At 37.2% G+C, this 72,089-nt stretch overlaps 1 long non-coding RNA gene across 2 annotated transcripts; it reads right to left on the bottom strand.

Annotated features, from left to right (window-relative positions):
• Window positions 1-16,928: 16,928 nt before the first annotated feature.
• On the bottom strand, window positions 16,929-71,305 carry LOC132532681 (uncharacterized). 2 transcript variants are annotated; one of them, XR_009544588.1, is made up of 6 exons: window positions 71,209-71,305; window positions 65,078-65,118; window positions 63,584-63,658; window positions 19,326-19,444; window positions 17,530-17,680; window positions 16,929-17,258 (listed from the first exon to the last, which is right to left on the bottom strand). It is a non-coding gene; the product is annotated as an uncharacterized LOC132532681 (long non-coding RNA). The 2 variants fall into 2 exon arrangements; XR_009544587.1 differs by having other exon boundaries at window positions 71,120-71,222.
• Window positions 71,306-72,089: the final 784 nt, after the last annotated feature.

Genomic DNA, 72,089 nt, shown 5'->3' with positions numbered 1-72,089 from the left:
CACATGTGGGGATTTGCTGGGAGCTGACAGACAGACGGAATAGTAACAATTTGGAAGTCGATATTTGAAAGTTTCCAATTTTTCCTTCTTCTTCCATAACTACTTAATTACTGGCCTCATGGCCAGTGTTGTGAAATCATTAGTTTTTGTGGCTGCTTTAGATTTAGAAGGAAGCAGATGGAAACACATGTTAAAAGTCCATATTCACTGTTCTTTCTACAGTATACTTTTTTGGTTCATCTCCAAAGTTCTGCAAAAGTTTACTTTGATCATATTTACCAGTTTTCTCACTGCTTTTATGACAAGAAGCTTTTCAAAGTTCTTTATTCTATAATCTTCATGGATATCAGTCCTTGTTAATTTTTCATTCTGATTTTTTTAATCTTTTCACTACTATTTTTCTGTTACATATTTTGAATTAGAAATAATGTTCTCAATTATAATGAATGATATGTATCTGCCCCTATTCATCAAGTGTCAATTTTATTTTTTAAATTTTTTATTATCTTTATTTATTCATTTATTGGATAGAGTCAGCCAGAACTTGTGGAAGAGGGAGACAGAGAAGGAGAGAGACAGAGACTCTTGCAGCCCTGCTTCACCACTGTGAAACTTCCGCCCTGCCGGTGGGAACTGGGGGTTTGAACCCAAGTCCTCACACATTGTAACATGTGCATTCAATTAGGTATGCCACCACCCAGCCCCAATTTTCTTCACTCTGCTTTTTTGGCCCGGGAATACGACCTTAATGCACTGCTTTAACCAGCTTCTCCCATCCTCTGGTTTAAGGTAAACTCAGATAGTGGGAGATACCAACATGAGATTAAAGAACAGGAAGAAAGAAAATAAATGAAAGAGCTATGCCCCCTCGCCCCCACCCCAACTTCATTCTAGAGCAAGGTTTTGCAGTGACATCAGCATACCCGCATATCTGCTGACACAGAGTCTTGGGACTCTGTGATAATGATTTCTTCCGCTGTTTTTGCAAATATGTAACTAAGACTATGCACTGTGCTAACACAAGGCGTATCATTAGCTTTTGTCCCTTAATTCTACGTAGCTTTTGTAAATAGTCTCTTTTGATGGATGTCTAGGTGTTACTAAATGTGTTTGCTTTTTGCCTGAGTACTGATGCTTCAGAGACCTTAAAATTTTCTACTACTAGCTTTGTTCCATTCCATATTTTATGTTTCTGTCTTAATTCTTGTTAGTAATTACCCCATTAAATAGAGGAATATGTCAGTATTCGTTTCATAATGCTTCCATAACATGCTACCACAAACAGTGTCTTAAAATAATACAAATGTATTCTTTTATAGTTTTGAAGGGCATAAATCTGGAATAGGTTTCCCTGTTCTGAAATCAAGACCTCAGTAGACCCAGGCTTTCTCTGAAGCCTCTAGAAGTCATTTTCTTGCTTAGCCAGTCTTGTAACAAAGTAATCCTTATCATCTTTGACTCATGACCCTCTCACCTTCAAAATCAGTAAGTCACATCTTCAAATCTCTCTGATTCCAATCCTGCTTTTCCTCTTTCCTCTTATAATAATCAGCTCTGAATGTGTTACACCCATTAGATAATCCAAGAGAATCTCATACCCCAGGTATATGAAGTTATATTTTATTCCTTTTTTAAAAAATCACTATTCACAGGTTCAGTTGATTAGGATGTAAGCATCTTTGGGTGAGTCACCATTTAACCTACCACAGTGAGTTTTATTTATTCTCTATATCACCCAGTTAAAGTCACCCCTTAGTCTTTCCCCATTGGTTTATAGTCCCAGATTTTTAAAAAAATCAGGGCTTCTCATAATATACAGATTATTATCATTATTATTATGATGATGATGATGATGATGATGATGACGATGTGTTCCAGTCTAATGATTATCAAACAGAGGCAATGTTGCCCCCTAGAGGACAACTGGGAATATCTAGAAAAATTTTGCAGGACCAAACTGGGGTGGGGGGAGGAACTAGGCTAAGTAGGGAAAATGGGCGTTAGTCCTGAGTGGAGGGAGACCTAAACAGTCAGCAAGGCTCAAGCAGCCCACTCTGACGCCAAAATTATTTGGCTTAAAACAGCAATGGTGATAAATTTGAGCACCCTACTCTAGTTGGTTTCAATAATTTGTATATTGTGTTTGCTCCAATATCAAATTATATTATTATTACTGCTTGTATTTATGTAATACATCTTCATATCATTCAGAATGCAAGCTCCTACTTTTTAAGAAAAAAAAGGCAAGTCTCATAAGATTTATAATAAATTGCTGGATCCTTTAAATATTCTTCTGGTATCTTACTTAAAATTATATATCAATATTTTTTTATTCACATTGGAAGAATAAATATTTTTACAATGTTAATGATAAATGGCAGCTCTGAGTGATCCTAGAGAATCTTTACCTCCCTTCTATCACTCACTTCTGAGAGAGCTGGTATAGTCTTTGGCTGATGTCAGCACTCTGGATGCTTATTTGTTTGAATGACCCCAGCATGCAAAAGTTGGTCATCCTAATGCATAATCCTTATGGCTGTTCATTAGCTGGAAAATCCCTTGATATTCTTCTCGTTATTTAGAGAAAGTGGGTGGTGCTTTCTATCCTCCTTAGGATAGCTTGTAAATACATGATAAGATTTGGAGGATGAGTTTATTCTGCCTCCTCCTCAGCTGCTTTCAATCACATATCCAACATACAAATAGAGGAAGACCCCCTCCCAACTCCTTTCTCTGAGGACAGTTATATACACATCTTATCTATACCTGAGCTCAGCTCAGAAACAAGAGGCTTTTGAAACACTGCACAAGCTCTACTGTTCTTTGCTCTAAGTTTCCCCCTGAAATGCCCTACAGTGTATCTGCACCATTTGGATCTAGTAAATCTACAACATTTTCTAGTTAGTTTCACTTGACATGAAGGAGTTTTTCACTTCTACAAGTTGATATTGTATCATCCTTACATTTTTGTGCCCATAACCAGAATATATTGCTATATTTGTTCAGCTTAATGTTTAAGGACATGATCTTGTCATCTTAAATGATACTTTCACATATCTACTTACTATGTGTGTGTGTGTGTGTGTGTGTGTGTGTGTGTGTGTGTATGTGTGTGTGTGTGTGTGTGTGTGTGTAATTCTCCAGAAACTTTGTATCATCCCATACCCTGATGTGGTACAGTGTGGCAAAGCCAGATAAATCTTCTTTTAGTACCTTCTTCTTCATCACACTGTTGAAAGTTTTTTTTATTATATTTCCTATAGATTTCCCAAATACTGTTTCATCAGTAGTCTCCACCTGAATCTAGCCATGCTACCTGCATAGATGTGAGTCGGGTGGTGGGCCAGGCCAGCTTGAAGAGGGAGTGCCCTCAGATATGTGTGGCATTCATGTATGACACTGTCTGTTTCCTCATCTGCAATGTGAAATGTCTCATCCAAGAAAGTGACATGTCCCCACTGCTGGAGTCAGAGTTAGAGGCCTGGAGGCTGAGCTAGCTCGATGCTGCATTCCAGTTGGGATATCTGCTTCAAGGCCCCAGGTGACTTGACACCATCAATAAAACATTTGTATAAAAAAACAAACCAAAAAAGACTGGGAGTATGGATCAACCCCTGCCAATGTCCATGTCCAGCATAGAAGCGATTACAGAAGCCAGACCTTCCACCTTCTGCACCCCTTAATGATCTTGGATTCATACTCCAATAGAGTTAAAGAGTAGGAAAGCTATCAAGGGAGGTGATGGGATATAGATCTCTAATAGTGGGAATTTTGTGGAATTGTACCTTTCTTATCCTGTGGTCTTGCTGATCATTATTAAATCAATAATAATAAAACAAAAGTCTATTTTAGCTTTTATCACCCTAAGAAGAAAACAAGCAAGTTAGCCTAGACCTTTAATAGACCCCTTTCTCCACCATCATTTCCATCACGAGTATCATCATAAGCCTTCTTGCAGGCTTCTTCAGAACAGTACCCTCACTATGAACTACCAATGGTAGGGACTGTCCCACTATCCAAAGGGAGGCTGGGTTATCCTACTTTGCCACTAGAGGAAAACTGGTCTTGAAGTGAGAGCAGCCTAGAATGTTCCCAACTGTGACCAGGGACTGTGAACTCAGACTGACAGGGACTGGGAGGTCATGCAGTTTCCTGTGCTACTCTCTGCCCTGATACAGCTTTCTATTTCTATTCTCAACTCTGACACCATCTTCCCAATTTTTTTTAATTTACTTCCATGTTAGCTACCAAGCACAAGCAAAAATTACTAAAGTTATAGGCTCCTAAGAAAATACCTAAAGCAGGGAGTTGGGCAGTAGTGCAGTGGGTTAAAGGCACATGGTGCATAGCTCAAGGACCAGTGTAAGGATCCTGGTTCGAGCCCCCAGCTCCCCATTTGCAAGGGGGTTGATTCACAAGCAGTGTAGCAGGTCCGAGGATATCTTTCTCTCCCCCTCTGTCTTCCCTCCTCTATTGATTTCTCTCTGTCCTATCCAACAACAACGACTTTAATAACAACAGCAATAATAATAACCACAATGATAAAACAAGCAGGGCAACAAAAGGGGAAAAAAAGCCTCCAGAAGCAGCAGTGGATTTGTAGTGCAGGCACCGAGCCCCAGCAATAACCCTGGAGGCAAAAAAAAAAAAAAAGAAATGAAAATACCTAAAAATTCCAAAAAGAAAATACTTAGGATTTTTCACCTTAAAATTCCTCTTCTCATCTGCTGTACGCCTACTTTTTGGTTTTTACTTATTAAACATTTTGTCCTGCTTTATATCTTACCAACTTTCAACCATCTTGAACTCCCTAGGAAGATGACCTCACCAATATGACCCAGAACTTCACCTCTCCAGAGCCCTATAGCACTAGGAGAAGATAGAAACAGGCTGGGACTATGGATCAAACTGCCAATATCTACATCTGGCAGAGAAACAATTACAGTCACACCATCCACATTCTGCACCCCAAAAAGAATGTTGGTCTATATCTCAGAGGGGGAGAAATGTTAGGGGAAGATGACCAGAGGACTCTGCATTTTAATTCCATCAGGACTTGAAGAGAGAAGAGGGGGAAAAAAAAGAAAGAAAAAAGAAAGGACACTCTGAAGTAGTAATAGGTATAGTTGTCACTTTAAAAGGAAGAGAGGGCAGGAACACGGGGGGAAAGGGCAAATATATAAATATATATAGCTATAGAAATAATAGTCAACCTATAGCTGTGATCTTGGTAGAGCTATTGCAGTGTCCAATGGAAGGAATGGAGATGTAGGACTCTGGTGGTGGGAATAGTGTGGAGTTATATCTGTGTTATCTTATAATTTTATAAATCAGTATTAATTTATAATAAAAAGAAATTAGTACAAAGAAATGGAAGATAGGTTGGTCTGAAATCAAAATCTATTCCCAGTATTAATTTTGCATTATTGTATTTGTCACCAATGAAAAACTTTGTTTGTTTGTTTGTTTGTTTTTGCCTCCAGGGTTCTCATGGGGGGCTCAGTGCCTGGACTACGAATTCACTGCTCCTGGTGGCCATGTTTTTTCCGTTGTTGGTGGTGTTATTGTTGTTGTTGTTGTTGTTGTTGGATAGAACAGAGAGAAATTGAGAAGGAGGGGAAGACAGACGGGGAGAAAAAGATAATAACCTGCAGACCTGCTTCACCACTTGTGAAACGAACAACCCCCCCACACACACACAGATGGGGAGCGGGAGACTCAATCCAGGATCCTTGTGCAGGTCGTTCCACTTCACACTATGTGCACTTAACTCAGTGAGCTACCGCCTGGCCCCCACTAATGTAAAATTAAATAATGAACAAGGAGTGTGTATAAAAAATGCACTGTCACTTACTGACTTAGATTTCCTTATGTGTCAGCTTAACAGACAGTGATGATTTGAACTTTGTCTTTGAAAATGTATATATTTCTCCTACTAATAAGTTTCCTTCTGTCTTCTTCATGTTTCATGTCTGAGATTGCTACTTGTGAACAGACTTTGAGATAATCATGTGAAATCATCTTCTTTGCCTTATCTCGAAAACATCTTGGAGGCACTATGTTAAGTGAGGTAAGTCAAAAAGAAAAGGGTAAATACTGTATAGTCTCACTTATAGGTGGCATTAAGAAACAAGTACATAAAAATAAAACTTGGACAGGGTATAATGTCCAGCTACAAAGCAAAGGACTCTGGGAAAGGAGAGGGAGGGGAAGGGCATTGAGTCCTGGTGCATGGTGGTGGAAATGGACCTAGGCTGGGAGTGAGAGTTGGAATAGGCTCAGGCACCTATTATGGGGATATGCGAAACTTGTACCTATGTGTCAACAACTTTACTATAATCCATTAATACCCCATAAAAGAGCTGCGCTATGGCTCACTCATGCTCAAGGAACCGGGTTCAAGCCCCTACTTCCACCTGCAGCGGGGCCACTCAGGAGCGGTGAAGCAAGCCTGTGGGTCTCTATCTTTCTCTCTCCTTCTCTAGTTCCCCTCCCTTCTCAATTTCTTCCTGCCCTGTCAATTAAAAACAAGAAGGGGTGGGGGGAGAAAAAGGAAAAAATAGCCTCTGGGAGCAGTGGTTTCGTAGTTCAGGCACTGAGCCCCAGAGATAACCCTAGAGGCAATTTAAAAAAAAAAAAAACTAAACTCTCATCTCTCTCTCTCTCTCTCTCTCTCTCCCTCTCCCTCTCTCTCTCTCTCTCTCTCTCTCTCTCTCTCTCCTTCTATATGGAGAGAAACAGAGAAGCTAGCACCACTTTTCAATTGCTACCAGCCATCACTAGATTAATCTTATACCAGATTGGAGTATCCAATCAGGCTTGTCTCCAACTGAAGCTAGATGTCCAACTTCACGGTGAACTAGTGACTGAAGCTATTCTCAGTAACCAGTTAAGTCCCTAGATTCTTTTAATAATACAATGGGGAAGTTTTTGACAGTAGTAATTTGAATGGGACTTTCTAAGGTGATACAGTATTGGAGAAATAATATTAGCAGCTCAACTTAATCAGCTGACTCCTAGTATAAGCATATTCTTAGCCTATATTAGAAGAAATTATTCATCTAGAATTTCTTCAAATCTCAGTTCATCCAAATCATTCCATGAACTAAAAGAATAAGATTTTTTTTGGTTTATGCAGGATTTATAGTTAGAAAGAATTTGGCAGCTTCAAAAATTTGTCTATAAATTATTTGGAACACATTTTCCATCAAGAGGCAAAGCTTTATTCTCCTTCACCTGACTTAGAATCAGGTTTAGAAAGACAGTTTTGATAAATAAAACATTGCAAACATTCTGTTATATTCTCCAAAGACTGTAGTTTCCATCTTGGGTAGGACTCTCTCTCACAGTTTCTTCCTTGATTGTGTAACTTTCTTTGTATAAATCAACTTTGTGCTCTGAAAAGACTCAGATGGCTTATGAGAAAACTTGCCTACTTAAAACTGAAGACTCAAGTCAACAGTGAGCTTACTTGAAAGTAGGCACTTTATCAATGGAACCTTCTGTGGAAATTTGCTGAGGCAAATGCCAAGTTAAAGTACTGTTAGATCTTCAAAAAGTGTGTAAGACAATAAATTTCTTATACTGATAAGACCATGAATAAACTGTTATTCAATAAGAATTGAGTACCAAAAATCTTTCCAAGACTTCTTGTTCCTAACTATAAGTCACTCATTAAGGAATTTACCCCTTATCCACTTGAATATTAAAACTTATCACCAGTTTTATGTAATTTTTTACACATTACACTATTTCTAATTTACAAAGTCCACTCCCTTATTTTTCTATCTTTCTAAAATTCCATGTTCTACATTTGAGAGGTTGAGGTTTACCTAAATATTCATAGTATATTAATATGTTTCCATTTACTTTTTTTGCATGTTAGAATATCTCTGTCCAAGCTACTACACAGTGAGATACCCAGAGGGAAAGTTTTCATCTTTGTATCCTTTTGCCCTTAGCAAATAAGGACTCTCCACATATTGTTGAATAGATAAGAGATGAATAGTCATAATCAAGTTGTTCACAAACTATCTGTGGCAACTGTGAACTGAGAAACATAGTTTAATTCCTAATGAAGTAATTAGAGTCAGGAAGCATAGAAACATATGACAAATTTTAATTACATTTTTTTGTCTAGACTGATGGTGACTGAGTCTCAATTTCTGTTCTAGAGCCTATCACCATTGCTTATGAGGCTTTTCCCATGGGAGGAAGGAGGGATTTTCAGTGAAATAAATAAATCTAATATATGCCACCTAATAAAGAAGAGATGAGGGAAGGATTAAGATCCGTGTCTTGAAATGCCAGATGAGTATCTGTATCTGATTTACTTATTAACTTGAACCAGAACTAATTTTCATCATCACGGTATTTTCTAGGACTCTATGTACATAAGGCCTGTGGATGCCCTATAATAAGTAAACTAATGCTCCTCAATTTTGGAGACCGTGTCTACTCAACCTTGACACCAATCTGAATAGAACAAGGCCACAATATATTTTTGGTTTCTAATCCCTTGTTATCTATTGTTTAAGTGCTTTGGGATAAGAAAAAGAAGGGGGGGATGTCATTCCTTTTTCCCCTGCTGGATATACTTCTCCTAAAGTCATAATCCCTGTGACAACAATCAGTTGCAGAGGGGGTTGCTTTGATGAGGTTCTTTAACCTCAGTCCTTTAATATACTGTTTATAATCTGCACAATCTCACAATTATTTGGTCTCCCTTTCTTTTTATGGCATCTTTTCACACTTCTAAAGCTCTCCAAATTTATAATTCAGCTTCACTGGCACAAAGACAAAACTCTGTGAATTGCAGTTTAAAATCATGCCACTATTGGCCTTAATCTCCTTCTAAAGCCCTAAAATATAAATTAGGCCTGTATTCACTGTGTCCCAAAGAGCTTTCTTTTCTGAAACTAGCTCTCACTGCCGCAGGGCCTCCCCAACAGTTCACAATGGCCATCTGGTTGGTGTGTTTTCCCAGATGGGCTCAGTCAGCACAGATTCCAGGGTCTAGAGGAAAAAGGAAAAGAAAGAGGCATTTGGTAGCTAACTAAATTTAAAATTTACAATATTGAGACAATCTGTATTTCCTTTCCTCTCAGCTACCCTGTTACCTGCAAAAATTAGTTGTGCTTAATAAGAGTTACCATCTTGGTCAACAAAATTTGCAATTGTTTATGATTTCCAAATGAAAAATTACTTGGAGAGCTAAGGAGAATTGTAGTATATGTGACTCATGCACTGAATTCCAAAAATTTGTTTAAAGCAATTCATAGATGATGGAGTTATTAGGAAGCTATAAGCTGGAACATATTGCTTTTTTGAATATATATTATTTATTCTAATACTTAATAATATAAAAAATAAAATGCCAAGCAAGTGTCCTGAATAACTTACATATATAAATTAAACTCATTTAATCCTAGGGATTGGATGGTGGTTCACCTGGTTAAGCACATATTACAGTCTGCAAGGACCCAGGTTTAAGCCCTCGGACCCCACCTTCAGGGGGAAAGCTTCACGAGTGGTGAAGTAGGGATGCAGGTGTCTCTCTATCTCAATTTATCTCTGTCTCTATCTAATAATAAATAATAAACAAAAAGAAAAAATAATTTCAAAAAGAAAATTTTAAAAACTCATTTAATCCTCACAATAGCCATATGAAACACACATTATTATATTTAATGACACAACTTAGCATAACAAAGGTGATTTATGCAAAAAAGCACTGATATTAGCAGGATTAGGGCTTAAATCTATAGCATGACAGCAAAGTTCATGATTCACTCTTGGACATAACACTATTTCCTTTATTCTTGATCCTATATCCTTTATTAGACTATCAAATTTAGTAACAGTGAAGACTTGATCTCTATTGTTATTTTCCCTCTGGTTAATGGTCACCACACATGCCTGATAGACAAGCTGCGGAAAGCCTAAAGTTCAGTGATCTCTATCTGCCATCTTAGAATAGGTCAGGACCTTGGTTTCCATACTATTAACCACTCTCGATCTGAAGGAACATATGCAACACTGAGGAACACGTCAACATATGCAGTGCTGAGATTAAACAAGTAACTTCCCAGTAACCTCAAACACATAATGTAATTTCAGGTGCATTTGATTTCTGGCTCCCTCATAAGCTAATTCAATAATTCAGTACATGTGTTCGTGGCTGCAAGTGTTATTTAGAAAAAAGTTAGAGTCAATAACAGGTCAGTGTCCACTCCATTTAGCACATAATTTGGAGACTTCAAATAGTATATGATTGTGATTTCATCAAATAGGAGGATTCAATTAAATGTGTAACATGAAATCTCCTTTCCCCCACAAAGTAAGATCAGAATAATTTTACACAGTATTGCAGGGGTATTAAAGTTGATGCCTTCTGTGCATCAAGTGATCCAGAACAAAAAGTATTTCATGAAGATGGCACCAAAAAAAAGAATGAAGTTCTACTCTATCCTATGGACAAAGACAAATAAAAGACTTTGAAGGTCAAGCACTGATGAAATACATCCATGGTCACTTACATGTCATCTGTGTCCTGGTGGGCCAAGATATTGCATCCCTAAGCACCCCTAGGAGAACTAAGTTTGACCACTCTGCTGTCAAGTCCCCATGAAGTTAGTCATAAAAAAGAAGACAACAGGGGCTGGGTGGTGGCACACCTGGTTGAGCGCATATGTTACATTGTACAAGGACCCAGGTTCAAGCCCCTGGTCCCCACCTGCAGGGAGGAAGCTTCACAAGTGGTGAAGCAGGGCTGCAGGTGTTTCTCTGTCTCTTTCCTATCTCCGTATCTCCCACTTCCTCTTGATTTCTAGCTGCCTCTATCAAATAAATAAAGATAATTTAAAAAAAAAATTTTTAAAAAGAAGACAACACAGATTTATTAGCATATCAAAGCTAACACACTCCAAGTCAAAGAAGATGTGGGGAAATGACATTTGGCACGAACAAATTGAACACCTGATTAAAAAAAAGAAATCAAGTGTTCAGATGAGTCTTAATTATGATATCTTGGATATCGCCAGCAAAATTGGGATACACTGGAGTTTAGATGGCATCTGTTCAACATCGGAGGTATATTCAGAAACAAAAGCAACCAGAAGCAAATTGGACTATATCAAATTTAAAAGTTTTTACAGAGTAAAAGCAACTGTCACAGGGGCTTGTTTAAGTGCACACCTAACAGTGCATACGGACTTCACTTGCAGGGGGAAAACTTCATAATGGTGAAACAGTGCAGCAGTTTGCTTCTGTCTCTCTCCCTCTCCATCCCCCTTCTCTAAATTTGTATTTGTCCTATCAAAATAAATAAATAAAGTTTTTTAAAAAAGCAACTACCACAGAAGAAATCCAAAAGGCTTTCTAGGAATTGAAGAAGATATATTCACATCACATATCGAATATGAAATTAACACCCAAGACATACAGAAAAATCATGTCAACAATTAAAAGTAAGGAACTCACTTTTTAAAATATGGAAAATATTTTGAATAGATGCTTTTCAGAGAAGACATATAGGAGATTTAAAGACCCAAGGGGAAAAAAAGTTTCACATCACTTACTTCTAGGAAAATACAAATCAAAACCATAATGTGTTATATCTTTACACCAATGAGAATAGGGTATATTACAAAAAAAAAAGGAAACAAGAGTTTATGAGAATATGGAGAAAAAGATTTTGTTAGTGGAAATGTAAATTAGAACAGTCTGTGGAAAAAACGTGGAGATTTTCTGGAATCCTGGGTTTCCATTGTGAACACCTGATAGAATTATTTCCAAAGTCCATCAGTGATGAAGGAAATGTTTGGAATGGTGGACACGGGCCTGTGTTCCAAGATGAGGTTTCACTGAATGTGCAGGCCTTTCCATCTTTTTGTTGAGTATATGTGCATACAGCTATGTCAAGTATAAACATCTTAGTGTTTACTCTGCAAATCCTAGCCTTACCACAAGGATGGTAGCATAGTTCAGGAATAGCAGATAAGGCTTCTTTTGCAACTGCGGGGTCTTTTGACTCATTCTCGGTGTCTACTCTTATACTGGCCGAACATCCCTGGAGGCTGGAGACAATAATGGTGAAAGAAAGCAAAGATTTTCTAACATAATTAGTTCTAATACAAAATTCCTAATAACTAGGAAAATAGGTCACATATCCATAAGTGATGGGCATTATACATCAGAGTCCCCAGCAGAGGCTCCCTTAAAATATATGGAAATATGGGAGTCGGGCGGTAGAGCAGTGGGTTAAGCGCAGGTGGCGCAAAGCGCAAGGACAGGCTCCCCACCTGCAGGGAAATGCTTCACAGGCGGTGAAACAGGTCTGCAGGTGTCTGTCTTTCTCTACCCCTCTCTGTCTTCCCCTCCTCTCTCCATTTCTCTCTGTCCTATTCAACAACAGCCACATCGATAACAACAACAATAATAACTACAACAACAATAAAAAGACAAGGGCAACAAAAAAGGGAAAATAAAAAAAATGAAAAATAAAATATATGGAAATACAATACAATCAAGCATTGCTACATCTGGATATTTACCTGAATTATGGAAACACTTATTTAAAAGAGTCTATCATGTGGTCACTCACTCATAGCAGTATCATCACAGCGGCCAAACATGGAATTCTTATAAATTCTAATAGATGACAGGATAAAGAAGCTTTGAGATCAAAAGAAATGTTTATAGATATATACACAAAATGGATTGCTTCTCTACCATTAAATGAAATTATGTAGTTGGAATAGAATGGTTGGAACTTAGGATAATTATTTTTAGTATAATTTATGCAAAAGTTAAAGGCAATTACTGAGGGCTTCTCTCATAAGAAAAATTTAAATAACCAAAGTAAAATAACAAAACTACTGACTCCTACCAGACATTAAACTATTTTATCTGCTAGAGGGAAAGAATAGTTGAGGTGAGTGAAAAATGAAGAAAAAGAGTCTCTTTGGTGTTGGGGTTTTTGTAAAAGATGTAAATCTATATCCTTAAAATAAAAATAATTTCAAACCAATGATAAATTAATCCAAAATAAAATAATTAACCTGAGACCAACAAGCTAATTTTAAATATCCAAAAGTGTATATAATCCAGAAATTCAATTTTCAGCTTTATATTAGAAAGTATATAAAGTACATTGTCCAAAATCTTCACAAAATGACTGAAAGAAAAAAAGAAGTCCTCTGTGTGAGAAAACTATAATCAACAACCAATGAGGGGAAAATATTCAACTGGGTTATATTTACAGGAGTGACCAACAACAGGGAAAAATATGCATTAAATTACATGATGGGGCTGCATAAGGCAGTGAAATCTGGCAGTTGTGTGATGGCCTTGAGCTGCTGGATGTAGCTAAGAGGAATCTGAGTGTAGACTTACTAAATTTCAGAGAAGAGGAAACTGTAAGAGATATTTGGATTAGAATCGGCTAGAAATAAAGCTTTTTCCTCTTCCGATGTTAAATCTCCCCCAGGAAAATCAGCCTGTTAACGTGCCTGAGGTTTCCATGGTTCTTTTCCAAACAAGCACTATAAACAAAAGGTGAAGGTTTCCACAGTCATTTTAAGCATCCTAAGTATAAAAATAAGAATTTTAAGAAATGAAGTTGTTTATCTTTGAGGAATTCCATACATCATTCAGTATAAATATATAATATCCAGGCTGAATTAAACTAATAATCTAAGAATTATGTATTTTCATTTTTATATACTCACATATATAGGTATGTATAATAAATTATTAACTACTAAACTATTTCATAAAGCCTAACCAAATAACAGTAAAATAAACTTCAAACAGGAATTTGGAAGTGCATGTTATCGTTTACTAAAAAGCATTATGAAGGTTGTACTGCCTATGAAATACTGTCTTGATCTGTTGGCAATCTACCGCATTTGCACTCCACTAACAGTCTCCTAAATGGACTCTTACCCTCTCTCCGTCCGTACAGAACCAACACTTATGAGTTACGATACATCACTGTTCCAAAGTCATCAGTAGCCCCTCATTGAGGAAAATATTAAATATTAGCACAAATGTTTTTACTATGGATCACATGAAAGTAAAATGTTTGCAACTGGAACTTTGCCAAAGTAGAGTTTCCATTCTAGCTGCTCAACTTGCCAAAGAAATGTACTTCTCCTCTTTCTATTAAAATGAATAATAAATAAAAGCAATTTGGCAGTAAATTGGCATTAGGGATCAGTTTTTCCCCCAAGCAAAACAAACACATAGGTAATAGGAACGGGAACACTGTTATAAAACATAGTCAGGATTATTTCACAAAGTTGTCTTGATGATATAAAGTGATCTGAAATTTGAGCTTGTAAAATAGTTCACTTGGATAGTGCACTCACTTTATCATTCATGCAGACCATGCTCATGCCCAGCCCCTACTATACTGAAGGAAGTTTTGGTGATGTGATGTCTTTGCCTCTGCCACTCTAGATGAAAAAGTCAGTCGGAGTAGAGAAGTCCCATTGACTCCCTATATATGGTTATAATTCACTTATTTTAACTTGATTCTATCGATTTCAATTTGCTCATCTATGTGTTTATTTTTATCTCTGTATTATTTCACACATGTACATATATATATGCCATCACCGTCAAGAAACTGAAAGACCTCACAACCAAAAGTAGCTCTTCTATTACTTTCTATGTGGACATAGCCACAACCATCCCTATTTGGCAATCACTAGGAGTCTTCCATTTCCTCTTTCTTTTTTTATTATTGTTCTCCAACCCTAGCACCTCATGGATATAATCTAAGGTGCTTGTTTTTTGTTTTTGTTTTTCTGTTTCCTGTAATTACCATTCCTGTTTTATTCTTCTTATTCCATGTGAAGAGCTTGAGCATCTTTGAGCCCATAACAACTCAATGTAGAGCCAAAGTTTGAATGTAGACACTTGCTTTGCCAGTGAGAAATTTCTTTTGAAAATACAATTCAATGTCATTGAAAATTTTTTCTTGTTTTTAGTAGTGACAAATTCTTGCAGTTTTCTTTTTATCACTTAATGATTTCATTTCCTCTCATTCATTAAGATTAGTTTCACTGAGTGTTAATTTTTACTAGTTATTCTTTTTCTTCAGCACTAGACAAACACATAGTTCCTTCAGGCCTTCTTGATTTCAGATAAAAACTGTGTAGTCACAAATTGTCATCCCCCCTAGAAATTGGTGCTTCTGTTTGCTACTCTCAAGATTTTTTTCCCTTTTATTTCTTCAATATTTTTATTATGATGTGTCACTCGTGAATCTTTCGTTTTCATGAAGAGGAGTTTGTCTAGTGCAAGGCGTATTCAGTTTCTTCCACCTGTAAGTTTGTATTCACCTAAACACTGTGGAATGTTTTCAATTTTCATTTCTCAAATTTTTTTTTAGGATATTCCTTTTCTTCTGATAGTAGAATGATATTAACATTGTATATTCATTTGTTACCATGCAGATTAAAGTGCCTATTTGATACTTTCCAATGTGTTTTATGTCTGTTTTCCAGATTGAAAATAGTTTTTCATTTTTTGTCAAATTTTGATTGTTATATTCTCTCTAACCTACTGTTGAACACATCCAGCAAGTTTTTCTAACTACCTTCATCATCATTATTGATATTTTATTTTTAAATTACATATCTTTCATTGGTTCATTTTCACTATTTCTTTCTCTTACTTATATATTTTAATTTTTAATTTATTTCAGGAAATTTTGTAGTTGATCAAGCAACCACTTTTGTGAATGCTGCTTTATAGTCCTTGTCAAATAATTCATTTCAAGATTGGTGTCAGTTAATGTCTTTTCTACTCCAGTTGTGATTGCCTCTGTTCTTATTATAGTAGGTGATTACCAATTATATACCAATAATAATAATTATAATAATAATAATTATATTACCAATCATGAAAATCTTGCCTATTATGTTAAGAAAGTCAGAGTCTCCCTATACCATAGGACATCAGGCCTCCATCCCCCGTATAACTCCCTCTTCCTATGAAATTCTTGCAACTGCTGAAATAGGTTACAATTCATCAATGTTTCACCTTGTATTTTCCTCTTGTTTCTTATATTCTGCTTATGTGTGAATTCATCAGGTATTTATCCTCCTAGCTTATTTCACTAAGTATGATCTCCTCCAGTTCCATTCATGCAAGACAAGATCTGAGTAGTCTTCTTATAACTGTAACACTCCATTGTGTATATATATATTATTATACCATAACCTCATTGTTCACTGGTCTGTCTTGGGTGCTTGAATATTTTACAAATATTAGCTGCAATATATAGTATCATGATGAGCATAGATGTGTATAAATCTCTTCAGATAAGTGGTCTTGTGTTCTTTGGACAGATGGAAGTGCAATTGTCATATTGTACAATAAGCAGGTCTACTTTTAGTATTTTGAGGACTATCCCCATTGTTTTTCACAGAGACTGTAACAATTCACATTCCAACCAGCAGTATCAAAGGTTGTTTGTTTGTTTTACCACATCCTTGCCAGCTTTTGTTCTCATAGGTGTGAGGTAGTATTGAACTTCTGTCTTGATTTACATTTTTCCCAACAGCATATCTTAAAGTTTTCCTTTCTTCCTTACTCTCTAGTTTGTCACTCCAAGAAAAAGAATTCAGAACTATATCCTTGGATCTTAAATGATACACAGATTATTCATATACATATCAGTTAATAAACCAAGTCAATTTCTATATTTTTCCAGTTTATCCTTCATATGTTATCTTCATATTTGCAAAGTGGCAAAATTGTATTAGGGAGATGTTTCTCCTTGAATGGTTAAAAAAACTCCAAGTTTCCATTCTATAATGGATGTAGTTCAACAGTTATTTTATTACTGTTATTTGATTTGACCAACTACATTTAATTTTTTGATTAGTGATTTTATAATGATCAACAAGATTGTGGGATAAGAGGAGTACAATTCCATGCAGTTCCCAACACCAGAATTCCATATACCCTCCCCTCAACTGAAGGGTCCCTGTTCTTCATCCCTCTGGGAGTATGGACCAAAGATCTTTATGGGGTGCAGAAGGTGGGAGGTCTGACTTCTGCAATTGCTTCTCCACTGGACATGGGCATTGACAGGTCGACCCATACCTCCAGCCTGTTTTTATCTTTCCCTAATAGGGCAAGGCTCTGGGGAGATGGGGTTCCAGGACACATTGATGAGGTCATCTGCCCAGGGAAATCAAGTCAGCATCATGGAGCGTCTGCAACTTGTTAGCTGAAAAGCACTAAGATATAAAGCGGAACAAATTGTTTAATAATCAGGAACCTAAAGGTAAAAATATAGCAGATGAGATTTGGGGTCTTTATGTTGGAAGAAGCTAAGAAGCCTATTCTAAGAGGCTCAAGACTTTACTAATTTTTGCCCTAACCCCACAGATAACATGCAGGTGGCCTGAAAGTATTGTCTGGGAAGATAGTGTCAGAGTTGGAAACAGGACTAGAAATCTAGATCAGGGAAAAGAGTAGCTCCCAAATATGGGAAGAGTATATAAATACCTTTAGCTGTAAATTCCATCCTCTGATCTAGGGCCCAAGTCTCTTCATATTCAGCACAGGAGCCTGTGTAACTTCTGCATTCCTGTCAGTCTGAGGTCGATGACTTTTTATTAAAAAAATTATTGTAACTTCAAATGTGGGGGATTTTATTCTGAAAAATAAATGACAATGCTCAATTAAAACGGAATGGATAGGATAAGTTGGTACAAGTATATAAGTTATTGATGGTTTTAATTTCCTTTATGATCACTGTATTTTACTGGCCTTCAAAATTTCATAATTTAGGCAGGAAAAAAATTCATAATTTAATATGATTCAAACAAAAATGAGCTGTATGTATGAATTACCTTAGTATCTTCCAGCATAATCTAGTAACAAATAGATTGCATTGTTATAGAATTAATAACTCAGAACATTTCATCAGAAAAAGTTAGCTGAACACTGATATGAATATTATGTTAGCATTAAATCAGAATTCATTACAACTGGAAACCCATGTATAAAGCAAAATGACAGTTATTAATTGCTAAAATAAAGTGTTGTGGCATTTTACAATTAAGATTAACAATTTTGCCATCACACCAATCACTTTTGACACCTAAGGCTAAACTGTTTCCCTTGTTGCCAAATTATGACAATGCCAGCTCTTGTCTTTTTGCTGAAAAAGACATTTCAAAGAGTTGACAACTGATCCTCAGGAATCCGAAAGGAAATAGGTGTTACTTATCCACATGTGAGACTTCCAGGAAAGCCAAGAGAATTTGTAAGGCTCAATATTGCTGGAAATTCACTTAATTCACTCTGTCCTTCTCCCCAGTGTCTACACAGGAATGATTTAAGGATGCCGGCTGCCATGTCTTGATTTAGAACTAAGATCTTAATCACAATGAAACCCCTGTGTTGGCAGACCTTTCCTGTTATCTTCAAGAAGACCTCAGCAATAACAGGCACTCAATTCCTCTTGGTTCTCACAGAATCACCTTATGGTTTTTCTAGGCTGTCATTCTCTTTTTGGAATTTGTATTTAGACCAATTGGAGATAAAAATCTGAGTTTCGGGGAGCAGGTGCTAAGAAGCCCAGCAAAAAGTGAAGCTGCAGAGGAGCTGTAGAGCAATGTGGACTGAAGCAATCAGTTTTATTGCAGGATACTTTTTCTCATGCTACTAACAGCTGCTCAGAGGACAGTGGGGGGAAGCTACCCTGCTGAGCAGATTTGAGTCAGAGGATGGAAAATCCACCTCATTTCCAGGCTGAAGGGTCCCACATTAAAAGACCATAAAGCTAGAGTCATTTAAGTAGTAGAAGCTCCAGGGGTGCATTAACTCTCATTAACTCTGCCTTCTTACAAAATGTCTGTTAATACAGATCTCAAAAAAAAAAAAAAAGTTCCTTATCACTTTAACATTCAACACAGCATAGCAGAAATTTTTTTAATTTGACTTATTGCCTTAGACAAAGTGATTATATACCTCCCCTACACATAAACAGTTGATTATATGAAGTGAAAAAAAAGCACACTCTGTTCACTATCACTATTTATACATATGAAAATCAATGTCACCTTAAAACTAACATTGGCAATTTCAAACCTTTGCAAAGTAGGTAAAGTACTGATGTTAATGTTTATACTGGGGAAAAAAAGCAATGTATTGCCACACATCTACAGGCTTTTAGATATCTAGTTTGTAAGTTTGGAATATTTCTGTCCTGGAGAAATGCTATATGGTTACAAACTTGGAATATAAATTGACCTTTCAAAGTAGTCCAGTGAGTTAGATTGCCGGATATATGTCACCTTGTGAGTGGGCTACAGTCTTCATGGAGAGTCCTCAACTGATTGGAGAATTGTCTGTTCCTCCTGCTGTCAGTTGACTGTTCCCTTGAGAGACACAGTTTCTGGGTGCTGAATTGTAACTGTAAACAACGTGGGCAGAGAAGAGTGAGATCTAGAAATGTCTGGCAGCTTAAGGATCTGGTTTGCATGCCAAACAGCAGCTGAGACAATTGTGTAATAGATTTACATTCCCGAAAGGTATAGAACTTTAAAAAGAGAGAAAAGAGTAGGCACCTGCTGACAGTTTTGGAACTAGATAACACAATGCTTTGCAGCAGAACTTTCTTTTTTTAGTTTAAAAATAACAGGTAAGAATATTTTATACCCAAAGAAAATTGAAAGATTGAATTTATAATCAATATGTCAAACTGGATAGAATTATATAAATTTGACTATGCAATGCATTTGCTATTAATATTATATCAAAAATAGCATGTTATAAGATATATAGATAACTATATTCAGTAGTTATAGTACTTTGTGCAGTATATATACATTGTTGCAAGAAACCTTTATGAAAAATTTAATGTCCCCATAATATAAAAATGTGTAAAATGTTTATCTTATAGTAAGGAGTCTTTATTAGGTTGCTGAAATAGTTAGCACTAGCTATTTAAGTAAAAAAGTAGATCAATTAAATAACACATTGTTTACTGGATATAAAGTATTATGTTAAAATTAAAGTGACTGGAGACTGTTACTTTTTTAAAAAATATTTTACTTATTTATTAATGAGAAGTATAGGAGGAGAAAGAGAAAGAACCAGACATCACTTTCATACATGTGCTGCCAGGGACTGAACTCAGGACCTCATGCTTTAGAATCTAGTGCTTTATTCACTGTGCCACCTCCCAGACCACTGTAAATTAACATTTATTAACATTTTAAAATTGAACAAATTTAAAACTAAGAATATCATATATATTCTTAAATTAATGACTGATAGAAATATATGTGGTATCTGGGGATGAAATTTTAATAAAAATGTTAAAACTTGTTCTCTTCTTGTACTGTAATATAACTGATCTAAGTATGACTTGAACAATTTTCCCAGTGGATCTTTATTCACCTCTTTGTAGGAAAAAAAAATCAACACATTCATTACTTCCCAACTTCAAAACAGCTAGCAGGACTTCTAGCACATGCTTACTGAGCTTTAAGAACAAATCAGGTTTGGGCTAAAGATAGAGCATCTTCCTTGCTTCTTTTGGAACTATCTAATGTGATGTCTTTGACTCAGACAAGGAGTTTGAAGAGCTTTCCACTTAAAAACAGTGCAAAGAATTCCACAGACTGACCTGAGCACGCCTTGAAAGGTAAGGCAGCCCGTGTCCTTCCACTCCTGCCATCTGCTCTTACTCCTTCCTCTATCTGCCTGTTTCCCCTCCCCGTATCTCCTCAGAAGGCAGCAGTTGTTAGACAGTGTTCCTGAACTTACTTAAGCCTCAAGCTTGAAACTTCACAGAAACAGAAATGCGAATTCATAAACATCATCACCCTTCAATCACTTTGTGACTGAATCCTGGGGAAACCCTGAAGTGATTTGTAAACACACCAGTATACAGAAGTGTTCTCGATTTCACACCTTTTGTTCAATTATAATCAAGAGTAGAGTCCAGATGCTTATGCAATTCCCAACTTAACCCAACACATTTTGAAAATTACACAGGGCAAGGGTGGAAAGGAAAAGTAATTGGGTAGGCATGATGCTTCCCATATGTACCAGATTTCGAATCATTTTTGTATCAACCAGTAAAATAGTCCAGAAAGATGCCTATACAATACTGTCTTTCAAATCTATAAATCTATGTATTTATCATATAATTCTTCATCCCTTTGGAGAATGCAGTCTAGGGAGGGTTGGTAGAAAAGCTGCAGCAGATTACGAAGAGTACTACCAAATTAACATGATCATTTATACTCGTAATAAATATATCATCTTGCACACAATAGGTGCATAGTAATGCCAATTATACTTGACTTAGCTCAACGATAAATGACACATGAGCAATTTATATTCACTCGCCATATCTCTTTTTAAAATTTTATTTATTTACTATTGGATTGAGACAGAGAAAATGAGAGGGGAGGGGGAGATAGAGATGGGAAGAAACAGACAGACATCACAGTCCTACTTGACGACTTGTGAAGCTTTCCCCCTGCAGATGGGGACCAGGGGCTTGAACCCGGGCCCTTGCACACTGTGGAGGGAGCAACTAAACAGGTGCAACACTGCCTGGCCCCTCACTTGACATATTTATATATCTTGGGAATACAGACTCAGTGAAGTTTAAAGTTATGTGTTTTCCACAAAGGAAAACTGCTAACAACCACCAAACAGGAAATTTTATAATAAATACGAAGATCATCTTAAAGCATCCTACATACAATGGCCCATTTTATTTACATTAAAAAAACAACCCAGGAGACATAAATTCAAGATACCTAAAATATATGAAATATACCAAAGTATGCCCCCATCAACCTTACTCTGCACCAAAATTATCTGCCATCATTCTCACTTCTATTATAAAATGCATGTAATTTCAGAGGACCTTTGTATAAATGGAACTAAATATCTATAATGCATAGTACTTATCACTTTCCCCTTCATGATCTCATTTGGTAAGATTATATTTCCTTTTTGCTTTCCATCACAGACCAGATATTATAAGAGAAAAGCCTTTTTTAAAATGTACACATTTTGGTGAAGTCCTAAATTCAGTGCACATTCTGAAATGAAGTTATACATCATTAGGATTGCAGAGGGAGACCCCTTGTGCAGCCAAGAGAAGGATGATCTTATGACATAAGGTTCTCTTATAGGTTATTTAGGAGAAAGTGTGACTACAAAAGTAAAAGGAAAGCCAGGGGAGAAGAGGAGTGGAGGGAGAAAGGGATGGTAGGAAGGAAGGAAAGGAGGGAGGGAGGGAGGGAGGGAGGAAGGGAGGAAGGAAGGAAGGAAGGAAGGAAGGAAGGAAGGAAGGAAGGAAGGAAGGAGAAATGATTTACTAAAGTTGAACTGAAATATTCAATGGAGTAAAGGAATAAAGTAAGTTGATGCCCCAGTAGTCTGAGCAATTAATAACAGGCCTAGTATCTAAGCTTTTACTACAAAGACTCCACTTTAGTTTCTTAGAATATTGTACAAGTAAAGCTTTAAAAAAATGTTACTTGTATTTGCAAAAAGACCATTTGAAATAGATGGGTAAGTTTTATTACATTTTTTACAACACACATCTACATTATACACTTATTTCACTCTATCACACTATGCCAGCAAAAATTAGAGAAAACAGTTCATTTAAATTTAAGACAAACTTCATTATACTATATGCTAAATTTCATATTATTAAATTATGTATTATAAAATATTTACATTTTTACTGTTTCTGCCAACTACTTGCACTATTTATATTCATCAGCACCGAAGGAATAACTGACAAGTCATGGCATTTATACCTGAGTATTTAACATATCACTCCCTAACATCTGACAATATGGTATGATAAAAAGCATTGGTATGATTAAAAATAATAATAATAATGAGGATAAGGTTGATCAAAGTGTATAAGGTTCATTAGAAAACAAAGTGGGACTGAAAGATTAAAAGAACTAAATTAACTTTCTAAAATGTTTTACTTGCTTCCTTTAAGTGGATTTCACGAGAGAGAAAGAGACAACAGGTACCCTCAAATGCCTATGACACTACGATTGAGCCTCAGGTGTGTAAGTCCTGTTTCTAAGAGCTGAACTATTTCCCTTTGCACTAAATTAACTATTCTAATAGGTCCTTTTCTTAGGAAATGTTGAGCAAATGAGATATAAAAGTAATCAGAAATCTTTTTCGAAATGATTTTATTGAGGGGTTGATGATTTAGAGTACAGAGGGCGGGCCGGGCAAGTGGTGGCATATCCAAGAGTGCATATTTTACCTTGCATGAGGACCCTGGCTCACACACAAGCTTACAGTCCCCACTTGTAGGGGAGGAGATACTAGAGCAGTGCTGTAGATATCTCTCATTTTCTCTCCCTCTCTTTCCATGGTCAATTTCTCTGTTTCTATTAAAGAAAAAAAATAACAAAAACAAAAATAAAATACACTGGGAATAGTGGGAACATAGTCCTGGTGCCAAGTCCCAATGATAAGCTCAGTGGCAAGAAAAAAAAAAGTTTATGACACGAGTACAGTTTCTCATTTCCGCATTATAGGTGTCTGCAAAATATTCTTAACCATAATTTAAGTCCTTTTCCACTATCATGTATCAGAATCCCAACACCCTCTCCATCCCATCTCCTCCTTCTTTTCCCAGAGTCCTTTGCTTTGGTACAATACACCACACTCAGACCAAGCTTAACTTTGTGTTTTCCCTTTCTGTGATTGTTTCTTCAATTCCACATATAAATAAATCAACTAGTTTCATCCTATTCTTTTTGGCTTATCACACTTAATATGATTCCTTCAAGTTCCTTCCAGGGTGAGCCAGCAGAGATGACTATTCATTTTTTACAGCTGAGCAGTATTCCATTTTTGCATGTATACTACAACTTTCTGATCTACTCTCTGTCATTGAGAATCTGGGTGGGTTCCAGGTGTACTATTACTAATTAGCTACTATGAACATAGTACATAGACCTTTTGCATAGGTGTTTTTGTTTCCTTTGGATCAATCTGAATCATAAGGTAAGTCCATATCTAGTGTTCTGTGAGAAATCTCTAGTCTATTTTTCAGAAAGGTTAGAAATATTTACATTCACACCAGCAGGAGAGAAGACACCCTTTTCTCACACATCTTCACCAACTTTTGTTGTTTCTGTCCTTTCTAATATATGACATACACATAGGTATTTCGCTGTATTTATTTGCATTTCTGTTATTAAGTGACTTTGAGCAATTTTTTTTTCATAACTGTTGGTGTTCTGGATATCATGATAAAAATTTTATCCATGTTCTTCCCCCATCTTGATGGGATTGCTTGTTTTTCTTGCTGTTGAGTTTATAAAATTCTTTTTAAATTGTTTTTTATTATTATGTTTATTTATTTATTGGATAGAGACAGAAATTGAGAGAGGAGGGGAAGATAGAGAGGGAGAAACAGAAAGACACCTGCAGCACTGCTTCAACACTAGCAAAGCTTTCCCCCTGCAAGTAAGGGCTGGGAGCTCAAACCCAGGTTCTTGTACATTATAACATGTGCACTCAACCAGGGGCCCCACCACCTGGCCCCCTAAAATTCTTTATGTGTATTACTAATTAGTCCTTTCTCTAACATATGTTACAAGAATTATGGTGGCAAGAATGGTGTTAATCTATATTCCTATTAACCTATAGTCTTATAAATCACAATTCATAAGAATAATATAAGAATAATTTTTTCCTATGGGAAAAAATAAATTAAGGAATTTTTTAAAAGCCAGCCATAATAAAAAGTTGTTTTTCCTCCATGAGCATATTATTTATAAACTTAACAAGTCCATATAGTACAAAATAGAATTGTAAAAACCTTTTAGCAACATTTGAATGCAGAATTTTTTATAAATTGATATGTTTGTTTTTTGTTGTAAGTTTTAAATATTTTAATAATATATTAACTTTTTCCTTGGCAATTACCCTACACTCTACTGTATAGCAATAACCAAGTAAATGCTCACATTTGAAAAAAAAATCCATATAAAAAAGAAAAACTCCTCCCATTCTGTAGGGCATGATTCTGACTAGGAGAAAAAAAGAGAAAGTGAAAAGACACAAGAAGCAAAAAGGGTTCCATAGAGAGTGGGGAATTCCTTAGGAATTCCTTAGAACTCTCAAAATATAGAATGGAAACTGGGTTGAGGAGGAAGATCACCAGTATTGCATACAAGCAAATCACTGGGTTTGGTTCACAACAGCATCATAGTATCATCTGGAACCTGGTGGCTGAAAAAAGAGTTAAGATAGAAAGCAGAGCAAATTGTAATTTGTGGAATGAAACCCTATATTGACATAATTGGAAATTACCCAAATGAAACGGGGGGGAATCTTTTCATGTGATAAAATGTTAGAGAATTGTTTATCTTAATCATTTATTTTCCCAATAATGTTAATACATCATACCAAAAGCTACAACAAAAAACTTTCAATTTCCAGATTGAAAAAGAAAGACACAAGTTAAATATTTCCCCTTCGATCAAAGTGCTATGAACTTGAAAGGATTTGCAAAGTGGAAACAGGTGTAGTCAACTGTTGGCGTATTTTTAAAAATTGTTTGACACGTTATAATAGTGTGATCCAAAACATTGAAAGATCATAAATCACTTTAGACAGCATACTGTAGTCTTAGTTTTTTTCACAGTAGGAGTATTTTATAATACTCAAGAAAAGACTTATTGTTGACTTTTAATAATAAGTAACAAAAAAATTAAACTCATTTATTGCCATAAAAATATATTTAAACATTGACTAAAAAGTCTAGTCATTATAGAAGATAGACAGATCGATAGAAAGTCAACCTATATGTATGACTTTGGGGGAATCAGTGCAGTTTCCCCTGAAGAGGGATGGGGACACAAATTCTGGTAATGGGAATGGTATTGAATTACACTCCTATTATCTTACCATTTTGTAAATCACTAATAAAATTTTTTGTCGTTATTAAAATTTTAATCACATAACTTTAGTAACTCTAAAGAGTATGTTGGAAAAAAATTTCTATTGACATATACATTATATCAAAGTTTCAAAGGAAGGTGGGGAAAACTTAACATTAAAAATTTACTTTTGTCAGTTTTCTCTTGTTTGAGGTTTTCCTCCTTCTGATTCTATCAGGTTGCTGTTGCTACACAGGCAGTGATCTCATCTCTTTTTAAAATTAAATATATCAACAATAAAATTCTGGGTTTTTTAACATTGAACTAATATTTTCTAATACTTAGCGATACTACCAATATAGCCTACGACTTCATTTTCTCCCCAATATTTTAAAGGAACACTGTTATGAAATTTTCAAAGTCTGAATATATATCATGGATTGAAAGCATCCAAATGGTCTCTAGCAGGAATATATATAGCACAAAATTCTTTAAAATGCATATAATAACAGCTGGGATTTATAATAACAAATGAAAGGAAAGATAAAGAAAATATACAAATCATAAGGTTCAAGAATTACATAAATCTTTATGAAGTTTTATCATAACTCAGACAAAACTTATCCTTTCAAAATCTGCCAGATCACGCCAAATATCATACTCGGTTTTAAAGCTCAGGTACTTTGAAGTTATCTTTGAAGTCCGTTCAGCTTTAAAGATTTGGTCAGTACTCAGATCACGGCAATGTTTGCTTTAGGCCTATGTTCTCCTATTGTTTCCCTATGTCAGTCATTGTTTCTGCTTCCCTTATTTAAGAAAAGGTAGACATCTGATATCTCTTGTAACCAATATTTAAATAATGTCATAAATGCATGTTACATATAAATTATAAATAAATGTTACAATTTTGTAGAAAATGAACATTTTAATAGACAATAAAGGGCATATGACTTAATCGATTGCAAAGAGAAACCTTTTTTTTCCATAGTTCTTCCTCTTCAAATTCACTATACTTGTTTAGTTTTTCTTGTCTTTAGATAAAAGTGACCATGGATTGCAAACTCAGACTAACAGGTACTCAAAGGTCATTGTACTAAATATGTATATTACTCAGATTGATGTGGCAAAAAGTTATAGGAGCTACTCTCTGCCCTAATCCAGCTTTCTCATGCCTAAAACTATCTTCCCAAACAATATTTTTAGTCCACCTCCATGTTAGTTATCAAGCTCTAGTCATAGTTCTTAAACCTTTTTATTAAACAGTTTGTCCTTCTTTATATCTTACTTCCTTTGAGCCACCTAGTTGCAAATGCTATTGTGATTCCATCCTGATTCACCAGGGCAGATGACCTCGCCAATGTGTCCTGCAGCCTCACCGCTCCAAGGCCTACCCCACTAGGGAAAGATAGAAATAGGCTGTGGGGAGTCGGGCGGTAGCGCAGCGGGTTAAGCGCAGGTGGCGCAAAGCACAAGGACCGGCATAAGGATCCCGGTTCGAACCCCAGCTCCCCACCTGCAGGGGAGTCGCTTCACAGGCGGTGAAGCAGGTCTGCAGGTGTCTATCTTTCTCTCCTCCTCTCTGTCTTCCCCTCCTCTCTCCATTTCTCTCTGTCCTATCCCACGACGACAACAACAATAATAACTACAACAATAAAACAACAAGGGCAACAAAAGGGAATAAATAAATAAAATAAAATATTTAAAAAAAAAGAAAGAAATAGGCTGTGGGTATGGATCGACCTGCCAACTCCCATGTCCAGTGGAAAAGCAACTACAGAAGCCAGAATTCCTACCTTCTGCACCTCATAAAGAATTTTGGTCCCTACTCCCAGAGGGGAAAAATGTTAATGGAAGTAATAATAGGTGTATGTGAAACTTAGAAAGGAAGAGAAGGCAGAAACATAAAAAAATGAATAAAAAAATAGATAGGTAGATAGATAGATGATAGCTAGATAATAAATAGATAGATGATAGATGATTGATACATAGATAGATAGATAGATAATTAGTTATAGAAGTCAATCCATATCTGTGACCTTGAGAAAACGACTGCAGTTTCCAATAAAAAGAATAGAAATGTGCAACTTTGGTGGTGAGAAAGGTATAGCATTATGTCACTGTTGTCTGATAATTTTGTCAAGCAATATTAAATCACTCATAAAAAAAAGAAAATGCAAATTTGTTGAAGTAAGAATTTACCAAAGAGAGAGTCAATAGGATAGTGTGTGTGTGTGTGTGTGTGCGTGTGCGTGTGTGTGTGTCTTAGGTATGTGTAGAAAAATTGTTGATACTAAAGTCTTAAGAGTTGTTTGATGGGTTGGAATCTAAGAGAAGAGGAGGATGATAACATAGATGATGACCATGTAGCCTGATCATAAAGGCAAAGAAAGAGAGAGGTGGAGAGGGAGACAGAAATTGAAGACATCGTTAATATAGAATTCACTCAAAATTGCATTTACTCTCTAGGACAGTAAATGTTGTATCCTTAATCTATAGTATTTCCTTATTTAATTCTTTCAAATAAAGAAGCAAAGCAAGCTTGGAAATCATTAGAAGTAGTTTTATTGTTATTGTTGTTGTTGATTTGTATTAGTATTTGAAATATAGTTCAGAAGTTCTGGGACAAATGTAATTAGTGATATTTGTTGCAAAAAAATGTTCAATAAATAATACCAAGTGGGGGGATTTAAAATAAGTGTCAAAAGAAGGTTGGTTCTTATGGAACTTCAGAAATCAGTTTTTTTTTTTTTTTTTTTTTTCCTTTTGACCTAAGTTTTTTTTTTTTTTATTTAAGAAAGGATTAATGAATAAAAGCATAAGGTAGGAGGGGTACACCTCCACACAATTCCCACCACCCAATCTCCATAACCCACCCCCTCCCCTGATAGCTTTCCCATTCTCTAGCCCTCTGGGAGCATGGACCCAGGGTCATTGAGGGTTGCAGAAGGTAGAAGGTCTGGCTTCTGTAATTGCTTCCCCGCTGAACATGGGCGTTGACTGGTCGGTCCATACTCCCAGTCTGCCTCTCTCTTTCCCTAGTAGGGTGGGTCTCTGGGGAAGCTGAGCTCCAGGACACATTGGTGGGGTCTTCAATCCAGGGAAGCCTGGCCAGCATCCTGGTGGCATCTGGAAGCTGGTGATTGAAAAGAGAGTTAACATACGAAGCCAAGCAAATTGTTGAGCAATCATGGACCCAAAGCTTGGAATAGTGGAGAGGAAGTGTTAGGGGGGTACTCACTGCAAACTCTAGTGTACTTCTGCTTTCAGGTATATATTTTGCAGTAGTTTATGGATACGTGTGCACATAAGCTCTCTCTCACAGAAACTGGTGTATATCTAGGTTATGGGACTTTGTTAGAAAGTGAACCACCTGAGATGAAATTAGAGTGTACTATAAAAGGAAAGGTCTCACCCGAGTAATGAAGCTGAAGGGTTGTCATTCCACTCGTGAAGTCTCTGGACACAGTCTGAGGTGAAGCATGTTGAGGTGGCAATCGTTGCGTTGGTTAGGTTGTGATCGGCGGATGCAATATTATTTGATATGGATTGGGAGAGGCATACGGGAAAGTGGGCCCTATCCAAGGGTGCCAGGACTGGGGGGAAGTAGGGGCTCTATAGTGGAGATATGAGGTTCCTGCTGTCTTAGGGTTCAAAAAGACAATCGATAGTTAATGTTATCATCACATTATTTGGTAATTGGGTTAACCTTGAAAAGTCCTTTTGTTATGGTTTGCTGTACAGTACCCAGTATCTTATATATAGCTGTGCTATTGGATGCTTCTAATCTACTTGGTCTAGGCTTTTTTATGCATAATTAATAATTCCATCATAGTTCTACTGAAATCAATTTAGTCAACAAAGTCATGAATTAGAATTTCAAGTTCATTCCTCCCAGGATTTTGTCATCTACACTTTCTCATTTCTGGAGCATGGAGGGGAAACTTTTATTTGCTCTTAATATTTTTCCCTTCATGGTTATCTCTGGGGCTAGTTCCCTGCACTGTGAATCCACTGCTCCTGGAGGCCTTTTTGTTTCCCCTGGATATTTTGGATAGGACAGAAAGAAATTGAGAGAGGAGAAGAACTCAGTAGAGGAGGAAAGAAAGAGAGACATCTGCAGACCTGCTTCACTGTTTCTGAAGAGATCCTTCTGCAGGTGGGGAGTGGGGGTCTAGAACTGGGATCCCTGCTCGGGTCCTTGTGCTTCTTACTATGTGAGCTTAGCCTGGTGCACCACCACTCGGATGGCCCCTCATTAGCTTTTTTTTTTTTTTTTTTTTTTTTTTTTTTTTTTTTTTCTTTTTTTTTTTTTTTTTTTTTTTTATTTATTTAAATTTTTAATTTAAGAAAGGATTAGTGAACAAAGGCATAAGGTAGGAGGGGTACAACTCCACACAATTCCCACCACCCAATCCCCATAACCCACCCTCTCCCATGATAGCCTTCCCATTCTCTAGCCCTCTGGGAGCATGGACCCAGGGTCGTTGAGGGTTGCAGAAGGTAGAAGGTCTGGCTTCTGTAATTGCTTCCCTGCTGAACATGGGTGTTGACTGGTCGGTCCATACTCCCAGTCTGCCTCTCTCTTTCCCTAGTCAGGTGTGTCTCTGGGGAAGCTGAGCTCCAGGACACATTGGTGGGGTCCTCAATCCAGGGAAGCCTAGCCAGCATCCTGGTGGCATCTGGAACCTGGTGATTGAAAAGAGAGTTAACATACAAAGCCAATCAATTTGTTGAGCAAACATGGATCCCAAGATTGGAATAGTGGAGAGGAAGTGTTGGGGAGGTACTCACTGCAAACTCTAGTGTAATGCTGCTTTCAGGTATATATTTTGCAGTAGTTTATGGATACGTGTGCACATACGCTCTCTCTCACAGAAACTGGTATATGTCTAGGTTATGGGACTTTGTTAGAAAGTGAACTACCTGAGATGAAATTAGAGTGTACTATAAAAGGAAAGGTCTCACCCGAGTAATGAAGCTGAAGGGTTGTCACTCCACACGTGAAGTCTCTGGATACACTCTGAGGTGAAGCATGTTGAGATGGCAATCGTTGCTTTGGTTAGGTTGTGATCGGCGGATGCAATATTATTTGGTATGGAATGGGAGAAGCATACGGGAAAGTGAGCCCTATCCAAGGGTGCCAGGACTGGGGGAAGTAGGGGCTCTATAGTGAAGATGTGAGGTTCCTGCTGTCTTAGGGTTCAAAAAGACAATCAATAGTTAATATTACCCACACATTATTTGTTAATTGGGTTAACTTTGAAAAGTCCCTTTGTTATGGTTTGCTGTACAGTACCCAGTATCTTGTATATAGCTGTGCTATTGGAAGCTTCTAATCTACTTGGTCTAGGCTTTTGAGAGAGTCCGCATATCAAATACGTAGCCTATCTATTAAAAAGATTCAGTTTGTCTTTTGAGAACCTTTGAGACATACAATTGATTTCCCCCTCTCATATTAATTAACTACTGATTTATATGACTACATTTTGCTAGGAGTGTACATAAACACCATTCCCATCACCAAAGGACCGTGACCCATCCCTCCCGCCCATTCCCACCCCCCACTGGCCCAGGAAGCTACATGTCTACTCCTCACCACTGGGTTTTTACTTTGGTGCCCTACTTACAATTTGATCAGGTCCTGCTTTTAGTTTCCCTTTCAAATCTTCTAAGTCAGCTTCTGTTGATGAGTGGGATCATCCCATACTCATCTTTCACTTTCTGACTTAGTCCACTTAACATAATTCCTTCTAGCTCTGTCCAAGATGGGTCAGAGAAGGTGAGTTCATTGTTCTTGATAGCTGCATAGTATTCCATTGTGTATATATACCACAGCTTTCTCAGCCATTCATCTGTTGTTGGGCACCTGGGTTGCTTCCAGGTTTTAGCTATTATGAATTGTGCTGCTATGAACATAGGAGTACACACCTCTTTTTGGTTGGGTGTTATGGAGTCCTTGGGGTATAACCCCAGGAGAGGAATTATTGGGTCATATGGAAGGTCCATGTCTAGCCTTCTGAGGGTTTTCCAGACTGCTCTCCACAGAGGCTGTACCAATTTACATTCCCACCAGCAATGTAAGAGGGTTCCTCTGTCCCCACATCCTCTCCAGCATTTGTTGCTGCTGTCCTTTTTGATGTATGCCATTCTTACAGGAGTGAGGTGGTATCTTAGTGTTGTCTTAATTTGCATTTCTCTGACAATCAGTGACCTAGAGCAGTTTTTCATATGTTTGTTAGCCTTTTGGATCTCCTCTGTGGTGAGTGTTTTGTTCATTTCCTCTGCCCATTTTTGGATGGGGTCATTTGCTTTTTTGTGGCTAAGTTTGCTGAGCTCTTTATATATTTTGGTGATTAGTTTCTTGTCTGATGTCTGGCATGTAAAGATCTTCTCCCATTCTGTGAGGGGTCTCTCTGTTTGTTTAATAGTTTCTTTGGATGTGCAGAAGCTTTTCAATTTGATGTAGTCCCATTGGTTTGTTTCTGCTTTGGTCTTCCTTGCAATTGGGTTTGATTCATCGAAGATATCCTTGAGGTGTAGATGGGAAAGTGTTTTACCAATGTTTTCCTCTAAGTATTTGATTGTTTCTGGTCTGACATCTAGGTCTTTGATCCATTTGGAGTTGATTTTTGTTTCTGGTGAGATAAAGTAGTTCAATTTCATTCTTCTGCATGTTTCAACCCAGTTTTCCCAGCACCATTTATTGAAGAGAGCCTCCTTCTTCCATTTAATCCTTTGGGCCCCCTTATCAAAGATTAGATGCCCATAGGTGTTGGGATTTACTTCTGGGCTTTCAATTCTGTTCCACTGGTCTGTGTGCCTATTTTTGTTCCAGTACCATGCTGTTTTGATGATGATGGCTTTATAATATAGTTTAAGGTCTGGGAGTGTGATGCCTCCATTTCTGTTTCTTTTCCTCAAGATGGTTTTGGCAATTCTAGGTGTTTTCAGGTTCCAGATAAATGATTGTAGTGTTTGTTCTATTCTCTTAAAGAAGCTTGGTGGAACTTTGATGGGTATTGCATTAAATTTGTATATGGCTCTGGGGAGAATGTTCATTTTGATGATATTTATTCTTCCAATCCATGAGCATGGGATATCTTTCCATTTCTTGGTATCAGTTTCTATTTCCTTGAGTAGCGACTCATAGTTTTCAGCATACAAGTCTTTCACTTCTTTGGTCAACTTTATTCCTAGGTATTTGATTGATTTTGCTGAAACAGTGAATGGGAGTGATTTCTGGATGTCTTCTTCTTCAGATTTAGTGTTTGCATAAAGAAATGCCACTGATTTTTGTACATTGATTTTGTAGCCTGATACCTTGCTATATTGCCTAACAACTTCCAGTAATTTTCTACTGGATTCTTTAGGTCTTTCTATGTATACTATCATATCATCTGCAAATAGTGAGAGCTTGACTTCTTCCCTTCCAATCTGTATCCCTTTGATTTCTTTCTCTTGCCTGATTGCTATGGCAAGAACTTCCAATACTATGTTGAAGAGTAACGGTGACAGTGGGCAGCCCTGTCTAGTCCCTGATCTGAGGGGGAATGCTTTCAGCTTCTCTCCATTGAGTATGATGTTGGCTGTAGGTTTGCTATATATAGACTCCACTATCTTGAGGAATTTCCCATCTATTCCCATTTTTTGTAGAGTTTTGAGCATGAATGGGTGTTGGATTTTGTCAAAGGCTTTCTCTGCATCTATTGAGATAATCATGTGGTTTTTGGCTTTGCTTTTATTGATGTGATGAATGACATTGATTGATTTACGGATGTTGAACCAGCCTTGCATTCCTGGAATGAATCCCACTTGGTCATGATGAACAATCTTTTTGATGTGTTGCTGTATCCGGTTGGCCAAGATCTTGTTTAATATTTTGGCATCTATGTTCATCAGAGATATTGGTCTGTAGTTTTCCTTTTTTGTTCTGTCCCTATCAGCTTTTGGTATCAGGGTGATGTTGGCTTCATAAAAGGTGGAAGGGAGTATTCCTGTTTCTTCAATCTTATGGAATAGCTTAAGAAGTATGGGTATTAACTGTTTCCTGAAAGTTTTGTAGAATTCGTTTGTGAAGCCATCAGGTCCAGGACTTTTGTTGTTGGGGAGATTCTTAATAACGGTTTCAATTTCTTTGTCTGTGATTGGTGCATTTAGATTTTGTAGTTCTTCTTGGTTCAGTTTTGGAAGTGCATAGGTTTCTAGGAATTGTTCCATTTCTTCCAGATTCTCTAGCTTGGTGGCATATAGTTCTTTATAGAAGTTTCGCAGAATTCTCTGGATTTCTGTGGTGTCAGTTGTGATATCTCCTGTATCGTTGACAATTCTATTAATTTGAGTCTTCTCTCTTTTTTGTTTGGTGAGTCTGGCTAGGGGTTTGTCAATTTTGTTTAATCTTTCAAAGAACCAACATTTGGCTTCATTGATCTTTTGTATGGTTCTTTTATTTTCGATGTTGTTTATTTCTGCTCTAACTTTAGTGATTTCTGTCCTTCTGGTTGCTTTAGGGTTCCTTTGTTCCTCTTCCTCTAAGTCCTTGAGGTGTGTAGTAAGTTCGTTCATTTGGGCTTCTTCTTGGTGTTTAATATGTGATTGTATAGCTATAAGTTTCCCTCTCAGTACTGCTTTAGCTGTGTCCCAAATATTTTGATAGGTTGTGTCTTCATTTTCATTAGTTTCCAGGAACATTTGAATTTCCTGTTTGAGTGAGTGTCTGACCCAGTGGTTCTTAAGGAGCGTGTTGTTTAGTTTCCAAATTCTATGTCTTTTAATAATTTTCCATTTGTTGTTAAAAGTTAGTTTTACTCCACTGTGGTCTGAGAAGATACTTGGGATGATTTCAATGCTCTTGAATTTATTGATGCTGTCTTTGTGGCCTAACATGTGGTCTATCCTTGAGTATGTGTTATGTGGATTTGAAAAGAAGGTGTATTCCAGTTTTTTGGGGTGGAGGAGTCTGAAAATGTCCAAGAGGTCTAGTCTGTCAATCTCTTCATTCAATTCTCTTATATCTTTATTGGTTCTCTTCTTTGTTGATCTGTCTAAGTGTGAGAGTGGGGTATTGAAGTCTCCCACTATTATTGTATTACTATTGATGTATTTTTGAAATTGTTTCAATAGGTGTTTAATGTATTTAGATGGTCCCTCGTTGGGTGCATAGATGTTAATAATTGTTAAGTCTTCTTGGCTGATTGATCCTCTTATCATTATGTAATGTCCTTGCCTATCTTTTATTACTTTATTTAATTTAAAATCTATCGTGTCTGAGATGAGAATGGCTGTTCCTGCCCTTTTTTGTGGACCGTTAGCCTGTATGATAGTTTTCCATCCTTTCACTTTAAGTCTGTGTTTATCTTGTTGTGACAGATGTGATTCTTGCAAGCAGCATATGGTTGGGTTATGTTTTCTGATCCATCCCCCCACCCTGTGCCTTTTGATGGGTGAGTTTAAGCCATTGACATTTATTGATATTATGGATTTAATGTATTGTAGTGCCATTGTTCTAAGAAACAATTTGTTTGCTCTGATATATTACAAGTATTATAGTGATGTTCTTGTTTATAAGAGGTCTTTTAATACCTCTTTCAGGGCCGGCTTGGTGATAGTTGCCTCCTTTAACTGTTGTTTGTCTAAGAAGGTTTTGATCCCTCCATCTAGCTTGAATGAAAGTCTAGCAGGATATATAATCCTTGGTTGAAACCCTTTTTCATTCAGGGCTCGATAGATATCTTGCCACTCCCTTCTGGCTTTTAGAGTTTGAGTTGAAAAATCTGCAGAAAGTCTTATGGGTTTTCCCCTGTATGTGACTTTTTGTTTCTCTCTTGCAGCCTTTAGGATCCTTTCTTTATCCTTACTTCTTCTCATTGTGACTATGATGTGTCTTGGTGTTTTCAGGTCTGGGTTGATTCTGTTTGGTACTCTCTGGGCCTCTTGCACCTTGATATCCTTTCTGTTATTCAGGTCTGGGAAATTTTCTTGTATTATTTCCTCTAGGATGTTTGCTTCCCCTTCCTCTCTTTCTTCCTCTGGCAGGCCAATTATACGAATGTTACTTCTTTTGAGATCATCCCATATGTCTCTGTTGTTGTTTTCAGTGTCTCTCAATCTCTTTTTAAGCTCTTTCACCTCTTTCTTAGTTTTCTCTAACTCATCCTCTGTCTGACTAATTCTGTTTTCTGCTTCTGTTAGTCTGCTTTCCCTTGCCTCAGCTTCTTTCTTCATTACAGCTATTTCAGCTTTCAGTTCTCTAATTGTCTCAAGATAATCAGTATTTTCCTTGGTGGTCTCAACTGTTGTTTCCCTAATACTGCCATTTCTTTCCTCCAATGTTGTTTTCATTTCTGTGATTAATAAGTTTATTATTGCTTGCATACTTTTCTTATCTATGGTTACTTCTGACTGATTTGTGGTTTCTTCTGGGCTCTTGTCTTCATTCATTGGGGTAGCAGTTTTATTTGTTTTTAATCTACCCATTTTTTTTTAATTTATGTGTTTCTCTCTTTTTTTTTTTTTTTAATGTTCTGTTGTTCCTCAGTTGTTGTGTTTTGAGCACAAGTAACACTGTACTAAATACCTTTATGACAATTGCACTCACCAACCTCCGGAATAACCGTAGCAACTGAAGTAAGTATTGAAGGAGTTTAATCGTTACCAGTTAGCCAAACAATTTCTCCAGTCCGTGAAAAAATAGTAACCAAATCCCAGTGAAGAAAGAGAAAAGGAAGAGAGGATAGCAAGAATAGACAGTTATGCAAATCTACTATCCAGTGTATATTCTAAGGGTAACAAGAGTGTAAAGGGAACTAGAGCAGAGATACACACATAGAGAGTCCACTCTGGGTCAGATTTCTTCCCCAAAGTAATTCAGAAATTCAGAAAGGCAAAGAAGAAAGAAGTGTATGACAAGATTAAAAAAAAAAAAAAAAAAAAAAAAAAAAAAAAAGAGAGAGATTGAGAGAGATAAGAGAGAGAAAAGGGAGAAGATAGGAAGAAGAGTTGTAATTAAAGAGCAGTGCGAGGAACTTCCCAAATGTGTATCAGTGAATTAAAAAAAAAAAAAAAAAAGGAAAAAGGAAAAAAAAAAAAAAAAAAAAAAAAAAAAACCCTGTTTGGTGGTATGGGGTATCCTGCTAGTAGCTGGTCCCAGGCACTGCTTATGGGGGGAGGGGGGGCGGCGGGAAGGATGTATGCTTGAAAATTAAAAGGAAGAAAAAAGAATTTTTTCCCCTACTCTAATTCTTAACCCAAATTAAGTTATAGAAACATCCTTGGTATGACCGTTATGGCCCCTTATTGGATGGCCTGCTAAAGGCAGAAAATCCTATTGTTTACACGAGATGTGTCCGGAGCTCAAAGGCTAACCGCTTCTGCTTCTCCGGGCGCCATCTTCCGGGAAACCCCGCCCTCCAGACTTTTTTAAAGGATTTCTCAAAAATGAACACTAGCTCCAAGTCCTTTGATCCAATGAGAGCTATACTCAAGAAGTCTTTGGATCCACCCTCAGGGTCGCGGTGGACCCTGGCAACTCCCAAGAGGCAGCCCCCGAGCTAAAGTGCTCTCTCCGGGTCCTCTGCCCGCCGCGCTCTGCAACCGGCGGAGGAGCCGCCTTCCCGGGCGGGCGGAGGACAATGCCCGGCGCACTTGCCTTGCCTGGCGCCGCCTGGGAATTCTGGAGCCCCGCTAGTCCGTGTCACCTTTGCTCTAATTGTTAACCCAAATTAAACTGTAATAACTTCTTTGGTGCCCTCCCCCTTATTGACTGGCCTGCTAAAGGCAGAAAATCCTACCTTTGCCGGCGATGCTATCAGAGCACTCGCTGTTAAGCGACTTCTCAGGCCGTCGCCATCTTACCTCTCCAGAAATCAGTTTTTATATAAGTGTTTTATTTTCAGGGTTTCAGGGTTTCTAAGTTTCACAATATTAGAAGAATTCAAATTCCTCTGGACTTTAAGCAAAATATTCATGAGACTTTAATTCTCATGTAAAATTACTAGTTCTCTTAAACAACAACAGAGACATATGGGATGATCTCAAAAGAAGCAACATTCATATAATTGGCCTGCCAGAGGAAGAAAGAGAGGAAGGGGAAGAAAACATTCTAGAGGAAATAATACAAGAAAACTTCCCAGACCTGAATAACAGAAAGGATATCAAGGTTCAAGAGGCCCAGAGAGTACCAAACAGAATCAACCCAGACCTGAAGACACCAAGACACATCATAGTCACAATGAGAAGAAGTAAGGATAAAGAAAGGATCCTAAAGGCTGCAAGAGAGAAACAAAAAGTCACATACAGGGGAACACCCATAAGACTTTCTGCAGATTTCTCAACTCAAACTCTAAAAGCCAGAAGGGAGTGGCAAGATATCTATCGAGCCCTGAATGAAAAAGCGTTTCAACCAAGGATAATATATTCTGCTAGACTTTCATTCAAGCTAGATGGAGGGATCAAAACCTTCTTAGACAAACAACAGTTAAAGGAGGCAACTATCACCAAGCCGGCCCTGAAAGAGGTACTAAAAGACCTCTTATAAACAAGAACATCACTATAATACTTGCAATATATCAGAGTAAACAAATTGTTTTTTAGAACAATAGCACTACAATACATTAAATCCATAATATCAATAAATGTCAACGGCTTAAACTCACCCATCAAAAGGCACAGGGTGGGGGGATGGATTAGAAAACATAACCCAACCATATGCTGCTTGCAAGAATCCCATCTGTCACAACAAGATAAACACAGACTTAAAGTGAAAGGATGGAAAACTATCATACAGGCTAATGGTCCACAAAAAAGGGCAGGAACAGCCATTCTCATCTCAGACATGATAGATTTTAAATTAAATAAAGTAATAAAAGATAGGCAAGGACATTACATAATGATTAGAGGATCAATCAGCCAAGAAGACTTAACAATTATTAACATCTATGCACCCAACGAGGGACCATCTAAATACATTAAGCATCTACTGAAAGAATTTCAAAAATACATCAATAGTAATACAATAATAGTGGGAGACTTCAATACCCCACTCTCACACTTAGACAGATCAACAAAGCAGAGAACCAATAAAGATACAAGAGAATTGAATGAAGAGATAGACAGACTAGACCTCTTGGACATTTTCAGAGTCCTTCACCCCAAAAAACTGGAATACACCTTCTTTTCAAATCCACATAACACATACTCAAGGATAGACCACATGTTAGGCCACAAAGACAGCATCAATAAATTCAAGAGCATTGAAATCATCCCAAGTATCTTCTCAGACCACAGTGGAGTAAAACTAACTTTTAACAACAAATGGAAAATTATTAAAAGACATAGAATTTGGAAACTAAACAACATGCTCCTTAAGAACCACTGGGTCAGAGACTCACTCAAACAGGAAATTCAAATGTTCCTGGAAACTAATGAAAATGAAGACACAACCTATCAAAATATTTGGGACACAACGAAAGCAGTACTGAGAGGGAAACTTATAGCCATACAATCACATATTAAACACCAAGAAGAAGCCCAAATGAACGACCTTACTACACACCTCAAGGACTTAGAGGAAGAGGAACAAAGGAACCCTAAAGCAACCAGAAGGACAGAAATCACTAAAGTTAGAGCAGAAATAAACAACATCGAAAATAAAAGAACCATACAAAAGATCAATGAAGCCAAATGTTGGTTCTTTGAAAGATTAAACAAAAATGACAAACCCCAGGCCAGACTCACCAAACAAAAAAGAGAGAAGACTCAAATTAATAGAATTGTAAACGATACAGGAGATATCACAACTGACACCACAGAAATCCAGAGAATTCTGCGAAACTTCTATAAAGAACTATATGCCACCAAGCTAGAGAATCTGGAAGAAATGGAACAATTCCTAGAAACCTATGCCCTTCCAAAACTGAACCAAGAAGAACTACAAAATCTAAATGCACCAATCACAGACAAAGAAATTGAAACCGTTATTAAGAATCTCCCCAACAACAAAAGTCCTGGACCAGATGGCTTCACAAACGAATTCTACAAAACTTTCAGGAAACAGTTAATACCCATACTTCTTAAGCTATTCCATAAGATTGAAGAAACAGGAATACTCCCTTCCACCTTTTATGAAGCCAACATCACCCTGATACCAAAAGCTGATAGGGACAGAACAAAAAAGGAAAACTACAGACCAATATCTCTGATGAACATAGATGCCAAAATATTAAACAAGATCTTGGCCAACCGGATGCAGCAACACATCAAAAAGATTGTTCATCATGACCAAGTGGGATTCATCCCAGGAATGCAAGGTTGGTTCAACATCCGTAAATCAATCAATGTCATTCATCACATCAATAAAAGCAAAGCCAAAAACCACAAGATTATCTCAATAGATGCAGAGAAAGCCTTTGACAAAATCCAACACCCATTCATGCTCAAAACTCTACAAAAAATGGAAATAGATGGGAAATTCCTCAAGATAGTGGAGTCTATATATAGCAAACCTACAGCCAACATCATACTCAATGGACAGAAGCTGAAAGCATTCCCCCTCAGATCGGGGACTAGACAGGGCTGTCCACTGTCACCGTTACTCTTCAACATAGTATTGGAAGTTCTTGCCATAGCAATCAGGCAAGAGAAAGAAATCAAAGGGATACAGATTGGAAGGGAAGAAGTCAAGCTCTCACTATTTGCAGATGATATGATAGTATACATGGAAAGACCTAAAGAATCCAGTAGAAAATTACTGGAAGTTGTTAGGCAATATAGCAAGGTATCAGGCTACAAAATCAATGTACAAAAATCAGTGGCATTTCTTTATGCAAACACTAAATCTGAAGAAGAAGACATCCAGAAATCACTCCCATTTACTGTTTCAGCAAAATCAATCAAATACCTAGGAATAAAGTTGACCAAAGAAGTGAAAGACTTGTATGCTGAAAACTATGAGTCGCTACTCAAGGAGATAGAATCTGATACCAAGAAATGGAAAGATATCCCATGCTCATGGATTGGAAGAATAAATATCATCAAAATGAATATTCTCCCCAGAGCCATATACAAATTTAATGCAATACCCATCAAAGTTCCACCAGGCTTCTTTAAGAGAATAGAACAAACACTACAATCATTTATCTGGAACCTGAAAACACCTAGAATTGCCAAAACCATCTTAAGGAAAAGAAACAGAAATGGAGGCATCACACTCCCAGACCTTAAACTATATTATAAAGCCATCATCATCAAAACACCATGGTACTGGAACAAAAATAGGCATACAGACCAGTGGAACAGAATTGAAAGCCCAGAAGTAAATCCCAACACCTATGGGCATCTAATCTTTGATAAGGGGGCCCAAACGATTAAATGGAAAAAGGAGGCTCTCTTCAATAAATGGTGCTGGGAAAACTGGGTTGAAACATGCAGAAGAATGAAATTGAACCATTTTATCTCACCAGAAACAAAAATCAACTCCAAATGGATCAAAGACCTAGATGTCAGACCAGAAACAATCAAATACTTAGAGGAAAACATTGGTAAAACACTTTCCCACATACACCTCAAGGACATCTTTGATGAATCAAACCCAATTGCAAGGAAGACCAAAGCAGAAACAAACCAATGGGACTACATCAAATTGAAAAGCTTCTGCATCCAAAGAAACTATTAAACAAACAGAGAGACCCCTCAAAGAATGGGAGAAGATCTTCACATGCCAGACATCAGACAATAAACTATTCACCAAAATATATAAAGAGCTCAGCAAACTTAGCCGCAAAAAAGCAAATGACCCCATCCAAAAATGGGCAGAGGAAATGAACAAAACATTCACCACAGAGGAGATCCAAAAGGCTAACAAACATATGAAAAACTGCTCTAGGTCACTGATTCTCAGAGAAATGCAAATTAAGACAACACTAAGATACCACCTCACTCCAGTAAGAATGGCATACATCAAAAAGGACAGCAGCAACAAATGCTGGAGAGGATGTGGGGACAGAGGAACCCTTTTACATTGCTGGTGGGAATGTAAATTGGTACAGCCTCTGTGGAGAGCAGTCTGGAAAACTCTCAGATGGCTAGACATGGACCTTCCATATGACCCAATAATTCCTCTCCTGGGGTTATACCCCAAGGACTCCATAACACCCAACCAAAAAGAGGTGTGTACTCCTATGTTCATAGCAGCACAATTCATAATAGCTAAAACCTGGAAGCAACCCAGGTGCCCTACAACAGATGAGTGGCTGAGAAAGCTGTGGTATATATACACAATGGAATACTATGCAGCTATCAAGAACAATGAACCCACCTTCTCTGACCCATCTTGGTCAGAGCTAGAAGGAATTATGTTAAGTGAACTAAGTCAGAAAGATAAAGATGAGTATGGGATGACCCCACTCATCAACAGAAGCTGACTTAGAAGATCTGAAAGGGAAGCTAAAAGCAGGACCTGATCAAATTGTAAGTAGGGCACCAAAGTAAAAACCCAGTGGTGAGGGGTAGACATGTAGCTTCCTGGGCCAGTGGGGGGTGGGAGTGGGCGGGAGGGATGGGTCACAGTCCTTTGGTGGTGGGAATGGTGTTTATGTACACTCCTAGCAAAATGTAGACATATAAATCAGTAGTTAATTAATAAGAGAGGGGGAAATCAATTGTATGTCTCAAAGTTTCTCAAAAGACAAACTGAATCTTTTTAATATATAGGCTACGTATTTGATATGCGGACTCTCTCAAAAGCCTAGACCAAGTAGATTAGAAGCTTCCAATAGCACAACTATATACAAGATACTGGGTACTGTACAGCAAACCATAACAAAGGGACTTTTCAAAGTTAACCCAATTAACAAATAATGTGATAATAATATTAACTATTGATTGTCTTTTTGAACCCTAAGACAGCAGGAACCTCACATCTTCACTATAGAGCCCCTACTTCCCCAGTCCTGGCACCCTTGGATAGGGCCCACTTTCCCGTATGTATCTCCCAATCCAAACCAAATAATATTGCATCCGCCGATCACAACCTAACCAAAGCAACGATTGCCATCTCAACATGCTTCACCTCAGACTGTATCCAAAGACTTCACGTGTGGAATGACAACCCTTCAACTTCATTACTCGGGTGAGACCTTTCCTTTTATAGTACACTCTAATTTCATCTCAGGTGGTTCACTTTCTAACAAAGTCCCATAACCTAGATATACACCAGTTTCTGTGAGAGAGAGCTTACGTGCACACGTATCCATAAACTACTGCAAAATATATACCTGAAAGCAGGATTACACTAGAGTTTGCAGTGAGTACCTCCCTAACACTTCCTCTCCACTGTTCCAAGCTTGGGATCCATGATTGCTCAACAAATTGTTTGGCTTCATATATTAACTCTCTTTTCAATCACCAGGTTCCAGATGCCACCAGGATGCTGGCTAGGCTTCCCTGGATTGAAGACCCCACCAATGTGTCCTGGAGCTCAGCTTCCCCAGAGACCCACCCTACTAGGGAAAGAGAGAGGCAGACTGGGGGTATGGACCGACCAGTCAACGCCCATGTTCAGCAGGGAAGCAATTACAGAAGCCAGACCTTCTACCTTCTGCAACCGTTAACGACCCTGGGTCCATGCTCCCAGAGGGCTAGAGAATGGGAAAGCTATCATGGGAGGGGGTGGGCTATGGAGATTGGGTGGTGGGAATTGTGTGGAGTTGTACCCTTCCTACCTTATGCTTTTGTTCACTAATCCTTTCTTAAATAAAAAATTTATGAATTCAAAAAAAAATTACTAGTTCTCTTAAGCATGATAATTATACATTTTGAAGTCACATTCAATATCAAGAATTCACCCTTGAACAAAAGGTGATAGAACTAATTATATGAAGGAAAGATTAAAACAAAATCTTTTCCTTTGTGCCCTCCCTTTTCCTATATATTTGCTCATTTTATTGCTATTGTTTGAGTTCCCATTTCCATTCTACCCCACATGACCTCATTTGGAGTTAGAGTGCCTTTTGTTCCTTTCCTGTGGGATGCCTTTCAGTAATTGCAATACAGGATTGGTGTTGGTGACTTGCCTCAGTTTCTGTATGTTTCCTTCATATTTGAAGGAAAATTTGACAGGATACTATCAAAGATCAGAAGAGAAACTCTAAAATCTCAATCTTCGCTTCACCGTCACTGGAAGCAAAAGGAAAAGTGTTGTGAAGGGTAGGTCAATGTTGCTATGCTTCACATTGGTTTGGTTTCACTTTCCCCCCCCGCCGGGAGATTTGGTTTGGCCCTTGCTAGTTTTCACACTACTCCCTTTTCCCCACCCTCTATCCTACATACTTCCTGAGTTCCTGTGGAGGAGAAGGATGCAGGACAGATCTGTGTGGTGATTAGTTTAGGAGTCCCTCTCTGCCTCGGGAGGAGAAAGACAGGAGAGCACATGTTTGCCTGCTCGTGAACAAAGATTAAACTGCATTCTCAGCTCAGCCGTGTGTCTCTGGTCGTCTCTGTTACCCGCCCGTGAAGCTAGCCGGGTTAAAACAACAGGTCTTATTTGCAGATGACATGATAGTATACATGGAAAAACCTAAGGAATCCAGCAAGAAGCTTTTGGAAATCATCAGGCAATAAAGTAATGTGTCAGGCTATAAAATTAACATTCAAAAGTCAGTGGCATTCCTCTATGCAAACACTAAGTTAGAAGAAATTGAAATCCAGAAATAAGTTCCTTTTTCTATAGCAACAAAAACAATAAAATATCTAGGAGTAAACCTAACCAAAGAAGTGAAAGACTTGTATACTGAAAATTATGAGTCACTACTCAAAGAAATTGAAAAAGACACAAAGAAGTGGAAAGATATTCCATGTTCATGGGTTGGTAGAATTAACATCATCAAAATGAATATATTACCCAGAGCCATCTACAAATTTAATGCTATCCCCATCAAGACCCCAAGCACATTTTTTAGGAGAATAGAAAAAATGCTACAAATGTTTATCTGGAACCAGAAAAGACCTAGAATTGCCAAAACAATCTTGAGAAAAAAGAACAGAACCGGAGGCATCACACTCCCAGATTTCAAACTGTATTATAGGGCCATTGTCATCAAAACTGCTTGGTACTGGAACATGAACAGACACACTGACCAGTGGAATAGAATTGAGAGCCCAGAAATGAGGCCCCATACCTATGGACATCTAATCTTTGACAAAGGGGCCCAGACTATTACATGGGGAAAGCAGAGTCTCTTCAACAAATGGTGTTGGAAACAATGGGTTGAAACATGCAGAAGAATGAAACTGAATCACTGTATTTCACCAAATACAAAAGTAAATTCCAAATGGATCAAGGACTTGGATGTTAGACCAGAAACTATCAGATACTTAGAGGAAAATAGTGGCAGAACTTTTTTGCGCATAAATTTTAAAGACATTTTCAATGAAACGAATCCAATTACAAGGAAGACTAAGGCAAGTATAAACCTATGGGACTACATCAAATTAAAAAGCTTCTTCACAGCAAAAGAAACCACTACCCAAACCAAGAGACCCCCTCACAGAATGGGAGAAGATCTTTACATGCCATACATCAGATAAGAGTTTAATAACCAACATATATAAAGAGCTTGCCAGACTCAACAACAAGACAACAAATAACCCCATCCAAAAATGGGGGAAGGACTTGGACAGAATATTCACCACAGAAGAGATCCAAAAGGCCGAGAAACACATGAAAAAATGCTCCAAGTCTCTGATTGGCAGAGAAATGCAAATAAAGACAACAATGAGATATCACTTCACTCCTGTAAGAATGTCATACATCAGAAAAGGTAACAGCAGCAAATGCTGGAAAGGGTGTGGGGTCAAAGGAACCCTCCTGCACTGCTGGTGGGAATGTCAGTTGGTCCAACCTCTGTGGAGAACAGTCTGGAGAACTCTCTGAAGGCTAGAAATGGACCTACCCTATGACCCTGCAATTCCTCTCCTGGGGATATATCCTAAGGAACCCAACACATCCATCCAAAAAGATCTGTGTACACATATGTTCTTGGCAGCACAATTTGTAATAGCCGAAACCTGGAAGCAACCCAGGTGTCCAACAACAGATGAGTGGCTGAGCAAGTTGTGGTATATATACACAATGGAATACTACTCAGCTGTAAAAAATGGTGACTTCACCGTTTTCAGCCGATCTTGGATGGACCTTGAAAAAATCATGTTGAGTGAAATAAGTCAGAAACAGAAGGATGAATATGGGATGATCTCACTCTCAGCCCGAAGTTGAAAAACAAGATTAGAAAAGAAAACACAAGTCGAACCTGAAATGGAATTGGAGTATTACACCAAAGTAAAAGACTCTGGGGTGGGTGGGTGGGTGGGTAGAATACAGGTCCATGAAAGATGATGAATGACATAGTGGGGGTTGTATTGTTAAATGGGAATCTGGGGAATTTTATGCATGTACAAACTATTATATTTACTGTTGAATGTATAACATTAATCCCCCAATAAAGAAATAAATTATTAAAAAATAAATAAATAAATAAATAAATAAGGCTGCAAAAAAAAAAAACAGGTCAAAAATGGAGGGATGAAAATGGGATGACTCCATAAAGAGGTGGAACTTGGCAGAGTCAGAAAGGGAAAACACAGGATGAAGCTTGGACTGAAGGTGGTGTACTGCACCAAAGCAAGGGACACTGGAGAGGGAATGAAATAGGGAGTCTGGAGGAGGGAGTGGGGCTTGGGGCCTTTGATGGGGGAGGCAAATAAGACAGTGTAGCAAACAACTATTATTCAGAACTGGGAAACCAGTTTGTACACATATATAGACAAATGTGCTGTAATTCATTAAAAACTCCTCCCAATAAAATTTCTTTAAAAAGAATCCTTTTATTGTACATTCATAATATTGTAATATTTATCTTTATAAATTGATCAAATGCCCCTGTAAGGCCTTATTCCCCTCTGATCTTTGCGGCTGTCAATAAGAATGGGCCACGGAGATAAGATTTCAAAAGTAGAAGTGTAGAAGCTTCATAGCTAGAGTGAAAATTTTATATGAAAGGTCATAGGTCTGCAAGAAACCTTGTCATGATTTCTTGTTTTGTTGAGTAAAGCAACACCTTTTCCAGTGCTTAGCAGTATCCATAAATTCCTCTCCTGGGCTTATACCCCAAGGACTCCATAACACCCAACCAAAAAGAGGTGTGTACTCCTATGTTCATAGCAGCACAATTCATAATAGCTAAAACCTGGAAGCAACCCAGGTGCCCAACAACAGATGAGTGGCTGAGAAAGCTGTGGTATATATACACAATGGAATACTATGCAGCTATCAAGAACAATGAACCCACCTTCTCTGACCCATCTTGGACAGAGCTAGAAGGAATTATGTTAAGTGAGCTAAGTCAGAAAGATAAAGATGAGTATGGGATGATCCCACTCATCAACAGAAGTTGAGGAAGAAGATCTGAAAAGGAAACTAAAAGCAGGACCTGACCAAATTGTAAGTAGGGCACCAAAGTAAAAACCCTGTGGTGAGGGGTAGACATGCAGCTTCCTGGGCCAGTGGGGGGTGGGAGTGGGTGAGAGGGATGGGTCACAGTCTTTTGGTGGTGGGAATGGTGTTTATGTACACTCCTAGTAAAATATAATCATATAAATCACTAGTTAATTAATATGAGAGGGGGAAAATTAATTGTATGTCTCGAATTTTTTAAAACACAGACTGAGTCTTTTTAATATATAGGCTGTGTATTTGATATGAGGACTCTCTCAAAAACCTAGACCAAGTAGATCAGAAGCAACCAATAGCACAGCTATATACAAGACACTGGGTACTGTACAGCAAACCATAACAAAAGGACTTTTCAAAGTTAACCCAATTACCAAATAATGTGATGATAATATTAACTATCTATTGTCTTTTTGAACCCTAAGACAGCAGGAACCTCACATCTCCACTATAGAGCCTCTACTTCCCCCAGTTCTGGAACCCTTGGATAGGGCCCATTTTCCCGTATGCCTCGCCCAATCCATATCAAATAATATTGCATCTGCTGATCGCAACCTAATCAACACAACGATTGCCACCTCAACATGCTTCAGCTCAGACTGTGTCCAGAGACTTCACATATGGAATGACTACCCTTCAGCTTCATTACTCAGTCACCAGGTTTCAGATGCTATCAGGATGCTGGCCAGGCTTCCCTGGACTAAAGACCCCACCAATGTGTCCTGGAGCTCCACGTCTCCAGAGACCCACCCTACTAGGGAAAGAGAGAGGCAGACTGGGAGTATGGACTGACCAGTCAATGCCCATGTTCAGTGGGGAAGCAATTACAGAAGCCAGACCTTCCACCTTCTGCATCCCACAATGACCCTGGGTCCATGCTCCCAGAGGGCTAGAGAATGGGAAAGCTATCAGGGGAGGGGATGGGATATGGAGATTGGGTGGTGGGAATTGTGTGGAGTTGTACCCCTCCTACCCTATGGTTTTGTTCATTCATCCTTTCTTAAATTAAAAAAAAAAAAACTGAAAAAAAAAGAATTTACTTTTGACTTGCTCTGAAGCATATCACCTCAATTTTGCATAGGAACAACGCTTTATGCATTGTCATGTACCTAACTGTCAATTCTGTTGTGTCCTCTATCAGCTGGTGGACTGGAGGGGTGATAGTGGCCTTGGGTGACTGTGCCAAAGCTTTAAAATGCACAGACTTTCTTCCATGTTTAGGATAGCCTGGATTTCCCGTTGGCAATAACAGAAGAGAAGGGGAAAAGATTTTCAATAACCCCTTTAAATCAATCTTGCCTCCTTGTCATTGTCCAAATTGTGGCCTTTTGCCAAATGGTCAATATTAACAAAGACTTTCTAAGGTCATGAAAATATAAAGTATTGGGGTCATTGGTGAAATCATTCATTTACACATTCTATTGTTCTTACATGTACAATCCAGTCATGCTGAGTTCCTTGTTGTGGTATAAACATAATATATTTCTTTCTATATTAAAAACACTTTGCTTAGCTCTTTCTTCTAACCAAATTGTTCTTGCCCAAATGCAGACTTATTTCAAAATTTTTTCTTGTCTCTACCTTCAACAAATTACAATCTGAATGTATGCCTATTTTGTTTCATTAAGACAGTAACACAATGTTTGGAATATAGTAGGAATCCGTTGCAAATTTTTTAATTAATTACATAATTGTATTTCTACTTTTGTAAGTGAAATATAAGTAATATGACCTGTGTGCTATTTGTAAAGTATGTAGCAGAACTGCTAATATACAGAATGCAGTTCTGTTCTATAGCTTCATAATATCTTAAAACAGATCGTCTCAGTATTGGCCCAGATCACAGCAGCTACAAATCTAAGAGGTGAAAGTAAAAATTAAAAAATGGTGGCTTCATCGTTTTCAGCTGATCTTAGATGGATCTTGAAAAATTCATGTTATGTGAAATAAGTCAGAAACAGAAGGATGAATATGGGATGATCTCACTCTCAGGCAGAAGTTGAAAAACAAGATCAGAAACGAAAACACAAGTGGAACCTGAAATGTAATTGGCATATCGCACTAAAGTAAAAGACTCTGGGGTGGGTGGGTGAGGAGAATACAGGTCCATGAAAGATGATAAATGACATAGTGGGGGTTGTATTGTTAAGTGGGAAACTGGGGAATGTTATGCATGAACAAACTATTGTATTTACTGTTGAATGTAAAACATTAATTCCCCAATAAAGAAATAAATTTTAAAAAATAATAAAATAAATAAATAAATCATATTCTTCAATCTCTTCTTTCTTTTACTGAAGACAACTAATCCTTTGGAAACTAAATGTACTGAAGAATATTAAAAAGTGCATAGAAAAAAATTAGAACCAAATCCTCTAATTTGCTACATTATATTCTTTCTACTTTCTAAATTCAGCAAAGACATTGCTCAGATAGAATAAATCAAATCAAATGGTGAAAAAATCCAAAGTTACTAGGTATTTTTAAATGTAGAACTCTGGAAATTAATCTTGGGGTTTCTAGTTTTCACCAAATTTAAATAGTCTGTTACATTTGTTTTTTTTAAAAAGAGCACAGATGACTGTGGTTTAGTGTCTTTAGATGTAAAGCTGTAATTGATGGAAAAGATGCCTTACTGAACCTAATTTACAATCTTATTGAGTTAAGTGATTGGTCCTTGTCAGTCCATGGGAATTTCATTTTTAGGATATAAATGAAAAAAGTAAAAGCCACTCCTGAGAAAGGGGGGATTGCTTCAACTAATGACATGAAGGAAACAAGTTATTACTACCAGGAATTTTTTCCATAGGCTCCTTTCTTTCTAATACTTTTAAAGGATTTTTTTCTTATTTATACAGTTAGGGAATTAATTCAGCAAGGAAAAAATTATCAAAGAATTGTGCTTATGCTTCTAATACACTGAATTGTGCCAGCGGAGTTTAATTTTTCCAGAATTTTATAAACTAAAAAAAAAAAAATCTGGGTCAGTGTTTTACATTGTTGGCGGCTCTTCCACAGAGTCAATGTGATATTCCCTTATTGCTGAAACTAGAGCCCAGGAAGTTAGTACTTTTGTGGTAAAGTTTGTAATTTTCTTTCCCAGGCATTTTGATCTTGTGACATCGTTCCTCACTTCAGTGTTATGGCTAATTGAGACATATTTCTATCTGATGAAGACTGAATGAATCTCCCCTGGTGAAAATTTTATGCATTTATGGCTATTAAAGTCCATTTATTTAACTCCCACTTCACTTCTAGTGAATTAGTTATTAGGTTTTCTATATGAATTGGCAACAAAAGGTTCATAAAAGTAATCACTTGAAGGGAAATGTTTATGTAGCTTGGAAAAGATAGACTCTGAGCAGTTTAATTCCTTTTTATGTAATCAATTAAGGAAATATTCTTATACATAGCAACCACTACAAGTTCATCCTCTAAAATGAAAGTTTGGGCACGATCTACAAACTCTCTCACATTGAAATTTAATTGAATTACCATTAACGTGATTTGTTAGAGCTTTAAATGTTGTGTTATCATAAGAAGACAAAGAATCTTTCAGACTCTGACCTTAGAAATCACTTTCAAATGAAAAAATGCTGTATGTATTCAATATAAATAACTGAAGTAAATGAGAGAGTCAAATTCTTTTTCCCATTATTGTATAAAATTTTAAATAGTCTCTTTGGTAGTCAATGAAGTGTATGACATATCTTCTAAATTTCAAAAATGAGCAACATTTTCATTTTTTCCCAGTAGTTTTCTCGCATTTTATCTTGAGACTAACAACGTAAAGATCTATCTGTAATATCAATACATGTCATTCATTTTTTTTCATTGTCACCAGAGTTATTGCTCAGATTTAGATAACTGCCTACGCAACTAATTTGACACTCCTGGAGGTCATTATTTTTCCTTTAATTTTGATAGGACAGAGATAAACTGAGAAGGAAGGGAGAGATAAAGAGGGAGGAAGACCAAGAGACACGTGAAGCACTGCTTTACTGCTCATGAAGCTCTCTCTCTGCACGTGGGGTCCAAGGGCATGAACTCAGTTCCTTAGATGGTGCCTTGTGCACTCAAACAGGTGTATCATCATGAAATCCTAATATATAAATTATTCTAAATTTACATATATGGTTTGCTTACTTCTAAGTTCAATAAGAGGGAAAGATACTCTTTTTCCCTTTGATAAAACCATTCTAAAAGTAAATACAATAACACACACAAACTGTTTGCACAACCAAATCAGCTCTCAATGTTATCTCTAATGTTTTACTAAGCTTTAGCTGAGAAAAGATAACACATTCCTTTTGTATCTTATTTTCTACAATCTGGAACCAAAAATATTAGGATGATTGACTCACTTCAGAAACATGGAGCATACTTCTATTCTCAAAGCACAGTAATTAAATCTTTGAAAAAATAGAATTACACAAACTTGAGTCATCTAGCCAAGTTTGTCTTATGGAATTTCAAACAAAAAAAATGCAATTCATTGTTTAAATTAAACAGCAGTTTCACAAGATAATAATACTATAATAATAGACAATATTTTTCTTGTAGTATCTTAACATGACTTGGTGCCATATAAGAGAAAGTACTTAATAGAATAGGAACCTAAAATTACAGGGTAAGACTATTTTTTATTTCTTTTTTTATTTATTTATAAAAAGGAAATACTGATAAAACCATAGGATAAGAGGGGTACAACGCCACACAATTCCCACCACCAGATGTCCGTATCCCATCCCCTCCCGTGATTGCTTTCCTATTCTTTAACCCTCTGAGAGTATGGATCCAAGGTCATTTTGGGATGCAGAAGGTGGAAGGTCTGGTTTCCGTAAATGCTTCCCCGCTGAACATGGGTGTTGACAGGTCGATCCATACTCCCAGCCTGCCTCTCTTTCCCTAGTAGGGCGGGGCTCTGGGGAATCACAGCTCAAGGACACATTTCTAAGTATGTATTTCTCTAAAAATGAAATGGAAAATTAGTCAATAAACTTTTAATGGTAAACAAGAAAACTAAGGAAAAGTAATGATGTTCGAAATTTGGTGTCCAAGAGCTCTAGGTCAACTAAGAGTTGAGCAAATCTAAGGGTTTCTAAATTTTGTTTATTTAAAATTTTATGACCTAAACATAAGAAGGATTTCCTGTCATGGGCTATTTTCCATTTCACTGGGCTTGATGACATTCTCACTAGTCGCAAACTAAAACTTTACATTTGGAGTGGATAATTATAGTATCTCATCTTGCAGAATCACCACTAACTTTAAATAATAATGTTGGAGAGGAAAAAAACAGCTTTCTCTGAGCTAAGAATAGAGTTAAACTGATACAAGACAGATTAAGAGGAAAAATACATTTCATTCCTGTTGCGATGTCACAAAAACATAGGAGGGATGGAGGCTGGGTGTTGGAGCATCCAGTTGAGCATACAAATTATCAAGTTCAAGGACCTGGGTTCAAGTCTGTGTTCCCCTCCAGCAGGGTGAGGGGGGTGTTAGAGCTTCACTGTGAAGCAGGTCTGTAACTGTCTTCTCTCTGCTTCTCTATCCCTCACTCTCCTCTCAATTTCTCCCTGTCCTACTTAATAAAAGTTAAAAAGAAAGAAAGAAGGAAAGAAAAGGAAAAAATGACCTCTAAGAGCATGATAGATTCATAGTGTAGGCACTGAGCCCCGGAAATAACCCTGGTGGCAAATATAAAAGTAAAAATGTGTACACACACATAGATATATGGAGAGAAAGAGAGAGAGAGAGAGAGAGAGGAGGTATGTTGTGAATAGAATGTGAACTCACTAAAAAAATAAATTCTTGAAAAGTTTGATTTCAACACAAATTTAGGTGTGCTAAGCAGAGTTTCTTTACACAGAAAAATGGCCCTGAAAATGGCAATGAAAAGTTCCCCTTTCCTTCTGAAAGAAGGCCCTTAGCATACAAAGTATTTTCTACTTTTTTGGAGACAGAAGTTTAGAGTATAATTTCTTAATCTGTTGTCTTTTCAGTAATTCTAATACAAAATAATAAATTGCCACTTTGGCAGAACTTCAATAGCCTATCCTAAGCCCCAACAGTAGCAATAGCTGCCATTTATTAAATCTTCCTGATAGGCCAGATGAGGGCTACTCTAAGTACCTTAATATTTTAGCTTGTGTAAAGCCTCACAGAACATGTTATTACCTTACCCACTTTCTAAATGAGATAATAGTGACACAGACATTAAATAATTTACCCAAAGTACATAGTAATATTAGAACCAATATCTAAATGCATTCATTCTGACTCCTAGTTCCAGCTCTTTAAACACAGTTCATTATGTCTTAAGAAGCTGATAAAGCTTCAGCTCAGACTGGGTCCAGAGACTTCACATGTGGAATGACAACCCTTCAGCTTCATTACTCGGGTGAGACCTTTCCTTTCATAGTATTCTCTAATTCCATCCCAGGTGGCTCACTTTCTAACAAAGACCCAAAACCTAGATATACACCAGTTTCTGTGAGAGAGAGCACATGTTCACACGTATCCATAAACTACTGCAAAGTATATACCTGAAAGCAGAAGTACACTAGAGTTTGCAGTGAGTAGCCCCCTAACACTTCCTCTCCACTATTCCAAGCTTTGGGTCCATGATTGCTCAACAATTTGTTTGGCTTCGTATATTAACTCTCTTTTCAGTCACCAGGTTCCAGATGCCATCAGGATGCTGGCCACGCTTCCCTGGACTGAAGACCCCATCAATGTGCCTTGGAGCTTGGCTTCCCCAGAGACCCACCCTACTAGGGAAAGAGAGAGGCAGACTGGGAGTATGGACCGACCAGTCAACGCCCATGTTCAGCGGGGAAGCAATTACAGAAGCCAGACCTTCTACCTTCTGCAACCCACAATGACCCTAGGTCCATGATCCCAGAGGGATAGAGAATGGGAAAGCTATCAGGGGAGGGGGTGGGTTATGGAGATTGGGTGGTGGGAATTGTGTGGAGTTGTACCCCTCCTACCCTATGGATTTGTTAATTTATCCTTCCTTAAATAAAAAATAAATTTTAAAAAAGAAGCTGATAAAGTCAAAGGATATTGGATAGTAGCAAAACAAACAAACAAACAAAAAAAAAACCACATAGCTTCTGTTACAACTGAAGCTCAGAAAGAAGAGCTGCCTAGGAACATTAGCTATTCATTTTAATTAAGGGTATAAATTATAACACCAAATAAGCCAACTTCTTCCTTTATTTTGATCATTTTCCCTGTCTATAATTTGGCTGACCCATCAGGGTTCAGAATTAACCTGAAGACCACTACAATTATTTGGCTCCATAGCCAAAGACCCCTGGCTCATTACTGCCAGGTTAAAACTGCTGGGGTAATCACCTGCATATTTCCAGTCACTGTGGATACACATAAATTCTTCAAGATGTCTCTGAACTGTAAGAATCACTTAACTGCGTTGATTGTCTAATGCCCTGTGTGGTATCAACTCAATTCCATGACTTCTGGAATAAATGTAAGAAAACAAAATTGAACTCAAGCAGCTTCTAGCCTTTCTGGACCCCCAACACTTGTCCAAAATCCAAAGATAGCCCCCTAAAGCCCAGTAAATTTCACTCTCTTGTCAACATGTGTTGCCATAAAAGTCATGACAGGTCATGTACCAGAGTGATGTCTGGTTCTTTCTGTCTCTCCTCCTATCTTTCTCTTGGAGCTCCACTTCCACAGAGCCCCAGCCTAATAAAGAGAGGCAGGCTGGGAGTATGGATCGACCATGTTCAGCGGGGAAGCAGTTACAGAAGCCAGACCTTCCACCTTCTGCATCTCACAATGACCTTGGGTCCATGCTCCCAGAGAGATAAAGAATAGGAAAGCTATCAGGGGAGGGGATGGGATACAGAGATCTGGTGGTGGGAATTGTGTGGAGTTGTACACTTTTATCCTATGGTTTTGTTAATGTCTCCTTTTAAAAATAAATAATAAATAATAATAATAAAATCCTTTGGTGTAGTGAAGCACAGAGGAAGCAGTTAAAATGCCAGGATATTCAAGTTTTTCTTAATGAGGTCTACCCTCAGGGGAAACATGTTAACCAGCATCTAACATTCTAATTTTTTTTTCACTAACAATAAGTTCACTAACAATAAGAGAAATACCAGACTCCACCTCATTCCAAGTCACTGTATCCATTCTGTCCTATATAAGAGGCCAGAAAAAAATTGGAAACACTTATGAAGTTCAGCATCCAGAGGCACAGATTCAATAATGATGATTAATCTTTTTTTCTTTCACCAGAGCACTGCTCAGCTCTGGTTTATGGTGTGCCAGGAATTGAACCTTAGATCTTGGAGCCTCAGGCACAAAAGTCTGTTTTATAGCTATTGTGAACTCTCCACTGGCCTATAATAAATCCTTCCCACGTTTTGTGATACATTTTTTTTAACTTGAACAAATACAGTATGTATTTGTACAAAGTAGCCAGGAAAGAAGGCTACCATCTTTTGAATAATATGTAAGTGTGTGTATAGTGTGAGTGCCCCGGGCTAGAGGTGTGAGGTTGTGAGGGAAAGATATTACAATAAAGCAATTTAGAAGTATGTGTATTTCACTAAGAAGGAAATGAAAAAGGGATACTAAATCTAACACTCAAGTAGGAAAAGCTTAGACCATCTTCACAGGAAATAGATGAATAGTGCTAATAGCTGGATCCAATTTATAAGACACTAAACGGATATTATAGGAGGAAGGGAGATCATTAATCTCTAGCTAGAACAATGAAAGATCAGCAGCAATGTTATCACAGTGTCACATTTCAAGATTCTCGAAGTGTTTTGCCTTCCAGAATATTAATCAAAGACTATCCAGAATTAGGATGTTTAATTATTTGCAAGGGTCTTTGTAGTTTTTAGCTCAGTGTGCAGCCACTGATTACTGAACACAAAAATTTCTCCTCTGTTTTTATCTAATACATGTGACTATAGCAATAAGATCAATGGTCTCTGAATATGAAGATGTTTGATTTAAAAATTGTTTAGCAAAGCTATGGTTTTTCAAAATAATTTGATAGAATATACATTTGATTTAAGATTTAATGGAACTATGATCTAGGGGGTTCTTGGAGGGTTCTGCATTTTCTAAAATAGAATGTATGGCAGGTAGTTGTATTCAATCTTTGCCAGTGTACAAATGCATGGAATGGGATGGGAGAGTGAAAAATCAAAGCATCCATTCAGGCATGCATATCCTTTACCTTACATTATTTAACAAGTTTACTCATAGAAGTTTTGTTACAAAAAATATATCTGTCAATATCAGAGTTACATGACCATCAAAATGACATTGGCTGTATACTGTCCAATGAACAAATTTCAAAATGAAAGCGTCATATTTTTTTACTCTTCTTAGACGCCTTACCATCCAATTTCAAAAGATGATGTCCACCATGAACTAAGACTACAGAACTAAGATTACTAAAGAGGGTTGGGCATAAGATACAGGGACCCAATGGCACTGGTGAAGGGATATTAGTACCTTTGTAGTGGGTATAGTATAGCATGATATATTGAAGAAGTGTGAAATTGTATTACTAAAACAATTTATAGTCTTATAAGTCAAGATTATATATGTATATATATTTTTACATATATATATATATATCAGGCAGAATTTTTTTTTTTTTTTGGAAATTTTAGGAGGATACAATTTCATACATTTCCCGCTATCAGAATTCCAAACCCTATCCCCTCCATTGGAAGTTTCCCTATTCTTTATCCCTCTGGGAATATGCACCATAGATCTTTAAGGGGTGAAGAAGGTGAGAGTTCTGGCTTCTGTAAGTGCTTCTCTGCTGGACATGGTCGTTGACAGGTCAATTAATACCTCCAGCCTAGACAGGAATTCTTAATCGTCATTAAAAAAGAACAGATTGTTCAGCGGGAAGCAATTACAGAAGCCAGACCTTCTACCTTCTGCAACCCTCAAGGACCCTGGGTCCATGCTCCCAGAGGGCTAGAGAATGGGAAAGCTATCATGGGAGGGGCTGGGTTATGGAGATTGGGTGGTGGGAATTGTGTGGAGTTGTACCCCTCCTACCTTATGTTTTTGTTCATTAATCCTTTCTTAAATAAAAAATTTAAAAAAAAAAAAAAAAAGAACAGATGCGGGGACTGGGCAGTAGGTAGCACAGCGGGTTAAGCGCATATGGCGCAAAGCATAAGGACCAACATAAGGATCCTGGTTCGAGCCCCTGGCTCCCCACTTGCAGGGAAGTCGCTTCACCGGCAGTGAAGCAGGTCTGCAGGTGTCTGTCTTTCTATCCCCCCCTCTGTCTTCCTCTCCTCTCTCCATTTCTGTCCTATTCAACAACAACAGCAGCTATGGCAACAATAACAACTACAATAACCAAACAAGGGCAAAAAAAATGGGTAAAATAGGCTCCGGGAGCAGTGGATGTGTATTGGCAGATACCAAGCCCCAGCAATAACCCTAACCCTGGAGGCAAAAAAAAAAAAAAAAAAAAAACATATGCTTGGTGGGATTACCTGTTTACCTAAAATTAAAAACTCAAAAAATAGCCAGGTCATTTATTATGTCACTTAATTTAGACAGATATATCTTTGCTTTCTAAATGCTATTTGAAATATTAACATTTCAGTTCAAATATTAAAACATTAAGAAGGAAGGAAGCAACTGCATAGAGATACACATTCCAGACTCGCTATTAAATTGGGCTCATGATTCTTCTTATTTCTGTGTACTAATTTTATTTTAGTGTTATCATTGGGGCATATAATTCTTAATCTATCGTGCCAGCTGAGCCTTATAATGTACATGTCTATATAAATAAAAAAAAACCCATACAGTTCCAGACAAGCAAAAAAGGAAATACTATCAGCATTATTCAGTCCCATGGCAATTGTACTAAACTGCACATTAGCTGTAGATTTTTCCATTGTATGCAAATATGTGATTTAGATTGCATTATCTTTGCATTTGATTTTGTGGGAATTGATGTGCTGGCATATGTATGAGCAATTCAAGATTTTTATACCTTAAAATGATTCATAAAATTATCTGTAAAGCCTTTGTAACCTGGACCTTTTCTATAACTATCAGTTTACAGTGCACCTCATCCTTTCTGGAATCAGTAACTGGAATATACTCTGGGACATTTGAGTATATAGGCCCAGAGGGGACATATGCCTTGGGAACAGCTGTTTGGGAAGCCTAAATTCTTGTAAATACTAAATTTAATTTTTTCCAATTATAGCCAGAACATATGGATGTAATAGTAGTAGGGGCATCTCATTTAAAAATATCAATGTAATTAATATACTTGGGTTCATTTAAAGTTTATAGTCAGAAAAATTTATGAGTAAGTATTCATACTTACATTGTATGCAGGTTGGCAATTATCCAAGTAAGATAATTCAGTTGGTTTCTGTTTTTGTTTCAAATGATGTTTTTTTTAACTTATTGTTATGATGAAAATATTTCACAAAGGATATTTAAATATTTTATATAATAAAATGATTTATTCTTATGTAATGTTTATGGAAATGCCTCCTTATGTTAATTTAATTCAATACTATAAATTATTTAACTTATTTAAGTATAAAATGATATTTATATGTCATAATGTTAAGCCAGATATTAATCACAACTTGTGAATGATTATTTTACCATAACATTATAGAAGGTTCTTATTAAATTTCAATTGTTTCTATGTAATTCATAAATTTTAAAGCATAAATTACATTTCACCAAATATTATATAAGTTAACAACAGAATTTGCAAGGCAAAACTCAATTTTATTTGATTGATCAGTACCTGTTTATTGAATCAATAGTCCAATGACTCAATAATTTTTAACCTGATGATAAGTAGATTATAGTAAAGTGTTGAATTTCCTATATAAAAGAGAGAAAAGATGATGAGAGGAGAGGTAGAAGGGAAAGAGTGAGGAAGAAAGAAAATGGAGGAGAAAGAGAAGAAATGAAAGAGGAGAAAATGAAAAGAATGGAGATGAGGGAGGGAAGAAACAGGAAGAAAAGCAAGCAAGTTAAAAGGGAAGAAGAAAGTAGGAGGTTAAAGGAATATCGAAATATTATAACTCATCTTCCACAAAGCAAAGCATATTACTTATCTTTCAGTCCAATAAATGATAACTAGAACAGACCGTAAAAATATCCTTTCTCCATCAGAAAGCAATTTACTTAAGAATAAGTGTTTAGTTTTATGTGTAATTACCCATGTCTACATTTCTGAATGGCATGAAAGTTCAGGTGTGTGGATAATAAAGGGTAAAGAATTCCCCAAATGAAAACATGGAGAGGACTTGAGTATGTTCCAAAGAACTGTTTTCTGTAGGATCCAAGGGTTCAATTTCAATTCTCTGCTAATATTAAAAGCTAAATTATGATATTTATTATCCTGATTTTTTAATTCAGACATGAAAGAAGGTAAACCATCTGTCCATACCTTGAAAAAGACTATTTCCTTTCAGATTTTATGTTAGAGAAATACTGTAACTCCTTTGTGACTCCTAAAATGACCTGTCTTCATTACAATTATTTATTTTCACTATCTCCCCTCTAGTTGTGCCTTCCTTGAGTGTATCTTTCATCCTGTGACATCATGCTGCCTAACATAGGCCTTGCCAAAAAAAAAAAAAATGCTTACAAAATGAAGAGATGGAAAACAGAGTAAATCCTTTACATGGTGACTTTTTGTGGGTAGGGTCAGGACTATCATTGCTGAACACATAGCTCAAAACCTGCTCTCCCTTTAACTCTCAGCATATATTCTCTATGTTATAATTTTTCAGCACTGTTCATTGGAAACTTTAATATATTGTTAAGATAACAAGTCCCAAGCCTGAATCCTGATTTCTTTTCTTTCTTTTTCTTATCTTTTTTCTCTTCCTTTTTTTAAAATATTTATTTATTTTCTCTTTTGTTGCCCTTTTATACCCTTTTTATGCCCTTTTTTTGTTGTTGTGGTTTTCTACTGATGTTGTAGTTATTATTGTTGTTGTTATTTATGTCGTTTTTGTTGCATAGGACCGAAAGAAATGGAGAGAGGAGAAGACAGAGAGGGGTAGAGAAAGACAGACACCTGCAGACCTGCTTCACCGCCTGTGAAGCGACTCCCCTGCAGGTGGGGAGCCGGGAGCTTGAGCCAGGATCCTTATGCCGGTCCCTGTGCTTTGCGCCACCTGCGCTTAACCTACTGCGAAACTGCCCGACTACCTTCCTTTTCTTTTTAAGATTTGTTTATTGTGTCAGAGACAGAACATTACTGCAGTGGCATAGGAAGTGTTAGGGATTGAACAAGAATCTAAAACATGTAAATTCTGCCCTCTAACCTTTCAGCCAATACCCTGACCACAGTTACCCTATTTTTGCAAATTAGTGAAGTTCTCTATGCTTCCACATAATAGGATTGTTGTGAGATTAAGGTGACTTGCTCTACATAAAATACATCTAGGACATTTCCTTAAATGGAAGTATGAGAAGCATAGAAGTGTTTGTTAGACACGATTGTTATGATCTTCATTTTATTTTTCTGATTTATTTAATTCTCTTTCTATTGCCACCAGAATAATCACTGGGGCTTGGTGCCTAGAATATGATTCCTTGTGAATGATATATGTGTACTCTACAGAGTTCAGGACTGCCCAACCAATGAATTGTTTTCTTTATTGAGAGAAAACCACTCTGTCATTTTATGTGATACTGGGGATCAAACGTAGGGCCTCACATATTCAAGGGATGTGTTCTGCTGCTGAGTCACCTCCCGATTCCCACTATTATGATTTATAATCTATGTCAAACACAGATCCATTGTGCACTCAGATATGGTAAGTACTCAGAGGCCTTCTCTCTACTCACAACAAGAGAAAAATTCTGAGTTTAAGAAAAACTCAATTTAATTTCTCTTTTGACACATGTTATTGAAGTAATACTGTTTTCTGGACTTGTATAAATTTCCACTAGACGGATTATATTCAATTCTACTCAATCATATCATACTCAATACTACATCACTTTCAACACCAAGAATCTGCTTTTTGTCCTTTGCATTCAAGCAACTCCTTTTACCCAGTTAACTTATTCTTTCAGTCTGCCATGCCTTCTGATGTCTTTCACATGAGTGAAATCGTATGTTTGTCTTTGTCAGCCTAATTTCACTTAGCACGATACTCTCTAGGTAGATCCCTCTCTCCACCCTCACTGCATCTCCATCAGGAACATCACAAACCCTCTTGTGGGCCTCTACAGGACCTTGCCCTCGATGTAGAACAACAGTGGTAGAAATTGTCCCACTCTCCGAAGGGAGGCTGGGTCAACATACTCTGCCACTCAAGGAAGACTGGTCCTGAAATGAGTGCAGCCTAGAGTGTTCCTAGCTATGACCATGTTAATTTTAGCTTTGCTGAAGTAAAATAAAAAATAAAGGCTTAAGTATTTACTTAACTCATTCTATTTATACATTCATTTCTGACAGTAAGATTATCACCAAATTCAGTGCCTGCATGACTCCACCATTCTTAGTGGCTTTTTTAAAATAAAGAGTGAGAGACAGAAAGAGATAGTAAGATAAACGTAGAGTTTACACAGGTTCCTGTGCAAAATACAGTAGACGTGGGCTCTACTCACATCAGTGGGGTTTACTGTTAATGGTATTTATATACTTTTCCTATATTTAAGATCTCCTTTCAGCCCTGATCCAGCTTTCTGGTCCTATTCCCAACTCTGACACTATCTCCCCAGACAATACTTTCAGGACACTTGCATGTTAGCTATCAAGCTCAGGCAAAAAATAGTTAAAAATCAGACCTCTTGGAATATACCTAAAATAAACTTCCTAGCTTCTTCCAGCATAAAGACACCAAATATCATATGCTCTGTAAATGCCTTTAGGTTCCTGATTATTAAACACTTTATTCTGCTTTATATCTTAATGCTTTTCACCCATCAAGTTGCAGATGATACCATGACACCATCCTGACTTCCCTGGGCAGATGACCTCATCAATGTGTCCTGGAACCCCATCTCCCCTACCCCACTAGGAAAAGAGACAAACCCAGAAATAAGCCTACACACCTATGGATATCTAATTTTTGACAAGGGAGTCCAACCTACTAAATGGAAAAGGGCAGTGTTGGGAAAATTGGGTTGAAATGTGCAAAATTAAACTGAACCACTACATTTTACCATACATAAAAGTAAACTCTAAGTGGATCAAGAACTTGGATGTTAGCCCAGAAACTATCAAATACTTAAAGGAAAACATTGACAGAACTCTTTTCCTCCTAATTTTTATGGGCATCTTCAATGATACAAATCAAATTATAAGGAAGATTAAAACAAAAATAAAACAACTGGACTACATCAAATTAAAAATCTCCTGCACAACAAAAGAATCCACCACCCAAATAAAGAGACTCTTTACTAAATGGGAGAACATAATAAAGGCTAATAAGCAAAACATATAAAGAGTTCACCACACCAGCAACAAAAATACAAATGACCCCATCCAAAAAATATGGAGGAGATATGAACAGAATATTCACCAAAGAAGACATTGAAAAGGCCAACAGACATATGGAAAAAAATTTTTTGAACTTGAAAAGGCAAAACAAAACAAACAAACAATATATATATATATATATATATATATATATATATATATATATATATATATCCAATGGGAGAACTATGGTGGTTAATGCTGGAGAGGCATGGAGTACAAAATCTTTGGTAAAGGGAGTGATATAAAGTTATACCCTTATTATCTCATGATCTTTTAAATGACTATGACATCACTAATGAAAATTATTTTAAAATTAAAGTCTGTCTAGTTGGATTCAATCCTGAGACTTCTTTTTTTCTTGCTAAAGAAAATTTTTACCACTAGGCTAGTTGCCTCACCTGCTGATAAGAACTTTTTTTCTCTCTCCTAACAATTTCTCATAGATGAGAAGCTCCACCACTAGGTTACCACCTGTGAAGCTTATTTCCTTCAATACCTTTAACCAATCTATGGGAGACAGCTGTGTCTAAGTCCTTGCAAATCATTGTGCAGGTGACTCATAATACACTGACAAGTAAACACTTAAACCTTGCTCAATATGCCTAAGTAATTTTGCAACATATTTCCACTTACCTTGGTTATATTTGGAATTTTCCTGGGAAAACAGGTCTTTAGATTGACTCTCAACGCAATAGACTATAAATAGTCCTTGAAAAAAAAAAGAAAGAAAGAAAAGTTATATGGAGACACTTGCAGTGGATTTCACTTTAAAATATGCACACTATGGTTGTGAATTTACTATTAAAAGTTTTCATTATTATATATAAAGTGATGATTTTTGTTGGGAAGATGGGGACACAGAACTTTGGTGATGGGTGCGGTGTGGAATTATACCCTGCAGTCTTAACATCCTGTAAACCACTATTCATCTCAAATGAAAAATGGTAGAAATAGAGAGAGAGAAATGGAAGGAAGGAAGGGAGGCTATAAAGAACTGATAGAATGCTAGAAAATCCCTTTTGTAAGGCATGGACTACTAGTAGTTAAATAAGTTATGATATTCAACTTTTAAGTTGTTCCACTTTTGGATTTGTAATTCAAAGATTTAATTTGTAAACATTATTTACATGGTCCATAGTTACACTTTATATGTCACAGAGTAGGGCAGAGCAAACATGTCCGTGCCATAATAAAATAATGTGCTTAGATTTTGTTGAGGCTATTGTCTCCTTAACTCAAACTATTCTTTCTCTTATTTTTTAAATATATATATTTTTAGGTAGGGAGAGAAAAAGACAGAGAGAGAGACCTTCTTTTTTTTTTTTTTTTTTTTTTTTTTTTAAATTTTTTTTTTTTAATATTTATTTTCTTTATTTATTCCCTTTTGTTGCCCTTGTTGTTTTATTGTTGTAGTTATTATTGTTGTTGTCATTGTTGGATAGGACAGAGAGAAATGGAGAGAGGAGGGGAAGGCAGAGAGGAGGAGAGAAAGATAGACACCTGCAGACCTGCTTCACCGCCTGTGAAGCCACTCCCCTGCAGGTGGGGAGCCGGGGTTCGAACCGGGATCCTTATGCCGGTCCTTGTGCTTTGCGCCACCTGCGCTTAACCCGCTGCGCTACAGCCCGACTCCCGAGAGAGACCTTCTATCGTGCTTCACCACTTGTGAAGCTTTCCTCCTGCAGGAAGGGACCAGAGGCTTGAACCTGAGTCCTTATGCACTGTGATGTGTGCACTTAGCCAGGTGTGCCAACACCTAGCCCCAAATGTCCTTTCTTCTATCTACATCATTATTCCCTGCTAAAGGTATTTTACCAACTTATCTTTTAGACAAATTTCTAGATGTTCAAAGGCAAATAAGAAATGCCTTGCTGCACTATTTAGTGACTATATTTTCCAGTCTGATTTATAACCACTACTGATAGTGAACTTTACTCACTAGAGGAAGAGAACAGATTGAAATTACTAGTGCTTTTATTACCAAGTTCACATGTCCACTTAAGCTGAGTCTTCATCCTAAAGAGTCTGGCATGCCCTTAACTAAAAGAACTAATAAATCTAGAAAACATGCAGAATCAAATAATTAGAAACAAAGGCATCGAGCCTAAAACTACAAATATGGTATACCATCTCCATGTTGTAGTTCTGTCATTCACAGTGCAGTTCATCTACAAAGACATGATCAAAATTTAAACAGTTAATTTAAATATCTCTAAGAAAATGCATGGGGTCTATATTTTTAAAAAATTTGCTACCACTAATTTAGAGCACAAATGTGAATTTTCAGACTACCACTGCTCTTAATAGCTTCAAGATGGCATTACAACTCTAACAAAGAATATAAACATTTTATTTTTGTAATTTTAGCATCAGAATTTAAGTACATGTAAAAATTGATCTGAAACTAGACTGTACATGTGGAAACATTTTGTAAACTGGATTAGAACCTCCTGAGAATTCAAAATGCATTGAAAAGTTAGTCTAAATTTTCAGTTTAATTATATTTTTCACGCCCTTTAAGAATCAGTGCTTTAAGACTAGATCAAAGACATATGGTTAACCAAATGTGTGGAGAAATCCTAGATTTTATAGTAAAACATTAGTAATGTATATTTAGATGAGAATGTTGTGTATTTGTATACCAAAGTACACACAGACACAACTATGCTTTGTATAGTTGCCATTTCTTCTTCTCACAGAACTATTTCAGACTCATAATGAGATCCAATCATGTTTAGCTAAGAACTTAAGAGACCTTTAAATAAGTGAAAAAGAACAAACTTGAGTATCTTAAGTTTTCAGTATTTTACACAGTGATTTTCATTCTGAATGCTGAAGGGGAAACCTCATCACCACTGTTCTGTGGAAGGTTTCTAGAAAACGCCTCACTTAGGTGACTATGTGGTTATTTACCGGGTCCCGTAAAATAGAGCATATGTTCACATGTATCCATAAATTAGGGCAAAATGTATACCTGAAAGCAAAAATACACAATAGTCTGTATAAATTTCATAATGAAATAGTGTCTACTTACACTTAGATACCCTCCTCACCTACTTCCTATTACAGCTCTCTTACTCAGTCCAAAACTAACCTCATCAAAGTAAAGACTGCAAAAGCTGAATGAGGGCAAGAGACTGGCATACTTTAACTATGACTCTTTAGTCACTTCAAGGCCACCCCATCAGCTGGGGGCCTAAACGGGGAGTCCTGAGATTTCCAAACAGACATGATGGGCCTAGATCTAGAATAAACCCCTCTCTCCATTGTTACCAGTCACCTCTATCAGGAACAACAAAATAGACCCCTTTGTAGGCCCCCATAGGACCTTGCCCTCAACTTGCATCAACAATGGTAAAGAATGTTCCATCCTCAAAGTGAGGCTGGACAATATACTCTATGCTACACCTGAGGAAGATGGGTCCTGATGTTGGGGCAGTTTAGAATGTTTCTACTCATGACCACAGAATGTGAGCTCAGATCTACAGGGATGCAGAGGTAACATAGGGTCCTAAGCTGAATATGGGCCCCAGATCACATCAAATCGATGGGATTTACAATCAACAATATTTATACACATTTTCCATATTAGGGAGCTACTCTCCTCCCTGGTCCAGTTTTCTGGTCCTTCTGCCAGCCATGACATCATCTCCCCAGACAATAATTAGGATCCACCTGCATGTCATATTTCAGGCTCAGGCAAAAACAAAACAAAACAAAACAAAACAAAACAAAACAAAAACACTAGTATAGTCACAGGCCCTTTAGAATATAACTAAAATATGCCTACGAGCTATCTACAAAACAGAGACCCCCCTCAACTCTTCACCTACACTATTCCAGCCTTTAGGTCCATGATTGGTCAACAATTTGTTTGGCTTTGTATGTTAACTCTCTTTTCAGCTACCATGTTCCAGATGCTAGCAGGATGCTGACCAGACTTCTCTGGACAGACAACCCCACCAATATGTCCTGGAGCTCTGCTTCCTCAGAGCCCTTCCCCACTAGGGAAAGAAAGAGACAGGCTGGGAGTATGGATCAACCTGTCAATACCCATCTTCAGCGGGGAAGCAATTACAGAAGCCAGAACTTCCACCTTCTGCATCCCACAATGACCTTGGGTCCATACTCCCAGAGGGTTAGAATAGGAAAAGAATAGGAAAGCTATCCAGGGAGGGGATGGGATACAGAGTTCTGGTGGTGGGAATTATGTGAAGTTGTACCTGTCTTATCCTATCATTTAGTCAATGTTTCCTTTTTATAAATAAAAAAAAATTTTAATGAGGAACATATATATATATGCAGACTCCAGGTATATTAAGTGCTAAAATATGTAGTGTGAAATTGTAAAGTAAATAATAAGTAATGTGAAACACAACTTACTAATAGCTGTTATTAGGACATACTAGTAGAAAATGGCATCCTAAACCCTTAAATGGCATAAACAAAATAATAGGTATGACTCATTACTTAAGGAAGGACATAATGGGCTGGGGAGATAGCATAATTGTTATGCAAAACAATTTATGCTTGAGGCTCCCAAATCCCAGGTTTAATCCCAAGCACCACCAATAAACCAAAGCTGAGCAGTGCTCTGGTACAATAAACAAATAAACGAACAAACAAATAAATAAATAAAATATATCAAGACAAATAAGGACCTCATCAATGAAGACCAGAAAAAACGGAAAGATTCTATTAAATTTTCAATGTCTATAACTGCCAAAGTTCTAGTACCTAGACTGTACTGAGAAAATAAATGGAAAATTGCCAATGCCCTGTAAAAGCTGGGAAAGGCATTCTAGCAGATACAGAGAAAAGAGTCGCACAGGCCGGCTGATGTGGGAGACCCACAAGCATCCATAACCAAAACATGTATTGATTTATTTATTATATATTTTTGTCATCACAGATTCTTCACCACTCCAGGCTGACTTTCAGATAGAGAGAGGTAGAGAGGTGGGGGAGAAAGAAAGAAAGAAAGAAAGAAGGGAGGGAGGGAGGGAGGGAGGAAGGAAGGAAGGAAGGAAGGAAGGAAGGAAGGAAGGAAGGAAGGAAGGAAGGAGAGAGAGAGAGATATCATAAAATGGAAGCTTTTTCCTATGCAGTGGACTCAAACCTGAGTGACACACACACGTCAAAACAGCATACTACCCAAATGAGTATTTTTCCAACCTCAAATATCCAGTACCTTTCCCTATAGAATTTATTTGTTCATTCATTTGTTTGTTCGTTTGTTTTTACTAGAGCATTGCTCAGCTCTGGCTTATGATGGTGTGATATATTGAACCTGAGACTTCAGAACCTCACAAGCATGAAAACCTTTTGCATAACCACTGTACTGTCTCCTGTCTCAAAACATGTGAAATTGGGACAGGGAGGTGACTCTGAGCTGGATCCCTGGCATCACATTAAAAAATGGAACAATACAATTGTGTATCAATAAAAAATTCAAAAACTAGATAATATGATAGAAAGTTTTTTGAAATATGAAAACCTACTGGAACTTCAAGTAGGAACATGAATTAGTACAGATGTTTAGAAAGCAGCATAGTAACAGTTATTTAAATTCAGGATATAAATATCCTACAAATGCAGCTACCTTATTCATATTTACTTGTCAAAGAGCTCCTCCTCACATAGGCCCAAAGAGATCATGTAGTTTGTATGTGGAACAGAAACTTGCAAAGATTATGAGTAACACCACTGAAGACTTGCTAGGTGATACACAGGATACTGACTAAATTATACGCAGCCACAAAACAAACTTCATACATATTTCAAAGTGAAAATTGCTAGACTGGTGGATACATTCCAAAATTCATTTGCAGAGATTTTGAAAATGTGTTTGAAACAGCAGTACCTATTTCATAAGAACAGAAAGTTACACATTGTGGTAACTGTTGTATGGACAAAAGTTGTGAACAGTGGGAATAAAGGAAATGCATCAGTGAGTAAAATAGGAAAGGACCATGTTGAGAGCAGTGCTGAGCATGTCCCATAAACTGGGAAATAAGCTCAGTTTAATTGCATGTATATATTGTTAAAGAGTAAAAAAAAATAATAATAAAAAAGAAGCAAAAAAAAAGAAAAGAAAAGAAAATTTATAGGATTAAAAAAGAGGAGAAAAAGAATATAGGAGCTGAATGGTGACATACCCAATAGAGTGCACATGTTAATATGCACTAAGATGTCCCCACTTGTAGGGAAGAGCTTAGTGAATAGTGGAAGAGTGCTTCAAATATCTCTCTAGGGGCTAATAACCAAAATATACAAAGACATCATCAGACTCAGCAACAAGAAAACAAATGACCCCCTCCAAAAGTGGAGAGAGGATATGAACAGAATATTCACCATAGAAGAGATCCAAAAGGCCGAGAAACAAATGGAAAAATGCCACAAGTCACTGATTGTCAGAGAAATGCAAACAAAGACAACAAGGAGATACCAACCAATTCACTCCTGTGAGAATGCCATACATCAGAAAAGGTAGCGACAACAAATGCTGGAGAGGTTATGGGGACAAAGGAACCCTCCTGCACTGTTGGTGGAAATATAGGGTGGTCTACCCCCTGTGGAGAGCAGTCTGGAGAACTCTCAGAAGGTTAGAAATGGACCTACCCTATGACCCTCCAATTCCTCTCCTGGGGATATATCCTAAGGAACTGACCATACTCCTGCAAAGAGATTTGTGTACATCTATGTTCATAGCAGCACAATTTGTAATAGCCAAAACCTGGAAACGACCCTGGTGTCTAACAACAAATGAGTGGCTGAGAAAGCTGTGATATATATATATATATATACAATGGAATACTATGCAGCTATTTAAAATGGTGACTTCACCTTTTATACCTCATCTTAGATGGAGCTTGAAGAAATCATGTTAAGTGAGTTAAGTCAGAAACAAAACAATGAATAGGGGATGATCTCACGCAGACAGAAGTTGACAAACAAGATCAGAAGGGAAAACAATAAGCAGATCTTGGGCTGGAGTTTATGTATTGCACCAAAGTAAAAGAGTAGGGGGAAGGATTCAGGTCCTAGAATATGATAGCAGAGGAGGACCTAGTATGGGTTGAATAGTTATGAGGAAAACTGGGAAATGCTACACACGTACAAACTATTGTATTGTACCGTCAACTGTAAACCATTAATCCCCCAATAAATAAATTTGCATATATATATATATATATATACATATATATAATCTTCTATTTCTATCTCTCTGTTTTTCACTTTCTAACAACAACAAATAGCCACCATGAAATAGTGGTGGAGTTATGCAGGCCCCAAGCCCCCATGATAGTCCTAATGGCCCAGAAAAAAAAATGAAAAAATAAGACTCAATACACAATCAAAAAAAGACAGAATATAAATGGTGTTCTCTGCTTTCTTGCCTCTGAATGAAGGCAGATTTCAGTTTGAGAACACAAATATAATACCATACTTCCCTTTTACCTCAAGGATTACAACATAAGAAAACTGAGATTTCCTTTATTTGAAATATGAACACCTATATAGCTAATTTCCATACTGAAAATTTTTAAAAAGCACAGGATGATAATCTTTTTTCAGGATACAAGTATCATTACAAGACTGCCAAAACATTTTAAGAACTCAAAATTTTTAAAATGCAGCCAATTCAGTCATTCATCTCTTAACAACCTTGTATTAAGGATAAAATATCACTGGGAAATTAGTATCCAGCAATAAGGTTGAATGTGAATGTAAGCACTGTACACTATATAATATAAATTATTAGAACAACTTTCAATTTGAAATCACTGGTTTTGATTCACGTTTGTATAAAAATTATGTTTACATGTTAAGCTTCTATCACAATCATGTTTCAGTGCTACATTCTGACTAGACAAAAATAACCCTTCACAAACTTTCTTGCTGTTTCTTTGTAAATTTCCAGAACATATTAAGAATCTGCATGGATAAATCCATTTGAAAAATAATCTCCTGACCATCTTTCCATGCCAAGAGTTCTTGCCCCTGTTAATCATCTCCCATAAATCTGGTCTTTGACACTACAGACAAATACAAAGTTATTAGCTGTGAATCTAGTTAGAGAGCTCTAAATCACTTTCTCAAATTGCACTACTTTCACAATGCAACAAAGTTCTTTCACGTTGATTAAAAGAGATGAAGGATACAAACAACAACAAGAGAGTAACAGGAAGTCCAGTCATTCCTTTCATCTTCCCAGTGAAAGCCAGTTAGTACAACTTGACTTTCCTCAAACAAACCTCTCCTTTTTGTGGCTAAAGAAAGGCTTTGGCAAACACTTATCCTTTTATATGCACTTGTCAAAAATCACAGGGTGAATCAAGCCACTGCTTTGAAGAAAACGCTTATTAGAAACCTGAAGCTCTTAAGTGCACCAGGATTTAGTGCTGTTGCAAGAGACTTGAGACCAAATGTGACTATGGTGTCAATTTAAAGTCAAGTCCAAATGCATTGACTTCAGGGCTGCAGCTGTCACCTCATTCTTTAGTTTAATTTCCAGTATACCTTGAAGAACTGTTTAGTTTTCAATTATTTTCTGGAATCTCAGTTCTATATTTCACTCAATTGAAGGATATCTTGTACTATTTAAATGGAAAGGAATGTGAGAACATTCTTGTTCTCTTGGCCTTGTTCAATGGATCGGAGTCTAATAACGTGCTGGCCGCCCCCACCTCCCCCAAATAAACACCCAGCTACTAAGATTAGAACACTGAAATTTCCAGGGTCAAACTAAAATTTTAACTTCAAGATTCGGAGTTGGAAACCCACACTTGCAGGATCTCTAAGACCAGATTGCATTTTCCAATCTGCTTGAGGGCAATTTTTATGTGTTTGAACAAAGGTGGAAAACTCAGAAGAAATAATGTCCTTTTAAGAGGAGTGATGGCATTTCCTTTGTCTGCAGAGGAAGGAGTAGTGATAAAAACAGACAGGGGAGCTGGGTAGACAGCAACAGGAATAGAATAAAGTGTGTGTGTGTGTGTGGGGGGGGTGTATCCAAAACGCCATCCTCCTACTTAGTAAGCACTTTTGGTTTTCCCCACTGACCTCTACCAAACAGGGGGCAGGGGGCAAGGACGTAATCCCTACAAATTAGCTTCACAGGACATGGAAAAAGTGG

The sequence above is a fragment of the Erinaceus europaeus genome, chromosome 14 (assembly GCF_950295315.1).
Source record: "Erinaceus europaeus chromosome 14, mEriEur2.1, whole genome shotgun sequence".
NCBI lineage: Eukaryota > Metazoa > Chordata > Mammalia > Eulipotyphla > Erinaceidae > Erinaceus > Erinaceus europaeus.
Note: the sequence above shows the minus strand (reverse complement) of the source record. Positions and strands in the feature narration are given on the sequence as shown.